General features: G+C 45.0%; 1 protein-coding gene across 7 annotated transcripts; it reads left to right on the forward strand.

The window, feature by feature from the left end:
- The first annotated feature begins 7,252 nt into the window (after nucleotides 1-7,252).
- LOC147109308 (uncharacterized) lies at nucleotides 7,253-52,682 on the forward strand. Of its 7 annotated transcripts, none has more exons than XM_086003123.1 (7): nucleotides 7,253-7,538; nucleotides 10,748-10,804; nucleotides 11,460-12,883; nucleotides 28,137-28,288; nucleotides 34,405-34,531; nucleotides 46,936-47,067; nucleotides 50,711-52,682. In XM_086003123.1, the coding sequence occupies exons 3-7, from the start codon at nucleotides 12,095-12,097 to the stop codon at nucleotides 50,846-50,848; spliced, it is 1,338 nt and encodes a 445-aa protein (XP_085859249.1). In that variant the 5' UTR covers nucleotides 7,253-7,538; nucleotides 10,748-10,804; nucleotides 11,460-12,094; the 3' UTR covers nucleotides 50,849-52,682. The 7 variants fall into 7 exon arrangements, with proteins under 7 accessions (XP_085859249.1, XP_085859250.1, XP_085859253.1 ...); XM_086003124.1 differs by having other exon boundaries at nucleotides 7,253-7,523; XM_086003127.1 differs by having other exon boundaries at nucleotides 7,253-7,415.
- The last annotated feature ends 19,407 nt before the right edge of the window (nucleotides 52,683-72,089 follow it).

Consider the following 72,089-nt stretch of genomic DNA (forward strand, 5'->3'; position numbering starts at 1 on the left):
TATACTCCATTCCCTTTGCAATAAAAGTCAACACTCCATTTGCCTTCCTAATTACTTGCTGTGCCTGCATGCCAACATTTTGTGATTCATGTACAAGGACCCCCAGATCCCTCTGTACCTCAGCATTTTGTAATCTCTCCCCATTTAAATAATAATTTGCCTTTTTATTTTTCCTAGCAAAGTGGATAACCTCGTATTTCCCACATTAAACTCCATCTGCCAGATTTTTGCCCACTCACTTAGCCTATCTATATCCCTTTGGAGATTCTTTGCGTCCTCCACACAATTTGCTTTCCCACCCATCTTTGTATCATCAGCAAATTTGGCTACATTACACTCGGTCCCTTCATCCAAGTCATTAATATAGATTGTAAATAGTTGAGGCCCCAGCACCGATCCCTGCGGCACCCCACTAGTTACAGTTTGCCAACCTGAAAATGACCCATTTATCCCGACTCTCTGTTTTCTGTTAGTTAGCCAATCCTCTATCCATGCTAATATATTACCCCTAAGCCTCCGTTCAGTCCGTAAGCTTGACCCCGAGTTTCCGGTCGCCTGTCACTTGTAGAGATTAACTTATCTCTCTGGTCTTTCAAATAATCAGGATCGAGTACAAACCAATGTAATGGGTATATTGGAGGAAAAATTTGGTTGGCTTGCACCTCCTGTTAGCGCCCTAAGAGAGCACTAATGGGGCGCAAAGCAACTAGCGCCCGGGCGCGGCGATATTTGCGCCGTTCGTGAAATTGACTAGAGTTTTTGCGGCGGCGCTGGCGCAAAAGTTTACCACCCCGATCTCCTGCGCCTGCAGATCGTGACATCAGTCGAGCGTGCAACGCCCTGGTGGCGCCCCAGACCGGATATTTAGTGGCACCCCCCTCCTTTCCGCCTGGCGCAAGCAATGACAGGTAGACTGGAACGTTTCCCAGTCGGTGAGGGGTTGGGGGGGCACTATTTAAAGGTGGCCTCTTCCTGGCTTTTTCTGTGGTAGACATTTTTGCACCACTCGTTCTGACAGAGAGAGAGATTCTGAGAGAGAGATAGAAAGACTTCTGCATAGAGTCAACGCTGTGTGAAGTAGTTTTGGCTACTGAGCATCACTTTACAGGTACGTTTGGATTTGACCTTCATTACTTCGATTGCCAAGAGACTATGGGGGCTGCACTGATTCGGGGCGTCGTCCTGTGCATGCAGAATCGGAGGCAACAGAGACGCAGAGAGAGAATGGCAATCATGGCCAGATGGAGGAGGGCCAACAGGCCTCTGCACAGGAGACCTTACCCTCCCAGGGTATTCCGGGAACAATTCTCCTCCATTCATTTGTCTGAGGAGCAGTGTTTGCGCAGGCTACACTTCAGCAAGGAGGTGGTCACTGAGCTCTGCCACCTGCTGCAGCCAGATCTGCAGCCTCTACTGAGGGCCAGGACGTCTCTGTCGGTGGCTGTGAAGGTCACAGTGGCTCTGAACTTTTATGCCACCGGCTCCTTTCAAGCAGCTACTGGGTAATCGCCAATATCTCCCAGTTCGCGGTCCATTGCATAGGTCTCCTTTTTGATCCCTAATTGGCCCCACCCCTCCTCTTACTACCCTTTTACTATTTATATGCCTATAGAAGACTTTTGGATTACCTTTTATGTTGGCTGCCATTCTATTCTCATACCCTCTCTTTGCCCCTCTTATTTTCTTTTTCACTTCTCCTTCAACCTTTCTATATATAGCCTGATTCTCAGATGTATTTGCAACCTGACATCTGTCATACGCACTCTTTTTCTGCTTCATCTTACTCTCTATCTGTTTTGTCATCCAGGGAGCCCTGACTTTAGTTGCCCTGCCTTTCCCCCTAGTGGGAATGTACCTGAACTATTTCCTCTTTAAAGGCAGCCCATTGTTCCATTACAGTAATGCCTGCCAATCTTTGATTCCAGTTTACCCAGCCAGATCCGTTCTCATCCCACTGAAATTGGCCTTCCCCCAGTTAAACATTTTTACTCTATATTGCTCCTTATCCTTTTCCATAGCTAACTAAATCTTATGATACTATGATCACTGTTCCCTAAATGTTCACCTATTGACACTTGCTCCACTTGACCCACCTCATTCCCCAGAACCAGATCCAGCAATGCCTCTTCCCTCGTCGGGCCGGAAACAAACTGATCAAGAAAGCTCTCCTGAACACACTTCAGAAATTCTTCCCCTTCTCTGCCCTTTACACTATTACGATCCCAGTCTATATTAGGATAGTTGAAGCCCCCCATTGTTACTATTCTATAATTCTTGCACCTCTCTGTAAGTTTGCTCTTGTATATCTTTCCCACTATTTGGTGGTCTATAGAATACACCAAGTAGTGTAATGGCACCTCTATTATTTCTTAACTCTAGCCATATAGATTTTGTCCTTGACCCCCTCCAGGGCATCCTCCCTCTCCAGAACTGTAACATTCTCCTTAACCAATACTGCCACACCACCTCCTATCTTTCCTGAACACCTTATAACCAGGAATATTTAATACCCAATCCTGCCCCCATATAGCCAGAGCTCAATAACCCACACAGCCCTGCCTTTTAAACCGTGGCCAGCACCTGGACTTGGACCAGTTACTTTCCAGCAACGCACCGTGAACGGGAGGAGCCGGCAGATCCTGAAACCCGGTCACCAAAACTGACCTCCCGGGAGAAAGGAGCCCGAGTGCTGATCCTGCCCGCCAGGCAGCTCTACCGTACCTGTGGCCGGCCTGTCAGCAGCTGATTGTTGTAATCGCTGCCGCTCCTGCCACCGCCGCCACACCCGGCCCCGCTCCCAAGCAAACAGCGACAGCCCGCAGTGTCACCCACAGCAATCACTCTTGGGCTGGGCCTTGGCCGCGGCGCCGCTCTCGCCATTGGTGCCGACGGCCCCGCCCCTGGCGTTCTGATTCTTTATTTGTTACAGTTTAACCAACGTCACCCAGCCCAACCTTCTGAGATGCCAGAAAGCCAGGAGATCCCATCTGGTGCCGGGCACCTGCTGGGGTTGTGACACAAGCAATGTCAAGAGATGGATCTATCTCAACAACTGCCACAACAACAACTTGTATTTATATAGTGCCTTTAACGTAGTAGAACGCCCCAAGGCGCTTCACAGGAGTATTGTAAGACAAAAAATTTGACAGGGAGCCACATAAGGAGAAATTAGGACAGGCTTGGTCAAAAAGGTAGGTTTTAAGGAGCGTCTTAAAGGAGGAAAGAGAGGTGGAAAGGTTTAGGCAGGGAACATAAGAGCAGTGAGTTTATGTTTGAGCTGTACAACACTAGTTAGGCCACAGCTCGAGTACTGTGTACAGTTCTCATCACCACATTACAGGAAAGATGTGATTGCACAGAGAGGGTGCAGAGGAGATTTACGAGGATGTTGCCAGGACTGGAGAATTTTAGCTATGCGGAAAGATTGGACAGGCTGGGATTGTTTTCTTTGGAACAGAGGAGGCTGAGGGGAGACTTGATTGAGGTGTATAAAATTTGAGGGTCCTCGATACAGTGGATGGGAAGGACCTATTTCCCCTAGCAGAGAGTTCAATAACCGGGGACATAGATTTAAAGTAATGGGTAGAAGTTAAAAGCCCATGGGATCCAGGGCAAAATGTCAAGTTGGATTCAAAACTGGCTCGGAGGCAGGAAGCAGAGGGTAATGGTTGATGGGTGTTTTTGTGACTGGCAGGCTGTTTCCAGTCGGGTTCCGCAGGGCTCAGTACAGGAAACTTTGTGCTATCCGGCACCGACGGGACCGAGCTGTTGCCGTTCCCTCAAAACTGCCGGACACTCCAGCTAATGTTGAAAGATACGGAAACTTCTGAGCTCCGTATCTGTCAACAAACCCTGTTGCTTAGCAACAGCTTCTAAACAGTCCAAGCGTCTCTGTAGCGTCTCTGTAGCTTAGCAACAGCTTCAGCAGACCTTGCAGAGCTTGACTGTTGAGGAAAAAAGCAACGAGAAGAAAAAAAAACTAATGAAAACGGCACCTGATTTTTGCTGGTGGCTAAAGCATTCCGGACAGTTAGCCTCTGGATAACACAAAGTTTCCTGTACTAGGTCCCTTGCTTTTTGTGGTATATATCAATGATCTAGATTTGAATATAAGGGGTACGATTAAGAAGTTTGCAGATGATACTAAAATCGGCTGTGTGGTTGATACAGAAGAAGGAAGCTGTAGACAGCAGGAAGATATCAATAAATTGGTCAGGTGGGCAGAACAGTGGCAAATGGAATTCAATCCGGAGAAGTGTGAGGTAATGCATTTGGGGAGGGCTAACAAGGAAAGGGAATACACATTAAATGGTAGGACACTGAGTAGTGTAGAGGAACAAAGGGACCTTGGAAAACATGTCCACAGATCCCTGAAGGTAGCAGGCCAGGTAGATAAGGTGGTTAAGAAGGCATACGGAATGCTTGCCTTCATTAGCCGTGGCATAGAATACAAGAGCAGGGGGGTTATGCTTCAACTGTATAAAACACTAGTTAGGCCTCAGCTAGATTACTGTGTGCAGTTCTGGTCACCACATTACAGGAAAGATGTGATTGCACTAGAGAGGGTACAGAGGAGATTTACAAGGATGTTGCTGGAAGTAGAGAATCTTAGCTATGAGGAAAGACTGGATAGACTGGCTTTGTTTTCCTTGGAACAGAGGAGGCTGAGGGGAGACCTTATTGAGGTGTATAAAATTATGAGGGGCCTAGATAAAGTGGATAGAAATTACCTATTTCCCTTAGCAGAGGGGTCAAAAACCAGGGGCACAGATTTAAAGTAATTGGTGGAAGGTTTCTTCACCCAGAGGGTTGTGGGGGTCTGGAACTCACTGCCTGAAAGGATGGTAGAGGCAGAAACCCTAACCACATTTGAAAAGTACTTGGATGTGCACTTGGGATGCTGTAACCTGCAGGGCTACGGACCAAGAGCTGGGAAGTGGGATTAGGTTGGATAGCTCTTTGTTAGCCAGCGCGGACACGATGGGCCGAAGTGGCCTCCTTCCGTACTGTAACTTTCTATGATTCTATGATCTATGATTAATTCAATTCAATTTTATTTGCCATATGTAACCAGTACAAGTACAATTACAATGGAATGCTTACTCCCTGTAGGGACATGTCAGCTATTCATACAGAGCCGTGTTCAGAAAGTCAATACAATGGCTTCCCGTGGCAGTGGGAGCACGATGTCCCTCAGCCGCTCCGTCCTCCTCGTCACCGCGGCCTCCTCCTCACTGTTGCCGGCTCCAAGCGGTGGCCTGCTTCTCCCACTCACGATCTGACCTCTGGCCACCAGAGGGGAGTTGAGAAGAACTTTTTTGACCCAGAGGGTGTTGGAGGTCTGGAACTCACTGCCTGAAAGGGTGGTAGAGACAGAAACGCTCATCACATTTAAAAAGTACTTGGATATGCACTTGAAGTGCCGTAACCTACAAGGTTACAGGCCAACAGCTGGAAAGTGGGATTAGGCTGGAGAGCTCTTTTACCTCCAACACAAACACAATGGGCTGGATTTTGCTACGGGGCAGGTTGGAGGTGGGAAACCCACATTCGGGCTTGTTGTCCCGCCTCCATGGAGATGTGGCCAACCCACTGGATTTTCCTCTGATTGGCCTTGTTGAGCCCGCCCTGTGGGCTCAGCAGGCCAATTAAGGGCCACCCGGCAACAGGTGACGTCAGAGATTGACATTTCATCTGTCAAAAGCTTTTGGCAGATGAAATATCAGTGTTTAACAGCTGTTTGAAGCTGTCAAGCACTGAGAAACTGCTAATTCAGCCTCAGTCCTTTCTCAGGATAACTTTTAAATCATTTTGCTGCAGAAAACAAGAAGCTGATTTTTTTTTTTAAATCGGAGCTTCTGTGGTTCTTGCAGCCGACTCCCTACACCGGAATGCAGGACTCCTGTAAAGGTAAGTAAAAGTTAAACTTATTTAAACACTTTAAACACTTGCAAAACACTTACCTTTGCACTCCTGCACCCCTCACTCACCTGAACACTGGGCATCTCGACCCCTCCAAGACCTCAGACCCACGTCCCGCCTCGAAAACTTTTCGTGGTTTGGAGCTGTCGGGAAGCCCACAAACCAGCAATAAAAATCGCGAATAGGCAAAAAACTACCTGTTAACAGGCAGTTTAATTGCCTTTAATCCCTTCCCGCCTCTGGGAGTCGGGTTCCAGCACTTGTCGGCAACCCGACTCCTATGAAATTGACATGGAGGCGGGTTGGAGGCGGGATGGGGTCGGGACCCCCGGATCTCCGATTTTTATCGCCCGCACGCCTCCAACCCGACTCCAGGGGCTTAGGAAAATCCAGCCCACTGGGTTGAATGGCCTCCTTCTGTGCCATAAATTTCAATGATTCTATTCTAATATATGTAAATGCGACACCGTGTGGTTGTGAAATGAGCTTCTGACCACATATCCACGGCATAACTAAGACCACCTATTTCCACCACCGTAACATCGCCCATCTCCGCCCTTGCCTCAGCTCATCCACTGATGAAACCCTCATCCATGCCTTTGTTACCTCTAGACTTGACTATTCCAATTCACTCCTGGCTGGCCTCCCACATTCTACCCTACGTAAGCTTGAGGTGATCCAAAACTCGGCTGCCTGTGTCCTAACTCGCACCAAGTCCCGTTCACCCATCACCCCTGTGCTCGCTGACCTAATTGGTTCCGCTTCGATTTCAAAATTCTTATCCTTGTTTTCAAATCTCTACATGGCCTCAGCCCTCCCTATCTCTGTAATCCCCTCCAGTCCCACAACTCTCCCCCTCCCCCCCCCCACCCCGAGATATCTGCGCTCCTCTAATTCTGCCCTCTTGAGCATCCCTGATTATAATCATCCAACCATTGTTGGCCGTATCTTCTGTTGCCTCGGCCCTAAGCTCTGGAATTCCCTGCCTAAACCTTTCCACCTCTCTTTCCTCCTTTAAGACACTCCTTAAAACCTACCTTTTTGACCAAGCCTGTCCTAATTTCTCCTTATGTGGCTCCTTGGCAAATGTTTTGTCTTATAATACTCCTGTGAAGCGCCTTGGGGCGTTCTACTACGTTAAAGGCACTATATAAATACAAGTTATTGTTGTGGCTGTTGTTGAGATAGATCCATCTCTTGACATTGCTTGTGTCACAACCCCAGCAGGTGCCCGGCACCAGATGGGATCTCCTGGCTTTCTGGCGTCTCAGAAGGCTGGGCTGGGTGACGTAGGTTAAACTGTAACAAATAAAGAATCGGAACGCCGGGGGCGGGGCCGTCGGCACCAATGGCGAGAGCGGCGCCGCGGCCAAGGCCCAGCCCAAGAGTGATTGCTGTGGGTGACACTGCGGGCTGTCGCTGTTTGCTCGGGAGCGGGGCCGGGGTGTGGCGGCGGCGATTGCAACCATCAGCCGCTGGCAGGCCGGCCACAGGTACGGTAGAGCTGCCTGGCGGGCAGGATCAGCACTCGAGCTCCTTTCTCCCGGGGAGGTCGGTTTTGGTGACCGGGTTTCAGGATCTGCCGGCTCCTCCAGTTCACGGTGCGTTGCTGGAAGGTAACTGGTCCAAGTCCAGGTGCTGGCCGCGGTTTAAAAGGCAGGGCTGTGCGGGTTATTGAGCTCTGGCTATATGTAGCCTTCCTCTCTGGGCGCTCACAAACATTCGTACTGGGTTTAAAAAGGAGATTGGGGAAAAGTTTCATTAGCAGAGCCGCCAACACTGGAAAAGTGTCAGGGGTGAGTTCAATGATCAGACGAGATCGACCATAAACCCATTTAAATGTATTTTACAAGAGTGAGGTAGGTCTAAATAGGAGTTTCGCTCCAAACGAGTGAGAATTGCCAGGCCTGTTTAATTGGAGAGCACTGGCTGGAAACGGAACGATTGTACGTTAATAGGGGCTCGTTTTAAATATGACTCTTGACATAGGCTGGACAAGTCGAGAGCGCACAAAGATGCCCAAGGCATTAGAAGAGAGACTTGTCTTCACTTTGGGTAATTCTTGTTCGAGAGTATATGTATCGTGAACCTTCCACCATCATTCCCACTCGTCAGTGTGAACATGTTTTCTTTCATCTTTGTAAAATGATCCACTGACAGCAGATCGTGAAATTGCATTGATAAGCTTTGTCACTTCCGGGTGTGCAGCAATTTTAATATTGTTCACCAACAGGTTTAGGCTGCTAAGTGCACTCATTTATTTTGTACTATCAATAACAATTCTAGCCTTTCAAGGTCTAAAGGTTTTTAAAGTCATCGCCTGTAATTATATCCATTGTCATTAGTGAATATCAATCCAATATTACGTGTAAATATACGATTTAAGAGTGTTATCGTTATAGTAAAATAAACTGTATTGCTAATTGAGAGATTTTTGATTCTTTTTTAAACTCGGTGCATGTGAAGGGCTGAATGTAGCATTTTGCCACTGAAAAATCAGGAGGGTAATTAAAGTTCAGCAAAAAAAGTTTGCAAATTTACATACCTACTGGTTATCTAGTTGTTATATTTAGGCTATGCAGTTATCTTTTATTTTGATTGTGTTGTGGGGAGACAAGAAAATGGTGAACAAAATGAAAGTAAAAATAAATTAGGGATAACTTTAAAGTCTGGGAATTTGTCTATGAAAATTAGCTAAACTGCAGACAAGGAACATTAGGGGCGATCTTAACCCCACTCACTCAGCAGAAACCTGGCGGGTGGGCAATTAAACTCGCCCTGGCTCTTAAGTGTCCGAAAGCCACCATGATCACAACATCTGCAATTTTAACCTGCTCTCCTGAGCAAGGACATGCACCCGGAGCCAACAGGATCCTTCTTTACATATGCATGTTGCGGCCCGATGACATAATTGACACCCGACCTGGAATTTTAACTGAGAGGGGAATCCACCTGGAGTTAAAATCGGAGCCTTGAGTATCTCATGAGAGACTTTAGTGTTTTTTATGTGCAAAGGGAACTGCAATTTTGTGATCCGTTTCCTGTTTATTCTGTTGCCAATCGCCTCTGCTGTTTTCCAAAAAATGTTAGAACTGAGGTAAAAGAGTAGAAAACTGTTGTCAAAATTTGTATGACCAGATTTACCTGCTGCAGCACCAACTTTACCCAGCTGGCAACAGGGTGTTGCAGCAGGGTGCTTTGAAAAGGCTGTTCATTTTTTAGGGAGGAAAAGGGTTGGTCAAAATACATGGTGTTGGTAACAGGAATATGAAATGACAATCGATATAGACTTTTGTTTCTACGATTTTTATAGTTACATTAGAAATGGTTCCTGCAGTCTTTTAACTAAGTAGAACAACATAATTAACTATTGATAACTATAGATGAGGTTAGTCAGAATTGATCTTTACTATTTAATTAAAACGTGCATTATTCCAAAGTCAGTGCATTAATTTTCATTGCTACTCATTTGGCCCGCTGGGAAATATTTCTTAAATATGCTTAAGTTCTAAGTTGCAAATGGGATGTATGCTTAAAGCTAGAATACTATTTGTAAATAATTATAAAAATAAAGATTTAAGGCGAGCCAGATGAACTGCAGTATTTTCTGACCCTATATTTTCCACAGATTCGTGGTTATTAAATTAACTATGTGAACTTATTTTATAGGGAGAAAAAGTCACCACTGTTTTTTACTTTTATTTTTAAAACTTCCTATTGGTGTTCACATTCACAGGGAGAATCTTAGCTTTGCCTCTTGACCTTTTTAGTAAGTCTGAGCCATGATTAAATAATTGCCTTCTTGTCTGATAACCAAACTACACACAATTAATACAAACCCTCATAAATTACAATGTACTTGCCAATTAAAAGGTCTTCTCCCTGTTCATTCTCTGGTAACCAGTGTATTCCATATTGAATTCATGAATCCTCTGGTCGTTCAGGGAGTAATAGGTGGTGGGTTGCCTTAAAATGCTTCTGTTGTGGCTGACTGTAACCTATTTTGGACCAAGGTGTGCCACACACTTTACTGTTGCAATTTTGCTTCCATTGACCAGCTGGAACGGTTCCTCTGCCAACTCTGCTTTGCTCCGTGTTCAAACACTGAAGGAGTGGTATCCTACATCACCAAGAACAATTGTTGCTGGCTACCCTAAACTCATTTAATCCACTGGTCAAAGTGGTTTCTGGGCTGTGACCTTTGTCATGTATCAAGATTCCAAGGGCCCAAAGGTTGCACATGAGCATAATGTGGAGATTATTGTTCTGGGCAACTCAAGACAGTGTCAGGGTGCAACAGCCTTAAGATCATATAAGCTGCTACTCAAATACCCCAATTAAAAATGGTGTAAATGAATTTTGAGATTTTACGAGGACTACCCTACTTAAAGTGACTTGTTTTGCCCTTGTTTGAATGCAATCCAATGTTGGATGAAATGCAACATTATGTGCAAGTAGACTTTTAGATAGTCACATTTTTTTCTTTCAAACTCAAAAATAATTCTGTTTTTTAAATATATCCAGTTCACTCAGTGATAGCACTCTGGATTGCATGAAAACAGGGGCAAAACAAGTCACTTTAAGTAGGGTAGACCTTGTAAAATCTTAAAAATTCATTTACACAATCTTTAATTGGGGTATTTGAGTAGCAGCATATATGATCTTAAGGCAGTTGCACCCTGACAGTGTCTTGAGTTGCCCAGACTTCTGTGTCAGAAGATCATGGGTATAAGCCCCATTTCTTTGCCATGCTGAGGGAGTGCTGCATTGTCAGAGGTGCTGCTTTTCAGATGAGAAGTTAAACAAAGGTTTTGTTTTCCTGCAGCAGTGGATATAAAAGATCCCAAGGCTCTCACCAACACCACCAAAAACAGATTATCTGGTAATTTATTCATCTGCTTTCTTACTGTCAGTAAATAGAAAATAAGTCCTTTAGGCTAAAATAGTAGGGAGGGGAGCATATTGACCAGGAATGCCTTGGGTTCAATCACTGGTAACTCGCTCAGGATAGTGGTGGGACTATGACAATTGATCTCAGCATCTCAGGCTCAGGAAATCAGCTCCAGTTTCTATTTCTATTTGTTACACAATGATTCCTGCTGGGAAGTGATGTGGGCAGCCATTGGGGACGATTGGGCTTGACTGTGATATGTCTTATGGTTGTACTACAGCCTGATTCATCACCTCTTGTCAAGAAGACTTAACCAGGAAAGAAGGAGGAGGAGACTTAGAGAGTGTTTACCTGTTGGCAAAATGCAAAGTCTTCATACAAATCCAGTTTTCTAATCCTTTCTTTAAAATCATTTTCGGGCTGTGGACTTTTATAAGCCGGCTTTTATTGCCCATCCCTAGTTGCCCTTGAGAAGGTGGTGGAGGGCCGCCTTCTTGAACTGCTGTAAGATGTGTCCAACAAGCCAGAATTGACGTTGGTCTGTGTATAATAGCCTTTTGTTTTCTTGCATAATGCCCAATCTAACAAATATGCAAAGAATGTTTCACTTTGTTCTTTTTTTTATAGATTTCATTTCTTTTTACAGACTGAAGGAGACTATTGGCACAAATGCTGAAGGTCATATGAAAACAGCACAATTAGCTAACTTACCATGATGGGAAAACAGACTAATCTGTAAAACCATAAACTGCAAAATAACATCAAGCATACCTCCATGTCTTGCAAATGTAGCTCTTAAATTAATACCAATATTTCCATAGCATGTAAAACTGCAACACAGTTCAGTAAGCAAAGACTGGTGAACTATTTATTTTCTTATTTTTAAGCTGTTTCATCAGTAACTTTAAACTGGGATATGAAGTGTATTGAGTTACACGAAAGCTAGAAACATAACAAAGTACTGAAAATAACACTCCATTTTTACTTCACAACCAATCAGTCCTTTGTGAACTACTTCTGAATTATCTATGTATAACAACTCCATAGTAATACCGTCATCAATCATGTGCCATCAACATGATAACTGGTGTTACACAGAGTATCAGGAAAGGTCACCAGCAGCACTTTTGCAACAGGCTGAAGAAAATCAAAATGCAAATAATTTTCCCCAGAACATGACAGAATCTTCCTTTAAATCTGAATGAAATAAATGTGGAAATCTCTGTTCCTTTGGATGATTGTGGATTAGATGCCAGAAATCCATCTGTAAACCAATGTTGTATGGAGGAGCAAGTTCTTGGAGAAATCGTCAAAATCCAAAGAGAGACAACTCTATTAGAAGCTAATACTGCTTTCAGTTCGGAAGCATTAGATCCCATTGATTCAATTATTGCCGGCCTAGTAGGCTATATGGAGGATCCCGATAACAACATGAAGCATATCTTAAATGGAGCTGATTCAGTGGGTATTGGAGAGGATATGCAGCATAATGCTTCACCAAATGAAACATCTTGTGCTTCAAAGGATGAAGGAAGCAATGATTTATGGAGTGACTTTGCAGGTTACTATAAAACATCTCCTGTACAACAGCAGTTTTTTGGTACTTTTTGTGAATTGTCTTTGAGGGAAAGAGATGATTCTGTGGAAAAAAGTTCCCTGCAACAGAGCTCCAAAGTTCCTAATGATAACTTCAAGAATCACTGTTTTTCAGTCCAACATCACAAATCATCTACAAATCACGAATGTGACAATGAATCCAAACCCTCTGTTTCAATTACCAATGTTTGTGCTCCGGAGTTCAGCACTTTAAAATTAGACATTTCTGGGAATGCTGAGGAGGAACTACTTAGTGGCAACAATCTAGGCCAATCTGCAGATTTTGTTGATAACAGTTTAGCTGATTCGGCAGTAAAATGGACAACATTTGAAGGTAATGGCCATTTAGTGAATGGCACATTTCAGACTGTTGACTGTAATGAAACTGAATTTTCAGGCTTTGGAGTACTGTGCCCTACAAGCTCTCCACTTTCACAAAACCAAGAGATTCTCTCTGCAAGTTCAGCTCTGAAGGTTAGTATTACAAGTTCTTTTGTAAACAATGATCATCAAGATAATTGCTTGGGAGAGTTGCTAAGACTTGCCTTTGGAGAGTTGCATTAATTATTGGTAGAAAGTAAACACAGAAAATGCTGGAAACACTTAGCAAGTCAGGCAGAATCCGTAAAGAAAGGAAAGTAGCCCGACTTTGAGTGTTGCCAGCATTTTCTGTGTTTTCTTTCCAGATTTCCAGCATTGGTAGAATGTTCTTTTTTTGTTTAGTGATAAGCCCAGGAATGACTCCGCATTAACTGTTAATTTAGTATCCTCACAAGGTCTGGCTCAAAAAATCTTTCAGCCAGTACTGATATCATCAGCACTTGCTAATTTTAATAAATATTCAAATAAAAATCTACTGAACTGAATAAAGCAATAAGGTATTTCAAAGAATTTTATAACTAGTATTGAAAGAGATGCTGATGGTGAAACTCCTCCTTGAGTTTTTGTAATGTGCTGAACAAAAAGTGCTGAACAAAAAGTATCAGGGAGTGAGTTACAAAGCTGTAATTGCTGGTTTATCTGGAAAAATCAAATTACATTACAAATCCGTATCTGTTAAATGGCATCTTGTACTGTTGAGAGGTTGTTTTTCTGATGAATTTGCTGCAATATTGCCAAAAATATGTACTGTAGTGGAGGAAAAATTAGGTTGTTTCTAGTCTTTTATCATCAATATGCCTTTTTTAGAATATCGAGCTTGGTAACATCACTGAGCAAAGTACCATTTAGGAGTTTTGTACCCTCTGAGCCCATACTGAGCCTGGGTAACCATGGTAAAACCTGCCTATAGAAAGGAATTGGCTGAATGAGGGGGAGTGAAACAGAATCTGAAAACGCTGTCTCAACAGGTCAGGCAGCATCTGTTGAGAGAATACAAGCTGACATTTTGAGTAGTGAACCCTTCCTCAGAACTGAGTGTGAGTAGCTAAAGGGGGAGTAAGAATGGAAAGCATGGAAAAATGACAAAAGTGGAGCAGGTTCCAGTGTCCGGGAGTCTGGTGGAAGGTGAAATCTGGTCTACACCAAGGGTGCAAACCACCCCACCAGCACAGTGTTCCAAAGTGGGAAAGGGTTCCCACCTCGAGCACCAACCTGCACCCCCCTCCCGGTCCCCAAAAACGCTGGTAAGAGGAGAACTCTGGCTGGGACTCCTATTGTGTCTAATCTACATAAACAACTAGGATAGGAAATGATCAGTTTTGGATGAGCTGTAGTTTATGGAGGGTGGAAGGCCGGCCAGGAGAGCATTGGAATAGTCGGGTCTGGAGATGACAATGGCATGGATAAGGATTTTGGCAACAGATGAGCAGAGACAGGCAATTTTCAGAGGTGCAAGTAGGCGGTTTTTGTGACGGAGAGGATATGGAGTCAGAAACACAGCTTGGTGTCAAGTTGAACACCAAAGTTGCAAACAGTCTGGTTCAGCCTGCGACATGGTCGGGGAGGGGATGGAAAATCTGTGGAGAGGGTATAGAGTTGTGGCAGGGGCCGAAGACAATGGCTTCATTCATCCCAATGTTTAACTGGAGGAAATTGCACCTTTACCCAGGCCTGGATGTCGGACAAGAAGTCTGACAACACCGATGCAATGGAGGGGTCAAGAGAGATGGTGGAAAAGTAGAGCTGAGTATCATCCTGTGGAACCTAGCCCCATGTCTTTGGATGATGTCACCAAGGGGCAGCATGTAGATGAGCAAGAGGAGAGACCAAGGGTTGATCCATGGGGAGTTCCAGAGGTAACAGTGCGGTGGCGGGAAGTGATGCCATTACTGGAAATGTTGTGGTTATGATTGGATAGGTAAGGGTGGAACCAAGCGAGGGCAGTCCTGCTGAGCTGGACAATGGAGCAGAGGTGTTGGAGGAGGATTGTGTGGTTGCATAAAGGTCAAGAAGAAGAAGGAGGAGAAGAGAGAGCGCACCTTGGTCACAGTCACAGAGGATGTCATTGATGACTTTGATTAGGGTTGTTTCAGTGCTGTGGTACTTAATTTGAGAGATTCAAACATAGAGTTGCGGGAAAGGAAAGGGAGATTGGAGACGGGGCGGTAGTTTAGAAGGATGGAGGGGTTTGAGCGGGTTTTGTTTTTTTGTGGAAGCATGATCGCAATGGTTTTGAAAGGGTTGGGGTCAATACCGGAACAGAGGTAACCATTTCCAATGTAAGCTAACGTGGGGGACCAGGAAGGGAAGTTGGTCGGTCAGCAGTTTAGTGGAAATGGTGCCAAGCGAGCAAGAGGCGGGTCTCGTGGATAAGATGAACTCGATGAGGGTGTGACAGGAGATAGGAGAGAAACTACGGAGAGATGCATGTTCGGGGCTAGGGAAGGCAGCAGCTTTGGGGGATGTGTGGCTTGTTAGGCAAGGAGAAGGGGAGAGCCAACTGAATGGATGGTTTCAATCGTGGTGACAAAGAAGTCCATAAGTAGTTGTTCGAGGTGAGTGTTGAGGGAGCAGGGTTTAAAGAGACAGTTGGTAGTGGATAAAGAAGCATGGAGTTATCTTTGCTTTTCAGAATAATCTTGGAGTAGTGAGTGATCTTGACAAGGAGAGTGAGGCCTAATGGTGCTTTATGTGTCCAGTCAGATTTGGTGATGGATGGCTAAATCAGTTGTGCACCAGATACGTTCAAGTGCGCTTCATGGTCTTGAAGGAATGAAGTTAGATGCTATAGCAGGGGCAATGGCTAGGGTGGGAGAGAGTAAAGGTTTTACTGGAGAAAGGGCATCAAAGGTGCAGGTGAGGATGTGGTTGAGCAGATTGGCAGTTGCAGAGGTATTGTGGTTTGAAAGTGATTTGGGGGAAGGTTTATTCCAGCAGTGGATGCAGAAGGAAATTGGGGGAAAGGGTTTGGGGGGATATGGGTGTTGAGGTATACAATGAAGTGATTGTAATGTCTGCACTCTCTTCTGCTCAGGAATGTGCTGACTGCATTTTGCTGAGCTTTGGCAGTATTCTCATTTTGAATCAACTGAGAATTGTGTCCCATTTTATATACTACCTTTCTCACTGAAAGATGGTTGTTCATGCTAAAAGTGGTGTGATATATGCCCACATCATGTTTAACTTGAGTTTTTTTCCCATTATGGGATGTCTCATCCTGCCTTTCCCCCCCAACCTTATCTCATGATCTACATCTCTCATACTCTAAGCACTGCTGTATGCTATTGCTAAAATTCATTGAAATTTAAAACTTTGAATAGCCTATTTTTGATCTGTGGGTGATATTCTTATCTCAAAAGATTGCTGCTACCACTGTTATTAATTCAAATTCAAATTCAAATCGCTTTATTGGCATGATAAGGTACATCTTATGTTGCCAAAGCATCAAAATACATTTATGGTTGAACACATAAACGCAGTTCTATTCATACAGTGTATAAACAGGTATATCCCTGAGTGTATAAATATACATTCGCCTTGTTTATATATACTCTTTTCTTAGTTTACTGGTTGTCCCTCTGTTCATGGCAAGCTGTAACATAGTGTGCCGCCAGTGTTACACAGCTTCTCTCCTCCCCCAGTAGGAATGGGAGTTTTTGGTTGTCATTCAGATTTCTGAATTCAGGGCATATTTGTGAGAATTTTTGGTAGAAATTCTCCCTGATGCTCTGATATTTTCCACAGGCTGTGAGGAAGTGCATCTCTGTCTCCACTACTCCCTGACTGCAGTGAGAGCATATCCTGTCTTCTCTTGGCAGCCTGGTCTACCTGTGTCTGCCTTTTTCGATCGCTAGGCTATGTTCGCTAAGTCTGTACCTTGTCAAGGTTCTTCTCAGTTTGTTATCCTTTACCAGGGTCAGGTAATCAGCTATGTTGTATTGTCTGTTTAGGGCCAAGTAGCAATTGAGTTTGCTTTGGGTTTTTGTTGTTTCTGCCCAATATGTCAGATATTTTTCCTTTTGCTTAGCGACGATTGTGTTGGGTCGAATTCTTTGTGTTACCCTGTCACTGTCCTGGGGCTGGTTATTGTTAGTATTGTTAGTAGTTACTTCACTGAGTCCCAGGACTAGTTGACTGAGGGTATTCTTCTTTATGGTCAGCTCTTGGCATTTCAGGGCGTCGTAGTGATAGCATTGGGGGTTGCTCATTTGTAGGTGATTCCAAAATTTGGTGGCTCTTTTTTGGATAGTGATTATTAATGGATATTGGCCTAGTTCCGCCCTGCATGCATTGTTTACTGTTTTCCTTTGAGTCCGGAGGATACTTTTACAGAATTCTGCATGTAGGATCTCAATTGGGTGTTTGTCCCATTTTGCAAATTCTTGTTGTGTTAGCGGTCCCCATACCTCACTGCCATAGAGTGCAATTGGTTCAATTACTGATTTGAAAATTTTGAGCCAAATGCTAATTGGGATTTCTATTTGGATTGATTTTTTGATGGCATAGAAAGCCCTTCTTGCTTTCTCTTTCAGTTCATTCACAGCCAGTTTGAAGTTTCCCGTAGAACTGATTTTTAAGCCCAAGTATGTGTAGTTAGTGGTTTGTTCAATTTTGGTTGTTCCTACTGTGAAATTTATTTTGGGTCCCTGATGTTTGGATCTTTGCTGGAACACAAGGACTTTGGTTTTTTGGGGATTTATTGTCAGGGCCCAAGTCTGGCAGTACGACTCCAGCAGGTCCAGGTTCTGCTGTAGGCCCTCCTTAGTTGGTGACAGCAGAACCAGGTCGTCTGCATAGAGGAGGAATTTAACCTTGGATTCATATAGGGTGAGGCCGGGTGCTGTAGATTGTTCAAGTAGTTTTGCCAATCCATTAATGTAAATATTAGAGTGTCGGTGAGATTGGCGAGCCCTGCGTCACCCCCCGCCCCTGTGGGAAGTATTTTGTTTGTTTGTCTCCAATTTTAACTGCACATTTGTTGTTTGTATACATTGATTTAATTACATCATATGTTTTCCCTCCTACCCCGCTTTCGATAAGTTTCAGGAATAAACCGTCATGCCAGATGGAGTCGAAAGCCTTCTGGAAATCTACAAAGCATGCGTAGATTTTGCTTTTGTTATGGTGAACGTGTTTGTCAATTAGGGTCTGTAGGGTGAAGATATGATCGGATGTTCTATAGTTTGGCAGGAATCCAATTTGGCTTTTACTCAAGACATTGTGCTCCTCAAGGAAGTTTATAAGTCTTTTTCACTTTCACTAGATATTTCTCTCTTGTTCAACATCAAGTGAGACCTCGCTCCCTACAAATCGAAGTGTGACCTTAAATAAGAATATAAGAAATAGGAGCAGGAATAGGTCATACGGCCCCTCAAGCCTGCTCCACCATTCAATAAGATCATGGCTGATCTTCTACCTCAACTCCACTTTCCTGCCCTATCCCATGATTCACCTAGAGTCCAAAAGTCTATCGATCTCGATCTTGAATATACTCAGCAACAGCCCTCTGGGAAAGAGAATTTCAAAGATTCATAACCCTCGTGAGTAAAGAAATTTCTCCTCATCTCAGTCCTTAATGGCTGACCCCTTACCCTTAGACTACATACAGCTCCTAGTTCTAGAGTGCCCAGCCAATGGAAACAGCCTCTCGGCATCTACCCTGTCAAACCCGCTAAGAATTTTATACGTTTCAATGAGATCACCTCTCATTCTTCTAAACTCCAGAGAATTTAGGCTGATTCTACTCAATCTCTCCTCATAGGATTGTCCTGGGATAATAGGATTGTCCTATCATCCCAGGAATCAATCTAGTGAACCTTTGTTGCAGCCCCCTTTAATGCAAGTATATCCTTCCTTGGGTAAGGAGCCCAAACCTGTACACAGTACTCCAGGTGTGGTCTCACCAAAGCCCTGTACAATTGTACCAAGACTTCCTTACTCTTATACTCCAACCTCCTTGCAATAAAGGCTAACATACCATTTGCTTTCCTAATTACTTGCTGCACCTGCATGTTAACTTTCTCTGATTTGTGTACAAGGACATCCAAATCCCTCTCCATACCAGCATTTACTAGTCCCTCACCTCTTAAAAAATATTCTGTTTTTCTATTCTTCCTACCAAAGTGGATAATTTCACATTTACCCACATTATACTCCATCTGCCACCTTATTGCCCACTCACTTAACCTGTTTATATCCCTTTGCAGCCTCTTTGTGTCCTCCTCACAGCTTACTTTCCCACCTAGCTTTGCATTGTCAGCAAACTTGGACACATTACACTCTGTCCCCTCATCTAAGTCATTGATATAGGTTGAATAGTAACCCCTATTAATGTTTTTACCTCACTGGATATGACACAAGTTCTCATGATCTCCTGGACTTCAGACAGTTTCTTCTTTATTTGTTCCTGGGATGTGGGCATCACTGGCAAGGCCAGCATTTATTGCCCATCCCTAATTGCCCTCGAGAAGGTGGTGGTCAGCCCTCTTCCTGAACCGCTGCAGTCCGTGTGGTGAAATTACTCCCATAGTGCTGTTAGGGAGGGAGTTCCAGGATTTTGACCCAGTGACTATGAAGGAAGGATAAACACTCTATTAGAGTGTGGTTTGGGTTATAAACTATAGGATGGGTTTATTTTAAAAAATAACACATAGCAGTAACATGGGACAATTCAGCAGCTTGCACTATTTTTCTAGAACTTTTAACTCAAACTCCCTCCTTGGTACAAAAGTAACAGAAGCTGCACTGCTTTCCTAATTCTACTTATAACCCCAAACCTGGATTAGTCTCCATACTGTAACTCTTATAAGTGAGGATTTATAATGGTCCACAAAGTTTAATGAGACTACCGCCACACAAGCTGTAATGCAAGAAGAATTGAGTTGAGGAGAGGTGCCTAAAATATACCCATACTTGGACATGTGGTTGTCAATCAACCTTCCTGCTTTAGATGCTATATGGGACCTTTTCCAGCTAGGATAACTGGGTTAATTGTGTTCAAATCTCATGTATTCCCAAAACAAAGGGAATCGAAATAATGTTTACACAAACAAATACAGATGTCACTCACAGTTGGGTTCAAAGACATAAAGCTGACCTCCCAGACCATTGTCTCAAGGCAAGCATACAAACATAAGAAATCGGAGCTGGAGTAGGCCGTTTGACCTTTCCAACCTGCTCCGCCATTCAGTAAGATCATAGCTGATCTCCTACCTCAACTCCACCTTCCCGCACTATCCCCATATCCCTTAATTTCCTTAGTTCCCAAAAATCTATCAACCTCTGTCTTGAATATACTCAACGACTGGGCATCCACAGCTCTCTGGGGTAGAGAATTCCAAAGATTCACAACCCTTTGAGTGAAGAAATTTCTCCTCATCTCAGTCCTAAATGGCCAACCCCTTATTCTGAGACTGTGACCACTGGTTCTAGATTCCCCAGCCAGGGGAAACATTTTCTCAGCATTAACCCTGTCAACCCCTTAAGAATGTTATGTTTCAATTATATCACCCCTCATTCTTCTAAACTCTAGGGATTATAGGCCTAGTCTACTCAATCTCTCCTCATAGGGCAATCCCCTCATTCCCAGGAACCAGTCTAGTGAACCTTCATTGCACTCCCTCTAAGGCAAGTATGTTTTTCCTTGGGTAAGAAGACCAGAACTGTACACAGTACTCCAGGTGTGGCCTCACCAATGCCCTGTATAATTGTAGTAAGACTTCTTTTACTCTTACACTCTAATCCCTTTGTAACAAAAGCTTTGCTTTCCTAATTGCTTGCTGTACCTGCATGTTAACATTCTGTGATTAATGTACAAGGACACCCAGGTCCCTCTGAATGCAAATATTTCCCAGTCTCTCACCATTCAAAACATATTCTGCTTTTTTGTTTTTCCTACCAAAGTAGATAACTTCACACTTCCCCACATTGTATTCCATTTGCCATGTTCTTGCCCACTCAGTCAACCTGTCTATAGCTCTTTGCAGCCTCTTTGTGTCCTCCTCACAGCTTATTTTCCCACCTAACTTTGTATCATCCGCAAACTTGGATATGTTACACTGAGTCCCTTCATCTAAACAGGGTGACAAGCTATCAACCTTCCAGAGGCATTGGACTGATAACTACACAGAAGTTTATCAGGAAGTGCTTCTGGTTAGATCAACACTTAAATTAAAATATCTTCATATATTAGAAGTCTTCTAGACTTCATAAAGTGTAGGAGCAAAACAACTACTGCCGGTAAATCTGTCAGCATTTTTATTGAGGAAGTGTACTTATTGCTAAACCTCAATTGGAGTTGGTTGCAGATGATGGTGTGAGATATTTTTGACAGTATTGCTCAGCTATTGGATTAGAGTTTGGAGGGTAATAAAGATAAGAACATCATTTTGACCTTCATAGTTTATTTAAAAATGCAGGACTTACCATTTTGCTATAAACACACAGGACTCTTATGTGGCATCTTTAATTTTGTTTGATTCTCCTAAATATCCTTTTTTATAGCAGGTCACAGAGAATATTTAACGTGCAACTGATCAGTGATTTACACAAGTTGAATGCTTTCATTTTGTTTTGAACAGTGCCTTGTTTTTCAGCTTTATGGTTGATATTTTTAAATCACTAACCACACCCATAAGCAGACCTCTCATTTCCTATGATCAGGAGCAGGTCTTAACCTGCCCAGTCTCTAGGTCAATGATACAATCCTTGGATATTTGTAATAGTGAACCCTTGCTCTATACCGGCTACATGATTCTCCTCTTTTCGACAGGCAGACTGAATATACACTGTTACCAGAACGGGACTCGAGCTGTGAACAAACAAGTGTTTTATGTACAGAAAGACGCCATTTACTTTCTCTCTAAACATAAACTCTAAGACATAAACTACCTTCTTGCACTGTAGAACAGACTACCGCTTGAAAACTAGCACTGGTTGGCACAGAACTTGAACTCCAAGCCTCCAGACATCTGGCTGCAAAACTGAAACACTGACTGCTTTCTCCTGAAAGTTTATACATAAATATGATCTAAAACCCTTTGAAGTTATACAGAAACATCACTGGGTATGACTATATTTCTCATCATTTAGATTAGATAAATAGCCATCCATCGGTATTGAAATCTTTGACTAAAGCAAATAAGTCTGTTATTGAATGTGATAGGTGCGACCAAACAATACCCCGGACCTCCTATTGTGTGACTGGTACAGGAGAGATGGGATGCACTTGCGGGGGGGGGGGGGGGGGCGGTGGAAAGAGACTCTCAAGGAAAATAAATGCAGGAATTGAGAATAATTTACACTAGATAGGTGGAGGTGAGGGTAGGGAATCCTACAGCAATGTCCTAGGACTGAGATGATTGCCCTCTAAGAACCACAGTCATCTTCCTTTGTGCCAGCTCTGACTCCAGCCACTGGAGAGTTTTCCCTCTGATCCCCACTGACTTCAGTTATACTAAGGCTTGTTGATGCTACACTCTGTCAAATGCTACCTTGATGTCAAGGGCAGTCACTTGCCTCCGCTCTGGAATTCAGGCCTTGTGTCCATGTTTAGAGCAAGGCTGTAATGAGGTCTGTCTGGAGCAGAGTGGTCCTCACAAAACTGAAACTGAGCATTGGTGAGTAAGTGCCACTTGATAGCTCTGTTGATGACTTCTCCCATCACTTTGATGACTCCTCCCGGAGGAGTATAGAATCATACAGCATAGAAGGAGGCCATTCAGCTCATCTTGCCTGTGCCAGCTCTTTGTAAGAGCTATCCAGTTAGTCCCACTCCCCTGCTCTTTCTCTATAATCCTGCAAATATTTCCTTTTCAGAGTAGGTTGATGTGTTCATAAAAGACAATATACAAAAGGAGGTATGTAGTCCTATATGTTGGGGATACTGGGTAGTTAAATTAAGTTTATCCTGTGGAAGGTGAAATCTACAAAATGGTTAGAAATCTATAATGTGGGGAAAAATCCAAGTTAACGCTAGGGGTATGATCGGGACCAATAGAGTCATAATGGCACAGGAGGAGGCCATTCGGCCCATTGAGTCCGTGCCGGCTCTCTGTAGAGCAATCCAGTCAGTCCCATTCCCCTAATCTATCCCCGTAGCCCTGCAAATTTATTTCCCTCAAGTGCCTATCCAGTCTCCCCTTGAAAACATTGAGTGCCTCCGCTTCCACCACTTCCGTCGGCAGGTCCTCATTACTCGCTGCGTAAACCTAGAAACATAGAAGATAAGAGCAGGAGTAGGCCATTCGGCCCCTCGAGCCTGCTCCGCCATTTAATGAGATCATGGCTGATCATCCAAATTCAGTACCCTGTCCCTGCCTTCTCGCCATATCCCTTGATCCCTTTAGCCTTAAGAAATATATCTAACTCTTTCTTGAATATATTTAATGAATTGGCCTCAACTGCCTTCTGTGGTAGAGAGTTCCACAGGTTCACCACTCTCTGGGTGAAGAAATTCCTCCTCATCTCTGTCCTAAATGGCTTACCCCTTATCTTTAGACTGTGACCCCTGGTTCTGGACTCCCCCGCCATCGGGAACATCCTTCCTGCATCTAGTCTGCCCAGTCCTGTTAGAATTTTATAAGTTTTAATGAGATCCCCTCTCATTCTTCTAAACTCCAGCGAATATAAGCCCAATCGACCCAATCTCTCCTCATACGTCATTCCTGCCATCCCAGGTATCAGTCTGGTGAATCTTCGCTGCACTCCCTCCATGGCAAGAACATCCTTCCTCAGATAAGGCGACCAAAACTGCACACAATATTCAAGATGTGGTCTCACCAAGGCCCTGTACAACTGCAGCAAGACATCCTTGCTCCTGTACTCGAATCCTCTCGCTACAAAGGCCAACATACCATTTGCCTTCTTAACCGCCTGCTGCACCTGCATACTTACCTTCAGCGACTGGTGCACAAGGACACCCAGGTCTCATTGCACTTCCCCTTCTCCGAATCTATTGCCGTTTAGATAATAATCCGCCTTCCTGTTTTTGCCACCAAAGTGGATAACCTCACATTTATCCACATTATACTGCATCTGTCATGCATCTGCCCAATCACCCAACCTGTCCAAATCATACTGGAGTTTCTCGGCATCCTCTTCACAGCACACACGCCCACCCAGCGTTGTCATCTGCAAACTTGGAGATATTGCATCTAGTTCCCTCATCTAGATTATTAATATATATTGTGAATAGCTGGAGTCCTAGCACCGATCCCTGCGGTACCCCACTAGTCACTGCCTGCCACTCGGAAAAAGACCCGTTTATTCCAACTCTTTGTTTCCTGTCTGCCAACCAGTTCTCTATCCAAGTCAGTACCTTACCCCCAATCCCATGTGCTTTAACTTTACATGCTCATCTCTTATGCGGGACCTTATCAAAAGCCTTCTGAAAGTTCAAATACACTACATCCACTGGTTCTCCCTTATCTATTCTACCAGTTACATCCTCAAAAAATTCCAGTAGATTAGTCAAGCACGATTTACCTTTTGTAAATCCATGTTGACTTTGTCCGACCCTGTCACTGTTTTCCAAGTGCTCTGTTATTACATCTTTTATAATAGACTCTAGCATTTTCCCCACTACTGAAAGTTTTTCCTCACATCCCCCCTGTATCTCTTGCCCAAAACCTTAAATCCTGCTCCCCTAGTCCTTGTACCATCAACTAGTGGGAACAGCCTTTCCCCGTCTAGCCTATCCAAACCCGACATAACCCGACACTTCTATCAAATCACCCCTCAACCTCCTTTGCTCTAATGAAAACAAATACAGCCTCTCCAACCTGTCCTTGTAGCTAAGACCCCCCCCCCCATCCCCGGAACCATTCTGGTAAATCTCCTCTGCACCCTCTCAAGGGCCTTCAAATCCTTCCTAAAGTGTGGTGACCAGAACTGGACACAATACTCCAGTTGTGGCCTAACCAGCGCTTTATAAAGGTTCAGCATAACTTCTCTACTTTTGTACTCAGTACCTCTATTTATGAAGCCCATGATCCCATATGCTTTGTTAACCACTCTCTCAATATGTCCTGCCACCTTCAGGGACCTATGCACATTAACTCCAGGCCCCTCTGTCCCTGCACACTCTTTAAAACTGTGCCATTAAGTGTATATTGCCTCTCCCTGTTCCTTCTGCCAAAATGCATCACCTCACACTTCTCTGTATTAAATTCCATCTGCCACTTGTCCGCCCATTCTGCTAGTCTTTCTATGTCCTGTTGCAGTCGATTGGTATCATCATCACTGTTTGCCACACCCCCAAGTTTGGTGTCATCGGCAAATTTAGAAATTCTCTGTATTCCAATATCCAGGTCATTTATTTATATATATATACACACCACTGTCTACCATCCTCCAGTCTGAAAAACAGCCATTTACCACAACTCGCTGTTTTCTATCCTTAAGCCAATTCCTTATCCAAGCTGCCACTGACCCACCTATTCCATGAGCCTCAGTTTTGATCAGCATAAGAGGAACAGTTTGCTAAATGAAGTGATAGAAAGGATATGTGAGAACATGAAGATTATTTTAATGGGTAACTTTAACCAACCAAGTATAAATTGAGAAATCCAAATGGTTTAGGGTCCTGAGTTGGTAAATGCAATGCATGGCTGCTTCATGATCCAGTGTGTAAGGGAATCCCCTGAGCAGTGCTCCATCTTGACCTGACATTTGTTAGAATTCTATTTCTTGTACGTTGTTTAGAATACTATCACCCCTGGGGAACAGCAACTGCAGATTGATTAAGTTTAACATGATCTTTGAGTCAGAAATACCAAAGACTAGCAAATAGTTTTGGAGAGGTTGTTCAATGGCACTTCTGTAGAATACTGTTACAAATATTGCTCTGCCTTAGATATACTCTGGGATTCAACAGACCCGTTACCCCCATGAGCAGATCCAGCGTCTCTTGTAGTTCAAGAGTTTACTTGCCCGGCTCTCTGAAAACAACCTGCCTGGACCTTCCTGGCCTCCCTCCCTGTAAACCTCACTAATTGACTTCCCAAATAACAACAGAAAATGCTGGAAAAACTCAGCAGGCCAGGCAACATCCGTGGAGAGAGAAATAGAGTCAACGTTTCAGGTCTTGACAAAGGGTTTTGACCTGAAACGTTGACTCTATTTCTCTCTCCACGGATGTTGCCTGGCCTGCTGAGTTTTTCCAGCATTTTCTGTTGTTGTTTTGGATTTCCGGCATCTGCAGTATTTTGACATCATTATTGACTTCCCACATTGGTTCTTTTGTTTCCTGCCCCACAGGCATTCGGGAGCTTGGATCCTGATCCCTCCTTGTCTGGGGTTGACCAGAAAAGCTGCCAATCAAGTTTACTATTGCCCTCACCCTTTGAAACTAGTTTCATACAGAACACAAAAGGAAGGGACTTTACAACCCCCAAGTGTGAATGTTTTGGTAGCATCTGAGATGAGGTAATGACTCGCCTATTGTCTGCGATTGTCATAGGTCACAGTTTCAATGCCTAGCTTAATAACATGTCAATCCCCTCTTTGTCCAAACAGCTCCAGCATGTATATGTGAGGAGAAATTCTAACCTTGGTCATCTCCCTTTAATTTAAAATTAACACCGTAACATTAATCATATCCAAGTCCTTTCAATGAAAACATGGACAGAAATCCTGAAATGTGACAAACACAACAACTTGTATTTATTTTGTCAAATTTTGTTTGATAATGCTCCTGTGAAGCGACTTGGGATGTTATACTACGTTAGAGGAGCTATATAAATCAAAGTTGTTCTTGTATATAACACCATGAATGTAGAAAAACGATTAAAGGCACTTCAGAGGCGTAACTTAAAAAAAGATGCTGAGCCAAAGAAGGAGATTTTAGGAGGGGTGACTAAAACCTTGGTTAAAGAAATGGGTTTTAAGGAGAAGAAGGACACAGAAAGGCAAAGACATTTAGGAAGGGAATTCCAAGGCGTGGGATGTAGGCACTGAAGGTATTACCACCAATGGTAGGGCGAAGAGAGGTGGGGATTCACAAGAGGCCCGCGTCAGGGGAAGGAGATTGTCGAGCTGAAGGAGGTTACAGAGATGGGAAAAGGTAATATCATGAAGTGATTTTAAAAACGGAGAATTTTAAATTAGAGGCACTGGGGGACCGGCAAACCAATGTAGCTCAGTGAAGACCAGTATGATGGCGAGGGGCACTTGGTGCAGGATAGAGTATGGGCAGCAGAGCTTTGGATGAGCTGAAGTTTATGGAGAGTGGAGGATGGAAGGTCATCCAGGAGAGAATTAAAATAGTTGAGTCTGGAGGTGACAAAGGCATGGATGATGGCTTCAGCAGCAAATCCGCTGAGGTAGGGATGAAAGCGGACAGTGTTATGGAGTGGAAGTAGACAGTCTTTATGATGGAGAGGATATGGGGTCTGAAGTTCAGCCTGAGGTCGAATAGGATGCCGAGGTTGAAAACAATCTGGTTCAGCCCGACAGTGGCAGGAGAGAAGTCTTCCTTATGCTCAGTTGGAAGATATTGTGGCTCATTCCAGACTGAATTTCAGATAAGCAGGCTGATAGCACAGAGGCAGTTGGAGGGGTTGGGAAAGATGATGGCGAGGTAGAGCAGGGCATCATCAGCATACATGTGGAAGCTGACCCCATATATCCAAGGGTCAACATATAGCTGAGGAAGAGCTGAGGATAGATCCTTGGGGGATTCCAGCATTAATGGTGCTGGAGAAGAAGCCATTGTTGTTCTGGTTACAATTGAATAGATATGAATGGAACCAAGTGAGGGTAGTCCCAGCAAATGGCGGTTTGACGGGGTGCTGACGACACCCAGTTCTACCTCTCCACCACCTCTCTTGATCCTTTCACGGTCATGATCAAACTATTTGGTGCTCTGACCAGGGCACACCTCGAGTATTGAGACCATTTCTAATTGTTGAGACACCAAATAGATATTCAAGTGATGGAAGCAGTGCAGAGAAGAACCATTAGGCTACTCCTTAATATCAAATGTCCAAGTTGTAAGGAAAGACTGTAGAAACTTGATTTTATCACCCTGCAAAGAAGGCATACAATTCAATTAATGGAATATTACTTCAAAATAAATTACAAGAGTAGGACAAGGGAACAGAGGTACAAACTAGTAAAAGGTATTGGGAATGATATCAGGAAATTCTTCACACAGAGTGATCAATATATGGAATGGACTTCCAGATAGCGTAACAGAGGTGAAATTCCTCAAAATTTAACAACTGGATCCCACAATGTAGAAACTTCAGGATCATAATGAATGGGCTTCCTCATCCATAATTATCTTGTGATCTTGTAAAGTGAAACATCAAAGCATACTGAGTATGAAATATTTTAATTCCTTTAGGCTGATACTTGGAATCTCTTGGAAAACATTTTTCAGAACTCTTTTCCATCTGAACCTGTGAGGCATTCCTTTGAAGACATCCCAACACTTGAGAAACTTCTTGAGATAAATGGAGAAAAAAGTGATTCAAATAAAGCTGAGACATCAACCAGGTAATTGATAATATTACAGTAAATGAGTTCTGTTAAAGCTGCTGTGAAACAAGATTTTTGTAGCTGCTTCACAGTGTACTAAGTAGAAAATACAGTAGTATCAGCTTGGCTTAGTGTTTGTCGTACACTCACCACTGAAATTGAAGCTTGTCAGCCGAAACCCCACTCCAGGATTTAAGCACATAATCTAGCATGGATTAGCATCTTTCTTGGTCAGCTAGACAACTCTGACTCATTTCAGGCACAGAATGGCGACTCATCGAGTGACTGCAAAAATTAATCTAGCAAAGTAGGAGACAACGATTACTATCCAATGATAGTAAATTCCTGTTCAACCAAGCCTCTCACAAACAAAAGCTTTAGTTAACTGAATGGGAGACTTGATGGGCCGAATGGCCTCCTTCTGTGCTGTACTATTCTATGATTCTATGATTTGTTGCTGCTCTTTAATTAGCTCAGTCACAAAAATTCCTGTTTAACTAGTGCAGATTTTGAAAGTTGGAGTTTCTTTCTCACAAACTGAAGGCATGTTGGTGTCTAACCCCAAATCGTTTCCTCACCGGATAGGAATAGTACAATACTAGAGTCATAATGTAGCTGAAATTAGAGCAAATTGATGAGAATGGAATCTATACAGAGCTGCTTGTGTAGATTGTTAAACTGCAGCACTTTAATTACTTGTTGATGGCTATCTACAGAGAGCCAACAAAGAATCAATCCTCTCCCTGTAGGTTGTTATCGACAGATAATTAAACCGCTGCAGTTTTATAAACTACAGAAGTACCTCAGTACTTCTTGTCAATTAACAGACTTTGAGCTATACTGTAGGTCTGGAAGTGTCCAAACGATAGCTTTCATGATTGGTCCAGAAAGCCCATTGGCCATTAATAGTTCCTTTGTGTCAGGTGGCTGCACGGATTACTCTATCTGAGACATCTTTGTGCCTAAAACTGCAACTCCAAGCCAGCCTGGGTCACGCCTCTCCACTCTGATTTTTTTTTTTTAATTGCTTTCATTTGGAATATGTCTTTGTACTCTAAACTCTGTGGTTAGTACCATTTAAAAAAAATAGTAGTGTTGATTTTAAAAATGTAATAGCTGCCATCCTCCTCAATATCCTAAGAGAAGAAAGCAGATTTTGACAGAATGGACAGTGTGTGTGTGTGTGTGTGTGGACTGCAGGTTATTTTTGATGGGTGGGTGGTGGTGGCGGGTGGAAGGTGTGATCGACAGAAAAGACACAACATACGGCGGAAGTTAAGCTAGTGATTTTTCTGTCGAGAGGTTTTTATGGAAGGGGAGGAGGAGGGAGAAGGTAAGTTTATAGTGATTTGGGGATAGGGAAAATGGGATGTATAGAATTTAAGAAGGAAAGGGAGAGTGAATTCTGAGACAGCAGCAGCTTCACTGTCAGCAGTGGAAGTTCCAGTATCTCAGGGCAACAGAGGGAAAGAGTGAGAATGTGTGCAAGACTTGGGCTTTGCTAGCTGCTGCAGGCCAGACAGTGTCTCCTGGTACCATTCCCCACTCCTTCACTGTACACAACGTAGGTAGGGTGTTGGGGAATATACTTGGTGGCCATTATTATCTCCTGGAACTTGTTCTTGATTACCTTTTTGGGGGTTGGAGAGAAATTTTCCAGAATTCCTTTTTCACTGTATTAGCCTAGGGGTTTTTATCTGGGGTTTTTTCCTTCTCCCAGGAGAATACGGGGTTGATTTTGTCGAACCTGTCGGGAAGAAGGCGGGACTTCCCCTTTCGGGTTTCTGACCCGCCTACTTCGACGTCCGGCCAATCCGCGTGATTTTCCCTTGATTGACCTTGTTAAGCCCGCCCAGCGGGCTCAGCAGGCCAATTAAGGGCCACCCGGCAACAGGTGACGTCACAGACTGCAATTTCATCTGTCAAGATTTCTGACAGATGAAATATCAGTGTCTCACAGCTGTTTGAAGCTGTGAAACACTGACAGTCTGATTTCTAAGCTGAGTCCTTCTACGCAGACTCAGTTAGAAATCTCAGCAGCACTAAAAGCTGCAGGCTGTCACTTTTGACAGATCGCAGCCGTTCAGCTTTAAGTTCCGGCTGACTGATGCACTCCCGACGCCTAGAGGAAGAAAGGCTGTGAAGGTAAGTAAAGGTAAGTAAAAGTTCTTTACACACTTTAGACACACCAAACACACTTACCTTTGCACTCATGCACCCATCACTCACCTGAGCGCCGACATCGCGACCCCTCCAACTCATTCAACCCGACGGCCCGCCTGCTCTAACCTGGCGTGGTTTGGAGCCGTTGGGAAACCCACACGAAACCCCTCAAAATGGGGATTAGGCTAAAAACTGCCTGTTAACAGGCAGTTAATTGGCACTAATCCCTTCCCGCATGGTTTCGGCGGGTCCCAGTGCGGGGCGGGTACCCGCCACCCCTGAAACTTACATGGGGCGGGGTTTTGGGTGGGATGGTGGCGGGACCCCCAATGTCGGGATTTCCCCCCCCCCCCCCCCCAACACGCCTGAAACCCCGCCTGACAGCTCCCTGAAAATCTAGCCCTACATGTCTGCTGGAGTATGTGGAGCATTGGGGGTCATGTTGCCTAATTGCAACATGGCTCAATGCGACAGACTCAAATAAACCAGCTGATCTTTTTCTGTCCATCTTTTCGTATGTTCATATCTATGTAGTTTCTGGTTTATGTTCAAGCCTTAGATTCTGGGAAATAGATGTTTCTAGAAAAGAACGCCACAGCTTCAGTACAAGATAGATACATGCAGACTAGCAATGTGATTGCATCAGAGACTGATTGTGTTTCATTTCACAATCATTGTTACAATCAATCAAAGAGGCTGCTCAGCAGCACCACCAACTTGCAGATCCTGTTTAGCCGAGGCCTGAAAGGAGGGTGGAAATGGAATGAGAGAGTCTAGGAAAAAGTACAAGGAGAAATGCCAAGCTGTGCAAGAGAAGGGGAACCAGAAAGGGGAGATAGTGAGTCAGAGAAGTGAGAGGCAAAAATGGGACAGGGACACAGCAGGAAGGGACTGTATGTGAGAAGAGAGCAAGGCGGAGATCCTTGAATGCCAGCATCCCTTAAACATAAGTACGATGGAAACATAGGGAAGCCCATAGAGGAAAGAAAACACATGCAGGAAGCCCTGAGTGTCCATCATCAGAGAGGCTGACAATAACACCAAGGAAGCTAACATGATCAGCTCCTTAGTTCCAGGTGCCAGAAGAAAGGTAAGAAGGCAAAGAAAAAGGGAAAATGAAAAATGAGAGAAATAAAAGTGAGAGAGGCAATAGTGAGTGAGTGAGAAAGAAACAGAAGTGGAGTAAGAGAGTGAGAGAAACAAACAAAAGGATGAGTGAGAAACAAGTGAAAAAAGGAGTGAGACAAAAACTGAAGAGGCAGAGAGAGAGTTTATTTGTAGACTTACTACTACCAGTATTCTTAGCCAAAGGAGCACGAGAGTCTGACCGTTTCTTTCTGTTGAGACCCAGCCCGATACCACCAAATCAATTAATGTTTTCAAAATGTATTGCCCAGTATGACAGTTGGCTTGAGTGAGTCATAAATGAGGACATTTGCGCAGTATTTGAAGTTCCTTCCATGATTTAGTGAGTGGCTATGATTGCGACTTACTGTGAAGCCTAAAAAGAATTTAAAATGGATGACCCCTGCCCAGAATTCAGTCGCCGTGCTCCTGCCAGAAAGAGTTATTCTGTGACCCAAGTCTGTACAGTGAAACTCAATTCATCTGGACTCCTGTATATTGACTCACTTTCATGCTCCCCAAACAGTTTGGTTAAACGAAAGTATTTCCCTCTGCTCTTGCCTTGTAATTTAAAACAAATTCTGCTATTAAACCCCTTGGGGGAAAAATTGGGTCACACCCCCATTGGGGCACTAACTTCAGTGCCCCAAAAAAGTTAGTGCCCCCGTGCCGGAAATTGAATGGTAGCGCCCCAAGCAGGAGGCGGGGCGCTACTGGAAGCACTCCCCCCTCCCTCTTGGAGCACTCCTATTGAATATTGTGGCGTTACATGCAGCAGCGCCACGCGCATTGGCACATAGTGCTGCGGTACTACAGGCCTCCCCTGATTAAAGGGGAGGGGCCTAGTGCAGCGTGCACTGGGGCCCTGCTGGACCACCAGGGAGCGGGGTGCCGGCAAAAGAGCCCGGCACTCAAGAAGAGTGCCAGGCTGACCGATCGCGGCCGGCACCCCGCAGGAGGAGGCAAGAGGGGGCAGGTGCTGGCAGGCAGCCCAAAAGAAATGGCCGCCCGGCACCTGCCATTTAATTTGCGCCGCCCCGGCCGCAAACACGGCATCCTGACCCTGTTGGACATAGCGTCCGGTGGTAGGTCAGGGGGCACGAGCGAAGTTTGCAGCCAGGGCGCGAGCGGGGTGCTGCATATGGTGATGACGTCATTGCCGGAGGCGCAGCGCCAGAGGGCGCTACCGACTACAGCCGCCACTAACTTCCTGCTGAATTTCGCAGGAGGCGTTGGAGGTGCCGCGCCCGGGCGTTAGGGGCTTTGCGCCCCGTGAGCGCCCCAACGGGAGGCACAACGCAACCCAATTTTTCCCCCCTTGTGTTTTTTTCCCCCTATATAATTATAAATGTGCTTTCTCTATTCTCCCATGTGTTCGGTACATGAAAGGTCCTTTTGGTAAAAGGGAGGTAGAAGTTTGATAAATCAGTCCTCTCTGGGTATAGCTGTTTCATTATTAATCTGCTATTCAAAGGCATGCTATTACTGAAGTTACTATTACTGTTCAATACTGTTACATACTATCTGTCTGGAAGGCATGCCACCTAACCACCCAGATCATCGAAAAGCTGCCCTAGGCCTGAAATGCACAATATGTTGGCAAGTCAGTGATGTGACAGCTGGGCCTGTCGTATTCTAAACTGTGCATCTTATCTGGCGTGTGAAGTACCAGATCCTCTGCTTATCAGCCCGGGTGCAACAAAAATAAATTGGACAGCGCAGCACTGTACATGACCACATTCTATCACTGACCCACGCTGCTCCTATAACTTTAAGGCCAAATTCTGGCTAATTGTGTATAAATTATTCTGTGGAAATTGTTCAGGGACAATTTTGCTCAAACATACTGTTTGGCTTTTTTTATTTTTTGTTCCTGTGATATGGGCAATGCTGGCAAGGTCCCATTTATTGCCCATCCCTGAGATGGTGGTGGTGGTGATGGGCCTTCTACTTAAATTGCTCCAGCGCTTGTGGTGATGGTGCTTACACAATGGTGTTTGGTAGCGAATTTCAGAAGTTTGACCCAGTGCTAATGAAGGAACAGTGATAGATATCCAAAAAATAGGTTTAATGTTGGTGCTTGAAAATTTGAATTACTAACATCTACCCATGTGTAAGATTATCTCCTAATTTACAGCCAAGAAAACCCATTCAAACAGCAGCGTTGCCTTCAGTTAGTAGTGAGTTTAGATTTCTGCGGAAACTCTTGTAACACAAAGTTCTCTCCGGTTCCTAGAATATCATCCCTGCTCTTTTTCTGCTCCTAGCCTTTTCTCTCCGAGTGTGTCTCTGCCTGTTTTGTACGTCTTTCTGTCTCTGTCTCTGTGTCTGCCCTCTCCCCTTCTGGTGTCTCTCTGGCTCCTGCTCTTGTTTTGCAATGTTGAGAGTAAATCTTACTTTTATCTCTAGCTCATGTTCTTATCACAGACCTGTGGAATTTTTTTTGCAGTCGCACATTGCTACATCTAGCAGCAATCCGTGTAATCCCATTCAGCCCACAAAAAGAGACTGCTCACAGTTAAACCTATTAGGGATTACTGACTGTTCAGTCCACAAACCCATTGAGGATTGTGCAGCTTCCAGCTCACACATCCATTGGGAATCAGGCAATGCCAAGCCACAAATCCACTGGGAATCAGGCACTGTCAAGCCACAAATATCTCCATGCAATGTGACATTCTATCAATATTTGTCTAGCAAATTTAATTGAGGAGATTGAACAACTCAATGCCCCCCCCCCTCACTGTACAGTTCGAATATTAAACACACACAACTACAAATGTTAAATGTGTAACTGCTATATAGTATATTTTGTGTATTTCTTAGAATTGTTTGTTCTGTTTCAGTCATGAATGTGCAAGTGCATGGGAAGTCCTTCAGGATTTAAATAAAGTGGCCTTAAGATCTTGCTGGACTGCATCACACACCCGAGAGAAGCTGTTATCTACACTGGAAATTGACCAAAATCAAAAGGCAAGGCCATTCTGTGCAACTCCTTTTATATATTGTACCAATACTTTAACTATCCAATGAGGTTCACATTTCTTTCAATTTAGTCCTAATTTAAATACTTTCAGTGCATTCAGAGAGGGTTTAACGTTTGAATCATCATCTCCGTGACTCTCGATAGCAGTAATATATGGTTTCAGAGTGGCTGTCTGAATCATCCCACCAAAGAGATTTTCAAAATGGCGACCAGTCAAATTTGGAGAAAAATTGGTGGTACCTGATTTGACTTGTTTGTATTAAGGTGCTTTCTATGCTTGCAATAATCTTCATTGAAACCAATAAATATGCATCAAACAGAATAAACACTAAGAAAGAAGATAGAACGTGCATTTATATAGCACCTTTCACATCTTCAAGACATCCCAAAGTGCTTCACGGCCAATTAAGTACTTTTGAAATGTAGCCACTGGTAATGTAGGCAAACATAGCAGTCAATTCCCACCAACAGTAATGGGATAAATGGCCAGATAATCAGTTTCAGTGGTGTTGGTTGAGGGACAAATGTTGGCTAGGAAACCAGGAGAACTCCCAGGCTCTTCAAACTGTGTTCTGGGATCGTTTATGTCCACCAGGGCCTTGATTTAATGTCTCATCCAAAAGATGGCACCTCTGACCGTGCAGATTGTATGTTGAAGCCACTGGAGTAGGGCTTGAACCCCAACCATAAGGAGGTCAACCATATGACTTTGGAGGTAAGACTGCTACCATTGAGCCGAGGTCTACACATAGGGAAACAATGGATTTCCCACTTTATTTCACTCATAAAGATGACCATTACCATGCATTTGAGACCTCATCACTTGTGAAATGGCAGTATCACAGAAATCATTTGCTAATTATTGAGGATGCACACATATTGCTGCAGTCAAGTTCTGCCATACCTAAAGCAGTAAACACAATTACATATGAGATTAAAAAGGCATGCTGCATTGCACAAACAGAAAAGTTTGCCTGAAGGTCAAAGCCTATTGACAGTGCTAAGCTTGCTTGTAAGTTTCATTGCCATAATTAGGGAGGGAGGTACAATATAAAACCAGTCTTGGAGGTGTTGACAGCCTGGCTAAATGTGGAATTGTTGAGATGTTTAAAGTTTGAATATAAGAAGATTGGAGCTAGTTTGAGATTTAACTTGGGAATTGTAATTTAAAAAAAAAAAATTTTAAAGCACCATTTTTTAAAAATGCCCTGTAATTTTTCTCCTGGGTTATTTACAGCAGTGTCCTGGAGATTAACTTTTAATTCCTGGAGATTCCAGGACAATCCGGAAGGGTTGACAACCCTCGCTGGCATGTTAATGAGGCCCGGGCCTCAAAATGGCACCAATGTGTGGACAGTGCGGATGCTCCATCAACTTTGTGCCTATTGTGGACAGGGGTCAATACAAACAAAGCCATTCTTTTGTGTGAGCAACAAGGACTGAGTATGGAACAGCTGGATAAGACAGCAACAACTATTCTGTTCCTTAATTTACCAATACAAAGTTGATTTAATTTATAGTGGTTGTTACAACTATACATGTGCTTTGAAAAAAGGATAAATTAGGAGGGGGTCAAAGAGATGGGTTTTAAGGTGGTTCTTAAAGGAGGAGAGGAAGTTGGAGAGGCTGGGGGATTTAAGGAGGGATTTCCAGAACATGGGGATAAGGCAGTTGAAGGCTCAGCTGCCAGTGGGGAGTAAAGTGGGGGGCAGATACACAAGAGGCAGAGGAATAATGAGGTTGTAGGGCTAGAGGAAGTTGGAGATTAGGAAGGATGAGGCCATGGAGAAATTTAAATACAGATTTGAGAATTTTAAATTTGAGGTGCTAGAACATTGGGAGGCAATGTAGGCGAGTGAGGACAGGGGTGATGGGCTTGTGAGCGGGATTTGTGGCAGGGTTGGACATGGAGTAGCAAAGTTTTGGAAGAGGTTTAGAGGTTTGGGAGGCCAGCCAGGAGGGCATTGGAATAGTTGAGTCTGGAGGTGATAGTTTCAGTGGCAGATGGTGGAGAAAGTGATGGAAATGGGTGGAAGTAGGAGTCTTTGTGATGGAGAAGATACAGGGTTGGAAGCTCAGCTCAGGGATAAATAGGACATTGCGGTTGCAAATAGTCTGGTTTATCCTGAGACAATAGCTGGGGAGGGAGTTGGAGTTGATGAAAGTAGAGAGTCTGTGGAAGGGGGCAAAGATGATGGCTTCACTCTTGCCAATGTTTAGCTGGAGGAAACGGCAAGTCACCCAAGATTGATTGTCGGACAAGCTGTCTGACAACACAGTCAGCTGAAAGGTCGAGAGATTGGTGGAGAGTTATGGTTGGATGCTGACCCCATACCTGCAGATGATATCGCCCCGGGTAGCATGTGGATGAGGAAGAGGAGGGGGCTAAAGATGGATCCTTGGGAATCCCCCACAGTGGTGGTGCAGGGGCAAGAAGAGAGACAATATTAAAAAGGTAGCAAAGTAGGAATTCCGTACAAAAAAAATTCTGTACTAAAAAGTTTGAATTGTCTGATAATTTGCATTGGACAGCCTCGAATTAAAAGTATACTGTACACTGTGTAGTCTGAGTGAAAAGTAGCTTTAATTTAATCTGGCTGATTGAATTTTAGTTTAACAATTGACCTGCACACCCTGTTTAATCTACAAATGTTCACTGATAAATTGTTCCATGCCCCGAGGTTTCCTTCTGTCATTATATGGACAAAGCCTTAGTCATTGTAGAAGACACATTGGCCTGGAAATTCCTGGGGTCTGCTCTGCCGGCATAAATGCAGTGGAGCAGAAGCCAAGTCATACCTTGTCCAATGTTGGAGACCCTGCCCTAAATCCCAGGGACAGCGTCATTTAAATATCTTGAACAGGCCACTGGCACCTGTAAGGGAACATTAGAGGCAGCCTCCCCAGCCTAAGCTGTCTTGCCCTTCGAAGATGGAGCAACGCCTTGCTGCTCCACCTGAAGTCACCCCGGAGGCCCATGTAGGCTGAAGAAAATTTTCTTTTAAATATAAAGTCTTTGATTCCCACTGGAGTCGCTCTGATTAGAGAGGGTTTTCAACCCTTTTGGGATCAATTACTTCGCTTTAATGGTTTGGGGTTTTCAGAAGGTCTCAAAGGAACTCGCACTACGTCTCAACTGGTATGAGTTCCACTTAAGCCCAAGAACTCCCCCTGACACCCCCCTGATGTGAGGGGTGTGGATGATCCCATGGCCCGCTTCCCCTTCCCTGGCAAGAAATTGAAGGTCCATTCTAAACGGGGAGGTATCCCAGCGGAGACAGGTTCCAGCTCGAATTTCTGTATTACTGTTTGCTACTAGTGCTTTCCTGAATTACACATGCTAGCTCCTTCACGAGATTGATGAAGCTATTTTAGAATGAATAGTGTGGTATATGGGAACTATATTGAACTGGGATATCGCATTGATTTTTAAAAATCACTCGAGATGTAATCTATAATTTTTCTCAATTGAAACTATTCTATTTAAGCATGTCTGGTTTGTTTCTTTAGTTAAATATACTTGCTTTATTTTGTAACTGCCATATAATTTTAATATATGCATGTTTCCAAAACCCAATTCTTGCTGTGAAATACAAAATAGCTGTAATACAATTATTTCCACTAGGTGGTGCTCTTCAGCACCAAAGCAATAGAGATTTATCACCTGAATCTAGCCAAGATGTTACCGTGAGCATCTCTATAAATGGTCCCAATGAATTGTTGACTATTAAGAGTTAAAGGAAACAATTGAGATCTCCAAATGAAGTAGGGATTAAAATATAGCAAGTTCATATTGCTAAAACAATGATAAGGTGATTTGATGGACCACTGTAGCCCAGCTACAAATGACTGTAAAGTAATGTGTGTGATGCTGCATAGGGGATGGTGAGTTGAATGTCTTGTGCTTCAAGCAGTCCTGTGATGCATTTTTTTCTGGGGTAGGGTCAAAGGATTAATTGTAAGCATAATATAAACCGAGTTCCTTTTCATATCTTTATCATGTTTCACTGTTTTATCAAACTTTAATTTTTCATGAGACCGCCAGAGAAATGGCCTTGATGTCACCCAGAGAGGAACTAAATGACCTGTTATCAGGGGCACCGAAAAGCTTCTCTGGTATAACTGAGCCAAATACTAACAATAGGGTAACAAACCGGGACAATTTTTCATAAGCACTCAGCAAATACAATACAGAACTATTGCTTAAAACAGGCAAACTGATGGTAACTTCACTTCTGAGCACACTGAGAACAGCAGAGTGCAAACTATTATGCCTCACTCTAAATATAAGTCCCAGGCCATGCAACAAGAAACTGTACAATACCTACATAACCTGGCTCGAAGAAACCCAGGGAAGCACATAGTCGCTCGAAGCCCCAAACTCAGCTCTCTCGATCCAACAGACCATGAGAAGCCCCCATTCTGGGAAAGTCCCAGGACCTGATAGCTACTTTGACAAATTGTACAAGGCTTTAATCTCCATACTGATCCCTCTCCTGCTTAAATTCCTCCACCATGTGCTCGTGACAAATGCATCCCCAGAAACCATCAAGGCAATCACACTAATATGTAACAAAGGTAATACCCCACCTAATGGTTGTCACACATACCAATATCACTCCTCAATGCTGTCTACTAACTTTTTTTAATTCATTCACGGGATGTCGGCTTCGCTGACGAGGCCAGCATTTATTGCCCATCCCTAATTGCCCTTGAGAAGGTGGTAGTGAGCCGCCGCCTTGAACCGCTGCAGTCTGTGTGGTGAAGGTACTCCCACAGTGCTGTTAGGGAGGGAGTTCCAAGATTTTGACCCAGTGACGATGAAGGATCAGCGAAATACTTCCATGTCCGGATGGTGTGTAACTTGGAGGGGAACTTGGAGGTAGTGGTTTTCCCATGCGCTTGCTGCCCTTGCCTTCTAGGTGGTTGAGGTCGCGGGTTTGGGAGGTGCTACCGAAGAAACCTTGGCGAGATGCTGTAGATGGCACACACTGCAGCCACGGTACGCCGGTGGTGGAGGCAGTGAATGTTTAAGGTGGTGGATGGGGTGCCAGTCAAGCGGGCTGCTTTGTCCTGGATGGTGTCGCGCTTCTTGAGTGTTGTTGGAGCTGCACTCATCCAGACAAGTGGAGAGTATTCCATCACTCTCCTGACTTGTGCCTTGTAGATGGTGGAAAGGCTTTGTGGAGCCAGGAGGTGAGTCACTTGCTGCAGAATACTCAGCCTCTGACCTGCTCATGTAGCCACAGTATTTGTGGCTGGTCCAGTTAAGTTTCTGGTCAATGGTGACCCCCAGGATGTTGATGATAGAGGATTCGGCGATGGTAATGCCGTTGAATGTCATGGGGAGGTGGTTTGAATTTATTATTGACCAAAATCTTGACTTCCAGATTGAGTGCACTTGGTCCATGGGTTTATACAAGATTGCTTTGAAGAATTACACCAGGTAGTTATTCAGTGTAATTCACACTGCAGTAGTACCAATATTCCTGCCCTGGTAGTCTCCCTGGACACCAAAAAGGAATTCAGCTAAGAGCAGTGGAAATTCCTCCTCGAGACACTGACGAGAATGTCCTTTAACAATATATTCAGGAGGTAAATTAAAACCCTGTATTCACACTTTACTAATGGCCTAATGCCCCTCCATCGAAAGACTATCCTATCTGCTCATTGCTCTAACCACAGAGCCCCTGCTCTAACCACAGAGCCCCTGGCAAAACTTATCAGAGCAAATCTGGGCATCCGAGTGCAAACTAGAGGGACTGTGCAGAAAATCTCTCCATATACTGATGACATATTATTGTATGTAATGAACTACCCAACATCTTTCAAAATATCAGCGAATTTGGTGCATTCAAGTACTCCAAAACAGAGGGCTGCCCCCTCATGCAGGATTTCCTCCTACACATGAGAGTCCTGCCTCTTTGCAAAATCAGGAAATGGCTTTAGATTTCTGTGCATATTACATCAAAACTTACCATCCTGTAAAGTAGCGATCCTATTACTTGCTCTTCCCCCTCCCCCCAAGGACTCACAAACAGCAATGAGGTAACGACAAGATAACCTTTTTTTAGTGATGTGACTGTTATGCTAGTTGTATGTAGTATGTTTTGCTGCTAAGGATTTCTAGGCAGTTGATTTTAAATGTAATGGACTGAACATTGCTGTGAGAGTAACGGTGAAACTAATAACGCTCACTGTTAATTATGTGCAAACCAGACAGCAACTTCCAGTGAGCGCGCATGCGCTGTTAGATGTGAAAATCCTGAAGTTGCTGTCCGCAATGCGCTGACCCTCCATAAGCTGCACGAAAACAGCGTCTCGTCATCTGGCTCCCCATGCAAATGTATTGAACAGCGTGAAGTTCCTGCACTGATGTCGTAGATACGGACTAAACTCCCCACAAGAAGTTAGGGCTTGACCTTTTCAGTCTAAGCACCCTTTTAACGCTGTGACAAGTCTTAATTACTGCCAAACAACCTCTCTGGCACTGAAAATGAACTTTTACACATGTGGAACCTCATCTTTCAGCTTGTTTATTGTTGGAGATTCAAAATATATAAATATACTTTTTAACTTTCTCCTCTTTTCTCTCTCTTAATCCAATATTTCTTTCCATCTTTTTTATTTTGCTTTCTGTTCCCGATTCGACATTTGACTTCACTATTCTAACAGACACTTTCTGGTTCAGACTCTGTGCTGCTCATGAACGATTCTTCAATCTGATTGGTTAAGGAGTGTTGAATCCGTGATTCTTAAAGTATGATGTTTTCCAATAACTAGACGGAGGCTGTAAATTAACAATCAACAGGTGTTTACTGGAGGAGGGTAGTCTAAAGACTAACAGTACAGAGGCATGCTCAAGGCTTATATACAGGTGTGGTCACTGCCGGTACTACAGTATACAGGAGCTGTAAAAGTAGTTCTCTCTTAAAGGTACATACACTACAAGGAGCTCACAGCAAAATCTGATGCAATAAAATTTACTTTCCTTTATCTGACCTTTGAACTTCCAGTTGAATTTAGTATCTTGTGACCAAAGGGTAGTGCTAGGAATCTCATCTTCATTCAGTAAAGTCTAGAAGTTCAGGTTAATGGTCACAATTAAATGTTGTTTATTGTTCAATCACTTTAACTATTTATAACCAGTAATTCACTTTTGTAGAGACCTTGTATTAACAACTGGCACTCACAGGCCTTCCTTTATAAATATCCATTAGATTATAACTACTTTTCCACCAGTGCCAAATTTGGCTGCGACTTCACAGGGTTAACCGGGTAAACATCAGATTTGTGTCATAGGAGACCTGGTCTGATTGTGGAAATTGGCTTTTTGTTGCAAACACAATTTTGTCTTGAAACTTTGTTAATGGAAAGGTAGAATTTAAAATGGTTGATTAATGCAAAAATCTTGGATGCATTTTGGAAGGAAAAATGAGGAGAGCCAATATAAACAAAATGGTACAATTTTAAAGGGGGTGCAGGAACAGAGAGACCTGGGGGTTTACGCACACAATACTTTGAAGGTGGCCGGACAAGTTAACAAGGTTGTTTAAAAAAATCACATGGGATCCTTGGCTTTACAAATAAAGGGACAGAGTACAAAAGCCGTACGGAAGGTTTGAGCGTCTGCTCCCCACGTGGATCTGGGAAGTTTCAGGATCAAGTTGACCCTACTCTTTAGTTTCTTCCGAAAGCTCTGGAGATGCTGTCTATACAACAGGGTGCAAACGAGCGTGACTCCTAAATAGGAGGGTTTTTGGCATGGTTTACCTCTGCGCCGCAAAAGGAGACTTTCAAAGCTTGGTTTGCTTGATGGGTGTTGAGGTGGAATGTCGAGGTGATGGTCTTTTGCAGGTTTGGCCGAAGCAGCCATCAGCGGAAGTAGGCCTCCATCCTCTAAATCACTGGTCAGGGTCTCCTCGGTGATGGACAGATTCATGTTTTGCGTGGCCAAGGCAATGTCATCAGCGAATACGAACTTGTGGGATACTGTTTCGGGCGAGTCACTGGTGTAAATGTTGAATAACATGGGTGCCAGAACAGAACCTTAACATACAGGGGTATTCAGTATTTAGGAAGGATCGACAAAAAAGAAAGGGAGGAGGGGTAGCATTGCTAGTAAAAGAGGGGATAAATGCAATTGAAAGGAAGGATATTAACTCAGTTAATACAGAATCTATATGGGTGGAGCTAAGAAATAGCGAGGGGCGAAAAACATTAATAGGAGTGGTATATAGGCCTCCAAATAGTAAAATAGAGGTTAGGGAGGGCATCACGAGGGAAATTAGAGAAGCGTGCAATAAGAGCACAGCTGTCATCATAGGTGACTTTAACTTACATATAGATTGGACTAGCCTAATCAGTAAAAATAATGAGGAGGAGGAATTCCTTGAGTGTTTAAGGGATGGTTATCTGGATCAATATGTCGAGGAACCAACTCGGGAACAGGCTATATTGGACTGGGTACTGTGCAATGAGAAGGGACTAATCAGTAATCTTGTTGTACGGGGACCCTTGGGTCAGAGCGATCATAACATGATCGATTTCTCACTCGAAATGGAGAGCGAAGAAATTGACTCAGAGACTAAGGTCCTGAATTTAAACAAGGGGAATTATGATGCCATGAGACGGGAACTGAGTAGGTCTGATTGGACAACGTTCCTGAGAGGACTGGAGGTAGATAAACAATGGCAAACATTTAAAGATAGAATGACAAAATTGCAAAAATTGTTTATACCAATCTGGCATAAAAGGAAATCTAAAAAGGTGACTCAACCGTGGATAACAGGGGAAATTAGAGACAGCATAAAATCCAAAGATAGGGCGTATAAAATAGCCAAAAAAAGCGCCAGAGCGGAAGATTGGGAACAGTTTAAGATAGAGCAAAGGAGGGCAAAGGGCATGATCAAGAGGGGCAAAATAGCTTACGAAAATAAGCTGGCGGAAAATATAAAAACTAACTCCAAAAGCTTTTATAAATATATCAAAAGGAAAAGACTGGTGAAAACCAAAGTTGGTCCATTGCAGTCAGATACGGGGGAATATATAATGGGAAATAAGGAAATGGCAGATCAACTAAATGCATACTTTGGGTCAGTCTTTACGAAGGAAGACACAAAAAACCTCCCTGGGATATCGGGAAAAATAGGGACATTGGCAAAGGAGGAACTGACGCAAATCAATATCTCTAAGGATATGGTGTTAAGGAAGCTAAAGGGATTGAAGGTGGACAAATCCCCAGGGCCTGATAACATGCATCCTAGGGTACTGAAGGAGGTGGCCCTAGAGATAGCGGATGCACTAAGGATGATTTTTCAGAATTCATTAGACTCGGGAACAGTGCCGATGGATTGGAGGGTAGCTAACGTTACCCCACTATTCAAAAAGGGGGGTAGGGAAAAAGCAGGTAATTACAGACCTGTAAGCCTTACATCAGTTGTGGGCAAAATGCTGGAGTCCATCATTAAGGATGAAATAGCGGAGCACTTAGCAAATGGGGACAGGATAGGACAGAGTCAACATGGATTTACAAAGGGTAAATCGTGCTTGACTAATCTATTGGAATTTTTTGAGGGAGTAACTGGTAGAATAGATGGGGGAGAGCCAGTAGATGTGGTGTACCTGGACTTCCAAAAGGCCTTCGATAAGGTCCCACATAAAAGATTAGCATGGAAAATTGAGGCTCATGGGATAAAGGGGAAAGTTTTGGCGTGGATAGGGAACTGGCTGTCAGATAGAAAACAGAGAGTTGGAATAAACGGCTCATTTTCTGAATGGCAGGCAGTAACAAGTGGGGTACCACAGGGATCTGTCCTGGGCCCCCAGCTGTTCACAATTTACATTAATGACCTGGATCAGGGAGTCGGATGCAGCATTTCCAAATTTGCAGACGACACTAAACTAGGAGGTGGGGTGGGCTCAGAGGAAGAGACCAGGAAGCTCCAGAGCGATTTGGACAGACTGGGCGATTGGGCGGATAAATGGCAGATGCACTATAATGTGGACAAGTGCGAAGTTATCCACCTTGGGTGCAGGAACGGGAGGGCAAATTATTATTTAAATGGCAATAGATTGGGAGAGGGGGAAGTACAGAGAGACCTGGGTGTTCTTGTACACCAGTCACTGAAGGCGAGCATGCAGGTGCAACAGGCGGTCAAGAAGGCAAACGGTATGCTGGCCTTCATAGCAAAAGGGTTAGAATACAGGAACAGGGATACCTTGCTGCAGCTGTACAGGGCACTGGTGAGACCACACCTCGAGTACTGTGTACAGTTTTGGTCGCCTCATCTGAGGAAGGATGTTCTTGCCATGGAGGGGGTGCAGCGGCGATTCACCAGGCTGATACCAGGAATGGCGGGAATGACCTATGAGGAGAGACTATGTAGTTTAGGGATGTACACACTGGAGTTTAGAAGATTGAGAGGGGACCTCATAGAAGTGTATAAAATTCTGACAGGTCTAGACAGACTGGATGCAGAAGGAATGTTTCCCTTGGCGGGTGAGAACAGAACTAGAGGACATAATTTAAGGATAAGGGCTAAACCATTTAGGACAGAGATGAGGGGGAATTTCTTCACTCAGAGAGTGGTGAACCTGTGGAACTCATTGCCACAGAGGGCAGTGTACGCCAACTCATTAAATATATTTAAGAGGGAATTAGATATATTTCTACGGGCAAAAGGGGTTAAGGGTTACGGAGAGAAGGCGGGGACGGGATACTGAATTAAAGGATCAGCCATGATCTCATTAAATGGCGGAGCAGGCACGAAGGGCCGAATGGCCTACTCCTGCTCCTATCTTCTATGTATCTATGTATCTATGTAACCCTGTGGGAATCCGTTGTTCAATGTCCTATATCTGCTCTTCTGGGTGCCAGTGTACATACAGAAGTGTTGGTTGCTAAGCATGGAGTTGAGAAGATGGATCGTTGTTCTGCAGGGTAAAATGATGGAGAGCTTGAAAAGCAGTCCATGCTTCCATACTGTGTCATACGCCACTGACAGGTCCACGAGTGCTACAGCAGTCTTGAGCTGGTGCTGGAAGCCTGCTTCGATGTGCGTTGTTAAAGCTACCACTTGGTCGCAGCAGTTACGGCCGCTCCGGAAGCCCGCTTGCTCCTTAGGGATGGTTGGCTCGATGATGGGAGCTATTCTGTGGAGTAGTAGCCTCTCCAGCACTTCATAACAAGTGCAAAGTTAGGAGATCGGGCGGTAGTTGGAGGCTTCACAAACATTCTTCCCCTGCTTCAGGAGGGCAATTATTTTAGTCTCCCTCCAAATAGATGTAATTTTACCGGTTGCCAGTACCTCGGAGAAGGAGGTCAACCATCTCTTCGCTTTGGGTTCCAGTGCTTTTAAGAATTCTGGGTAAACACCATCTGGACCAGCAGCTTTTCCAGATTTGGTTGTCGACAGGGCTGCGTTTAGTTCGTCCAAGGTGAATGGATCAGACATAGTTGACGATCTTGGTGCCACCATCAAGTTTGTCGAAAGTTGTCGCTTCACCTGGCGTCATTCTGGGGACCACACTTTAGGAAGGATGTCAAGGTCTTGGAGAGGGTGCAGAGGAGATTTCCTAGAATGGTACCAGGGATGAGGGACTTCAGTTATGTGGCGAAACTAGAGAAGGTTAAGGGGAGATTTAATAGAGATAATTTTGAGGGGTTTTGATAGGGTAAATAGGGAGAGACTGGCAGGTGGGTCGGTAACCAGAGGACACAGATTTAAGGTAATTGGCAAAAGAACCAGAGGGGAGATGATGATTTTTTTTATGCAGCAAGTTGTTGTGATCTGGAAGGGTGGTGGAAGCAGATTCAATAGTAACTTCCAAAAAGGGAATTGGATAAATACTTGAAGAAAAAAATTTTGCAGGGCTATAGGGAAAGAGCAGGGAGTGGGTCTAATTGGATAGTTCTTTCAAAGAGCCAGTACAGGCACAATGGGCCAATTGGCCTCCTCCTGTGCGGTATGATTCTATGTACTCAACATATTTTGACTATTTTTGGATTACTTTATCAGTCTATTTAGTACTGTTTTAAGTTTTTTCAAAAGTTATTCATATTCCCAGTTTCATTTTAACTTTGAAATACTGTCTTCAAAGGTTGATCTTAAACTGAGGTTTCCCAATCAGTCACTAAAATGAAAAAGTACTTTTTGTGCAAGGTTTTTAAAATGTATTTTACTTTACACCATATTTATCTCAACATTATATTTTGCTGTGGAAAATCTTAATTAATTTCTATAAAATGATACAAGTCTATAGGCAAGTTACTATCATAGAATCCTCACCCTAAATCTGCTACTCTACAACTAGTACTGATTCTAAATATTTCATTTATTTTTGTACAGATTGACTTACACTTTTTTTTCTCCTCGTGCCTGCTACATAGGATGTTGGAAAAGCTGACCTCCAGTTTCTGGAGGACCCGATGGCCTGCTGTTCAGACATGGAGAAGATTGGAGTGCTGCAGGAGGTTACTGCCTTGCCTGAAAATGGCACCAAGACATTAATCCAAACCAGGGTACAAGAAAAATATATAATAGCTACTAGATTTTGAAATCCTGTCTTTTTTTAAGATATATGTATACTTTAAATTTAAAACTCTTGTGCTAAGCAATAGTATTTTAAGTTGTGTTTTCTTTGCGAGGTATTTGATGTTTGCCCACAGACCATTGTTGCACAAGATTTTGAAATGTTTTATTTTAAACGTGATTCATTATAGTTAACAACTAGGATGTCAGAATCTTGCCATCTATGCTGAGAGAGATAATGTGGTGGCTGTCTGAGTGCTTCTGTACATACAATCCCTGGTAATCATTCATGTCTGCTATAGATTCTTTTACCTATTCCCCTAGGATTTTTCTTTGTGCCCAGTGGGGGTGAATCCCATTAGTGGGGAGGGACTAGCTGATGCTTACTTATGCTTAGCCCCTGTCCCTTTGCCCTAGTCTGCTCAGCTGGCTGCAGGGTATGCGAGAGTTCTGGTTCATCAGGACATCTGCTGGGATTAGTAGACCTCAGTCGTCAACTCCCACCTGTGTCATAGGGTCTGGGACCCTTGCATATAATTTAAGTGTATAGCCTAGGTCATTCTCCACAGAGTAACATTGTGTATAGGCTTGTCTGCAATAGGTCAAATCAAGCACGCGTAGATATATCAAGGGAGAGTCCATGGTAGTGAGTTGCTTGTAGTGTGGGCTCCTGTATTCAGTATCTCTATTAATAAAATGTGACCACTCCTCCCTCAATCTGAGTGAGATGTTATTTGTTCCTGTGGGTGGTGGGAATTCCTGTGTCAGATGGAGCTTGTTGGAACTTTGGATTGCCAAGTAGTTTAGAGAAGTATACGCCACTTGGGGTGGGTGGGGTGAGGTCGGGGGAAGGATGCCCTTTTCCTCATCAACTGGTAATTGGCTGCTATTGTTCCCCCCCCCCCCCCCCCCAAATCACTCATGACTATCTTTTACCCCTTCTGATTGAGCTGCTGGTTGCTCTCCCCCTACCTTTCCCACTGTTCCCAACCCCTCCCCCTCCTACCTGTAAGCGACCAGTGTCGTTTTGTTCAATCTAGGGCAAGCCATTATCTATAACTTGTCCTGGTGCATCAGTGATGGTGCCATTTTTTGGATTATATAATATTGCTTCACTTGTATTGGAGGGGGAAAAAACTTAAATACAAGAAACCCTGAAGGAGATGCAAATGCTGAAGGCACAAAATTTGATTGTGGGGGCTGGGGGCACACCAGAGGAAAGAACCCCAACCTGTTCAGTCCTTCCTGATAGCTGTGCCCTCTCAGTTCTGGTATCATCCTTGTAAATCCTTTTTTGCACTTTCTCCTGTGATTCGATATCCTTCTTGTAATATGGAGACCAGAACCAGCATAGGATACCGAGGTTGCGAACAGTAGCCGGGAAGGGGGATGGAATCGGTGGCAATAGTAGAGTTTGTGGCGGGGCTGAAGACAATGGCCTCGGTCTTCCCAATATTTAACTGGAAAAAATTGCGATTCATCCAAGACTGGATGTTGGACAGGCAGTCTGACAACACAGAGACAGTGGAGGGGTCAAGAAAGGTAAAGAAAGAAAGAACGTGGATTTATATGGTGCCTTTCACAACCTTGGACATCTTAAGGTGCTTCACAGCCAATGAAGTACTTTTAAAGTGTAGTCACTCTTGTAATGTTAAGAAACGCAACAGTTAATTTGTGTACAGCAAAGTTCCATAAAGATATTTGAAATAAATGACCAGATAATCGGTTTTAGTGATGGTTGAGGGATAAATGGTGGCCAGAATACCAGGAGATTGCCCTTGCTCTTCTGCGAACAGTTTTCTTGCATCCACCTAAAAGGGCAGATGGGGCCTCCATCTAATGTCTCCTATAAAAGTCAGCATCTCCAACAGTGCAGCACTGTCAAGAGATATGGAGCAAAGGTGGGTAAATGGAGTTGTGGTACAGATCAGCCATGATCTAAAGAATGGCAGAACAAGCTCAAGGGACTGAATGGCCTTTCTCTTCCTATGTCAGATGGAGCATCAACCTAGATTTTGTGCTAGAGTCTCTGGAGTGGGGTTTGGACCCACAACCCCCTGCCTGAGATGAGTGCTACAACGGAGCCAAGGCTGACACCTAGTGGGAGGTAGAACTGTGTGTCTTCAGCATACTTGTGGCAGCTGACCCTTTGTCTATGGGTGATGTCACCAAGGGAGAAAATGTAGATGCAGAATAGGAGGGAAAAATAGGGACTTGAATGGTATGGGGCAGGAGAGAAGCCATTATTGGAGATGCTGCAACTACGATCAAACAGATGTTTTTAAAAATTCATTCTCGTGATGTGGGCAACATTGACTATGCTGACCCATCCCTAGTTGCCCTGAGAAAGTGGGGGTGGGCCTTCTTGAACCAGTGGAGTCCACATGGACAACTGAGTTGCTTGTTAGGCCACTTCAAAGAGTTGGGACTGGAGTCACATATAGACTAGACCTGTGAACCAGGTGCCTTTTTACAGGTTCATGGTCACTTTTACTGGGACCAGCTTTTGTTTTTATTTCCAGATTTTTTTAAAAACTGAATCAAAATTCTCAAATTGCCATGGTGGTATTTGAGCTCATGTTCTCTGGATTACTAGTCCAGTAATATAACTCCTATACTACTGTACCCTATGGTATGAGAGGAACCAAGTGGCAACAGTCCCATTGAGCTCGTCAATGGAGGACAGGCTTTGGAGGAAGATGGTGTGGTTGACCACATCAAAGGCTGCAGTGAGGTCAAGGAGGATGAGGCACAATGGTGACGGTCATAGAGGATGTAATTTGTGACTTCGGTTAGGACCATTTCAATGCTGTGGCAGGGGTGGAGACGAAACGTTCAAGGTCTCTGGGGAGGAAAGGAAGGCTGGAGATGGGGTGGTAGTTTGCAAGGATAGAGGGGTCAAGGATGGATTTTTTTTGGAGAAGTGTGATGGTGACAGTTGTAAAAGGGAGCAGGCCAATCCCAGAGGAGAGGGAACCATTTACAATGTCAGATATCATGGAGGCCAGGAAGGGAAGCTGAGTGGTCAGTAGTTTAATGAGATTGGGATTAAGGGAGCAGGAGATGGATATAGAAAAGATGAGCTCAGAGAGGGCATGACAGGGGAGAATGCTTAGAAAAAGATGCAGGGTTCAGGGCTAGGGCAGGGAAAGCCTGGGAGAGAGGTTGGGTTGGTGGGCAAGTGGGAGGGAAGAGGAAAAGCCGAAGAGGCATCTGAACAAATGGTCTCAATCTTGATGACAAAGCAGTCCATGTACTTATTGGAGATAAGGGTGGACGGACAGCAGACAGGGTTTTAAGGAGACGGTTGGTAGTGGAGAAAATAATCCAGGGATAACCTTTGCTTTGCTGGATAATGCTGGAGTAGCGGACAGTTTTGCAGAGGAGAGTGAGGCCCTTTAATGCTTGATGTGGTCCAGCCAGATCTGGTGATGGATGGCTAAACCAGCTGTGCGCCAGATATGCTCAAGTCTGCACCCCTTGGACTTGGGAATGAAAATGTGGGCCACACCATGGGAACAACTGGGTTGGGAGAGAGATTAAAGGTTTTGATGGGGATAAGTACATTTCAGTACTGTACATTGTAAAGCATCTGCTAAAATATATCCATCAGCTTTTATTCTTTGTTTACAGATCTCCGTAACCCCATCCCAAAGAACAGGCCGTGGTTTTACTCATCGACTGGAGACCGTATTTGTACAATGGCGACAGATGAATGGAAATAGAGTCCGAGAAGCCCCAAGGATCAAGAGGAATTCATTGTTTTTGTGATACAAAATTTAAAATATTCATATTTTGTCTTTTTTCCTGTAGTTCTTCACTAACACACCTTTGTTTCAAAATTTTTATCTAAATTTTTAACTTTTTATATGGTAAGCTCATTCTGCTTCATATTTAAAGTTGTTACACTTAGCATTTCAAAATTTATTTTGGAATTTAGTTACAGCACAGATATTTTAAAGGAAGTATAATTTAACAGATTGCCTATAAATTATATTTAATTTCATTCTCGGGATGTGGTTGTCACTGGCATGGCTGTCCTTTATTGCCCATCACCAGCTGCCCTGAGAAGATGGCCGGCCCTCTTGAACTGCAAAAGTGGTTTTATACTACTGACCGACTTACTAGGCCACTTCTGAGGGCAGCTAATTGAAACAAAGTGGGACTGGAGTCACACATAGGCCAGCTTTCATTCCCTAAAGGACATTAGTGAACTGGTTGGGTTTTTCCTGACAATCTGATGGCTGAATAGTGATTTTTATTGATATTTATTTCCAGATTTTTTTTAAACTGAATTCAAATTCTCAACTGCCATGGTGGGATTTGAACTCATGTTTACTGAGTTATTAGTTTAGCCTCTGCATTCCTAGTCAAGTAACATAACCACTACACTACTGTACCTCATTATGTTTTGGGACTTCATTAAATATGTGACTACTCCTTTGCAATTTTAATGTGGAGATTGTAGATGACGTACAGGAAACTTTTTTTTATCCGGCACCGACGGGACTGACGTGGTGCCGGTTCATCAAAAATTCCGGATAACTGAAAGCTATAGTAAAAGATACGGAGCTGAGAGCTCCGTATAAAGCAACAAACCCTGTTGCTTAGCAACAGGTTCAGAACAATGGCCACAAGTTCCAAGCGTCTCTGTAGCTTAGCAACAGCTGCAGCCACACCCTTGCACAACAACAGATGGAGGAAGGCAAGAAATAAAACTTACCTGAACCTACCCCTGAATTTTGCCGGTTAACCGAGATTTCCGGTTATTTTAGATGCCGGTAAATTGAAAGTTTCCTGTACTACTTTTTTATTGATACAAAGTGGTTTTAGATGCACATAATGCAAAATCATCAGTATAACTCAGGAGAATATCAAACACAATAAAGCTGCGAGGTATGAGGCTTCCTCCGGGGAAGGAGGTGTTTCAAGGGTTTGAGTTTGTACAGAGTGTGGTATAACTGCAGCCTTAATGGACCAAAGTGCAGTTTAATTCATTCATTGGTGTCAACTTTTTATAGCTGCTTCAAAATATAGCAAATTCAAGCAGCGAGTGCTTGCAGGTATTTCCTACATTTTGGGTTTTGTTACTGCTATACTAATAAAAGTTTTTAATCAGAATGATGAAAAGAAAAGAAAGACTTGCATTTATATAGCGCCTTTCACGACCACCGGACATCTCCAAGCGCTTTACAGCCAATGAAGTACTTTTGGAGTGTAGTCACTGTTGTAATGTAGGAAACCATGTAAAGTCACTGTACAATAGAAATAAAATCAGGGGTGCTGATCTAATAGGCTTCTATGCGTAATGGATAAGTTCCTGAACCATAGCTATTGTTGGATTACACAATTTCTTGCCTATATGATAAACGTCTCCATTTTGATTTAATAATTACATGATGCATGTAGTTATTTTTCTGTGATTATATTGTTTATGTAGGTCACTATGGATTAGCTTTGAGTCTACCTCTATTGATTTAAATTCTGCTTCTACTTAACCACATCAGCTGTACTTGGACACCTTGCTGTCTCCAGATTTGTAAATATTGACTGATTAAATTTCTATCTTAGAATTTCAAATAAAAACTTGAATTTTTTTGTATAATGGCCTTGAATCATTTCTACATGTACTATTTCCATCTGTGCAATCTATCCATTTTGCTGTAAATTTTGTACATTTCAAATTTCCAGTATTCTGCTCGACACGGGCACATACTTTACAAGGTGTGAGCAGGCAGCAACAAGTGTTACTACAGCTTTCTAAGTAGGTAAAACATCTCTGTACATATGTACTTAAACACATAACATAAAACTGTTCAACTGCTGGTGAAATGCCTAACATAGACATAGAAATAGAAAAATAGGAACAGGAGTAGGCCATTCAGCCCTTTGAGCCTGCTCCGCAATGCAATATGATCATGGCTGATCCTCTATCTCAATACCATATTCCCGCTCTCTCCCCATACCCCTTGATGCCTTTTGTGTCTAGAAATCTATCTATCTCCTTCTTAAATATATTCAGTGACTTGGCCTCCACAGCCTTCTGTGGTAGAGAGTTCCACAGGTTCACCACCCTCTGAGTGAAGAAATTTCTCCTCATCTCTGTCCTAAATGTCCTACCCAGTATCCTCAGACTGTGACTCCTCGTTCTAGACCCCCCAGCCAGGGGAAACATCCTGCATTCAGTCTGTCTAGCCGTGTCAGAATTTTATATGTTTCAATGAGATCCCCTCTCATTCTTCTAAACTCTGGGTCAATTAGGCCTGTATTCACTAATCACTCCTCATACGACAGTCCTGCCATCCCAGGAATCCGTCTGGTGAACCTTCGCTGCACTCCCTCTATGGCAAGTATATCCTTTCTTAGGTAAGGAGACCAAAACTGCACACAGTACTCCAGGTGTGGTCTCACCAAGGCCCTGTATAACTGTAGTAAGACATCCTTGCTCCTGTACTCAAATCCTCTTGAATGAAGGCCAACATACCATTTGCCTTCCTAACTGCTTGCTGCACCTGCATGCTTACCTTCAGCGACTGGTGCACAAGGACACCCAGGTCTCGTTGCACTTCTCCTTTTCCCAATCTATTGCCATTCAGATAATAATCTGTCTTACTGTTATTGCCACCGAAGTGGATAACTTCGCATTTATCCACATTATACTGCATTTGCCATGCCTGTCACCCAACCTGTCCAAATCGTACTGGAGTTTCTCTGCATCCTCCTCACAGCACACACGCCTACCCAGCTTTGTGTCAAAACAGGAAGACAGGCTATTATCTGAACGGCAATAGATTGGGAAAAGGGGAAGTGCAACGAGACCTGGGTGTCCTTGTGCACCAGTCGCTGAAGGTAACCATGCAGGTGCAGCAGGCGGTTAAGAAGGCAAATGATATGTTGGCCTTCGTAGCAAGAGGATTCAAGTACAGGAGCAAGGATGTCTTGCTGCAGTTGTACAGGGCCTTGGTGAGACCACACCTTGAGTATTGTGTGCAGTTTTGGTCACCTTATCTGAGGAAGGATGTTCTTGCCATGGAGAGAGTGCAGTGAAGATTCACCAGACTGATACCTGGGATGGCAGGAATGACGTATGAGGAGAGATTGGGTCGATTAGGCTTATATTCGCTAGAGTTTAGAAGAATGAGAGGGGATCTCATTGAAACTTATAAAATTCTAACAGGACTAGACAGACTAGATGCAGGAAGGATGTTCCTGATGGTGGGAGAGTCCAGAGCCAGGGATCACAGTCTAAGGATAAGGGGTAAGCCATTTAGGACTGAGATGAGGAGGAATTTCTTCACCCAGAGAGTGGTGAACCTGTGGAATTCTCTGCCACACAGGGCAGTTGAGGCCAATTCATTAAATATATTCAAGAAGGAGTTAGATATATTTCTTGAGGCTAAAGGGATCAAGGGATATGAGGAGAAAGCAGGGACAGGGTACTGAATTTGGATGATCAGTCATGATCTCATTAAATGGAGGAACAGGCTCGAGGGGCCGAATGGCCTACTCCTGCTCCTATCTTCTATGTTTCTATGTACAGTAACCTCCTCATCCCAAATTTTCTGGCCTCTTCTGGCGTTTAGGAGTCTAATGGAAGTGTCCTGTATCCAAAACTATTTAGTATTCTCTTACAGATAAGACTTTTGAAATGAGTATCTTCAATGTTCTTTGGGCTGATGCACTTACCAAGGAGAGAACACCAATTTTTGGAAGCATTTACAGACCGGCATCCACTCTCAATTTTTTTCTTTTACTGCCCATTAGGCACACTACTAAATTAAGGCACACCAACTGAATTTGAATGGAAGTTGAGACAGTTTACTTCCATAGCACTCTTCACCTCCATCATTCTGGAATGCAAAGATAACCTCTGGCTTCTTTTCTCTACTGCTAACCATCTTCTCCCCTGTCTCCTCCACCCACACCTCCAACAAGTGTGAGGAGCTCATGGACTTCTTTGTCTCTAAGATTGAGACCATCCGATCAGCTGCCTGTCACGTCCCTTTCTTCCCCTAGCCCACCAGGCCAAAACTTCCTCTAAGGTTCCCCTGTGCCCTAGCCCTGGACTCACAACTTTCTCCAGTTTCTCTCCGATCTCCCCTCATGACCTCTCCATGCCCATCTTGTCCATGAGACCCACTTCCCGCTCCCTCGACGCTATTCCCACTAAACTGCTGACCACCCAACTTCCTTTTCTGGCTCCCATAACAGCTGATATTGTTAATAGCTCTCTCCTCAGGTACTGTCCCCTCTCCTTCAAATCTGCCGTCATCACCCCTCTCAAAAAACACTTGACCTATGTTCCCTGTAATTTGTTTTGGCATTGCGTGGCCCCTTTAAGGGGCTGCGCGGGCCATTCAAAATATCACGCATGCGTGGTTTTTACATTGAAATGCCAGCAAGTCAGCTGCGCGGGGTCACGAGAGCAGTGCACGGCTTACAGGGAACACTGCCCTTGACCCCTCCGTTCTTGTAAACTACTGCCCCATCTCCAATCTCCCTTTCCTCTCAATTCCTTGAACGTGTTGTCGCCTCCCAAATCCGTGCCCACCTTGCCCACAATTCCATGTTTGAATCCTTCCAATCATGTTTCCGGCCCCTCCACAGTATCGAAATGGCTCTCATCAAAGTCACAATTGACATCCTTTGTGACACTGACAAAGGTAAACTATCGCTCCTCGTCCTTCTCGACCCATCTGCAGCCTTTGACATTGCTGACCACTCCATCCTCTTCCAACGCCTCTCCACTGTCGTCAAGCTGGGTGGGTCTGCCTGTCACGTCCCTTTCTTCCCCTAGCCCACCAGGCCAAAACTTCCTCTAAGGTTCCCCTGTGCCCTAGCCCTGGACTCACAACTTTCTCCAGTTTCTCAACGATCTCCCCTCATGACCTGGTTCCATTCTTATCTGTCTAATCATAGCCAGACAATCACCTGCAATGGCTTCTCTTCCCGCTCCCGCATCGTTACCTCTGGTGTCCCCAAGGATCTATCCTTGGCCCCCTCCTATTTCTCATCTACAGGCTGCCTCTTGGAGACATCATCCGAAAACTCAGCGTCAGTTTCCACATGTACGCTGACTATTGCATCTTGACCGAACTGTAATGATAGAGGAGACGAAATGTACCTTTTACTATTTACTGAGTAAATGGGTGGACATTACAGCACATTGGCCTAGAAATTCGGTAGGCTTAGCGCCGCTTTTGAGGCGCTAGAGGGCCTAGCGCCGGAGTTATGGCCAGCTTGGAAATTGAGTGGGTCCCTAAATCGGCGTTAGGCCGTTAGCGCTGCGCCGGCACCGATGACGTCATCGGTGTGCGCAGCGTCCCGGTTGCCATGGTAACCCGCCCGAACTCCGAAATTGACTTGCGGCCGCCTCGCCCGTGGCAGCCGCAAGCAACGTTCTGGCAGAGGTGCCTTACTGGACTTTGCGCCGGCGCATTAAAGGCCCCGCGGCGGCCGGCCGCTTTCCCGCTGGCCGCCTGGCCGCAGCTCCCTCCCCGGACTTCTCCCCCCCCCCCCCCCCGGGACAGATGCAAGCCCGGCACTTGTCCGAGGTGCCGGGCTCATTTTTACAATGATTTTCGCGGGCCGCGGCCGGGTGCAGGCAGCTCCTCCTTAAGGGAAGGAGGAGGCCTGCACTTCCCGAACCTGCCGCACCGCAGCGGGTGCCGCAGCGCCGGAATAGCGCCGCAATTCAGCGCGTAGCGCCAGTTTTCAGGCGCAAACAGCTTTCAGCAGCGCCGGCAGCTGTTTGGGCGCAGAACTAGTGAATTTTTGGCCCGCCCAGCGCGACTTAGCTCCGGCACTAACTTCCGGCGCTAAAGCCGTCGCTGCGCCAAAACCCAATTTCTAGGCCATTGTCTTTCACTTTCAGTTTCGGGTTCTGCCATGCAGACAAAGTAAAACCGAGCCTTCCAGCACCCCCTTCAGGTAACACCCGGGAACTGGGACAAACTTAATTGAAGCAAAACTCACAACACTCCTTTCCCCCAGATAAAACCCCTTAGTCCTCCAGGCGTCTGCGACGGAATCTAACCCGACTTGAGCACCGCTGGACAGGCACAGTCGGGGTGCCACTGCTAGCCGCAGGAAAACCTTCCTCCATGGCTGATGACTCCGTGACACCTTCTGTCGATGTGGCTTCCGTCGTTGTTGCAGGAAGCAGGCCATCACTGCCTGGCAGAGGTGGCAGAGACAATGGCCTAGCCTGTGACGTCTCTGTTACTCTCACCGGAGTACGACCACATAGCTGGTCTACGTGGCGTCTGTGTAGCTGAGTGTACGGATGCTGTATGACAGGGGGCCCGTGGCCTGCTCCACCACGGCAGGCATCCATTTGTCTCCTCCTGCATAGCAACGGGCAAACACAGTCTCTGACGGCTCGAACTGCCTGGCGGTGCCCTGGTGCTTCTTAGCCAGCTCTTCTTGCTTTGTGTGCATCTCATCCCTGTAGTCCGGGTGTAGCCGGTCCAGTGCAGCCGCCAGCCGGCGACCCATCAGCATCTCGGCAGGACTCTTCCCCGTTGCGGAATTTGGTGTGGTATGCTGTGATAACAGGAACCTGGCCAATCTGGTTTGCCAGTCCCCCACCGATATCCTCACCAGTGCCTCTTTTGTGGTTTGCACCATCCTCTCTGCCTGCCCATTAGAGGAGGGGTGATAGGGCGCTGTGGTCACGTGGCAGATCCAATTTCTGCCTGCAAAAGCCTTGAACTCCGCTGACGTGAAGGCTGCTCCATTGTCCGAAACCAGCACGTCGGGGACCCCATGTGTGGCAAACAGCAAACGCAACGCGTTGATCACTGCACTGGATGTCATGAAGCTCATGATAGCCACCTCCAGCCATTTCGAATGAGAATCCACCACTATCAAAAAGACCTTCCCCTGAAATGGCCCTGCAAAGTCAATGTGGAGTCTTGACCATTTACGAGTGGTCCACTCCCAGGGGTGAAGGGGAGCCTTGGATGGGCTATGGCGAGTCAGCTGACATGTCTCACAGCTCTTTACCACCTCCTCCACGTCTCGGTCCAACCCCGGCCACCAGACGTAGCTTCTCGCCAACGCCTTCATGTGCACAATCCCAGGGTGAGTCATGCAGCATTATCAGCACCTCCTCTCTTGCGGCGGCAGGAACCACCACACGGCTTCCCCAGAGCACGCAGTTCTTGTGTGCAGACATTTCATGGCGCCTCTGAACGAAGGGCTCGAAATGCTCCTCCTGGACCTCGGAGGGCCAGCCATGCAGCAGCCAGCGTAGCACCCGTGATAAGACTGGATCTTTCTGTGTGAGGCTGCCAATCCGCTGGGCATGGAGTGGGGCCTCCGGAACCTCCTCCAGTAGCAGCACCTCCAGGGGTGGTGGCATCTCAGCCATCGGCCGGTTCAAAGGCAAGCGACTCAGAGCATCAGCATTAGCCAGCATCTTCCCAGGCCTGTAGCAAAGTTCATAACTGTAGGCCCCCAACATCAGACTCCACCGAAGCATACGCGGTGATATGATCTGGGGCATAGGCTTGGAGTGATGCAGGAGCCCCAAGAGTGGCTTGTGGTCTGTGTAGATGACGAACTGTCTCCCTAACAGGTACTGGCTGAACTTCTTTACCCCAAATATGATGGCTAGGGCCTCCTTGTCAATCTGGGCATAATTACGTTCTGTTGTTGAGAGTGTTCTTGAGGCAAAACTGATAGGCGCTTCCCGGCCATCTGGCTCTATGTGACCCAACAGAGCTCCCAGCCCGTATGGTGAGGCATCACACACCAACACCAATGGCTTGTTTTCATCATAGTGTGCCAGAACCTTATCTGCTTGTAGCAGTTCCTTTGCCTGTCTGTAGGCTGTTTCATGAGCTGAGGTCCAGTTCCACACTGTTGCTTGGTCTAACAGCCTATTGTAAGTCTCTTCACTTATCAACGAACACGCTGAGCCTGAATCCACCTCCATGCAGAGTGGTGCCCCATTCATGATCACATTTGCCGTGTATCCCCACCGTCTGTGGGGTAGCTGCTCAGCTTCCGTGGTATACACTGTGTACTCATCGTTGTCCTCCAGTGTCAGGGTGTGTGTCTGCGATGCTTGTGTTGGCTCTGCTGCAGCAGCCTGAGCTTTCTTCATGCAGACACGAGCTATGTGTCCTCTTTTCTTACAGAAATGACATACCGCTGACACAAATTTGCATGTAGTGGAACCATGGAGAACCCCACAGCGGAAACATTTTCTTCCTGTCTCTTTAGTTGCCTCCATGTCTCTCGCAGCAGCAGCTGCGTGTGTGGTCTTGTGCACCTCCTCGGCGGCCTGAGATGGTGCTGCCTCTGTACGGAGCATACGTGTGTTCATCGATGCAGCCTCTGCTGCTAAAGCCTTCTCCTCGGCCAGCCGGAACGTCAGGGCCTTCTCCGCTAACAGCTGTCTCTGCAATGCCGAGTCCAGCACTCCACACACAATCCGATCACGGAGCATATTGTCTAACTGGTCACCAAAATTACAATGTAATGAGCGTTTCCTCAACTCAGCAATGTAACTTGAAATAGATTGTCCAGGCTGTTGTTTACAATTGTGAAAATGGAAACGCTGCACAATCTCGGAGGGTTTTGGGTTAAAATGTTTCTGCAGCTTCTCAATCAAATCAGCATAATCCACCTCACTAGGTTTACGAGGAGCCACCAATGAACGCATGACGGAGTAAGTAGCAGCTCCGCATACACTTAGCAACACTGAGCGCTTCTTCTCTTCTTTGTCAATATTATTGGCCTCAAAGAAACATATAAATTGGGATAGTCAGAGTGTGAAAGGCTTAGAGGGTGCAGAATTCTTAAAGTGCATCCAGGAGAGCTTTTTGAGCCAACATGTAGAAAGTCCTACAAGAGAGGGGGCGGTACTGGACCTAATTCTGGGGAATGTAGCCGGGCAAGTGGTGGAAGTGTCAGTAGGAGAGCATTTTGGCGACAGTGACCACAATTCGGTGAGATTTAAGGTGGTCATGGAAAAAGACAAAGACGGCCCGGAAATAAGGGTTCTAAATTGGGGGAAGGCCGATTTTAATATGATAAGGCAGGATCTGGCCAAATTGGACTGGGAGCAGCTACTTATAGGAAAATCCGCATCAAAACAGTGGGAGACTTTCAGAAGGGAAATAGAGAGAGTACAACGCCAACATGTTCCTGTAAAGGTCAAGGGTGGGACCAACAAGCAAAGGGAACCTTGGATGACAAGGGATATACAAAAATGCATTAGAAATAAAAGGGGGGCTTTTGGCAGTTACAAAAGACTAAAGACGGAAGAAGCCCTAGAGGAGTATAAAAAATGCAGGGGCATACTTAAAAAAGAAATTAGGAGGGCGAGGAGGGGCCATGAAATAACACTGGCGAGCAAAATAAAGGAAAATCCTAAGATGTTTTATAAGTATATTAAGGGCAAGAGGATAACCAGGGAAAGGGTAGGGCCCATTAGGGACCAAAGTGGCAATCTGTGTGTAGAGCCAGATGATGTAGGCGGGGTTTTAAATGAATTTTTTGCATCTGTGTTCACTATGGAGAAAGACGATGCAGACATAGAAATCGGGCAAGGGGGCTGTGACATACTTGAACATATTAGCATCGAGAGGGAGGAGGTGCTAGCGGTTTTAGCAGGCCAAAAAGTGGATAAATCCCCAGGCCCAGACGAGATGTATCCCAGGCTGCTGTGGGAGGCAAAGGAGGAGATTGCAGGGGCTCTGACACAAATTTTCAGAACCTCTCTGGCCACAGGGGATGTACCAGAGGACTGGAGAACAGCTAACGTAGTACCATTATTCAAGAAGGGTAGCAGGGATAAACCAGGGAATTACAGGCCAGTGAGCCTAACATCTGTGGTAGGGAAATTATTGGAAAAAATTCTGAGGGACAAAATTAGTCTCCACTTGGAGAGGCAAGGATTAATCGGGGATAGTCAGCATGGCTTTGTCAAGGGTAAATCATGTCTGACAAATCTGATTGAATTTTTCGAGGGGGTGACTAGGGGGGTGGATGAGGGAAATGCTGTGGATGTGGTTTACATGGACTTCAGTAAAGCTTTTGACAAAGTCCCACATAGGAGACTGGTCAAGAAGGTAAGAGCCCATGGGATCCAGGGTGCCTTGGCGCGTTGGATCCTAAACTGGCTGAGTGGCAGGAGGCAGAGGGTGATGGTCGAAGGTTGCTTTTGTGACTGGAAGCCTGTGTCCAGTGGGGTACCTCAGGGATCGGTGCTGGGTCCCTTGTTGTTTGTGATCTACATAAATGATTTGGATGAGAATGTAAAAGGTATGATCAGTAAGTTCGCAGATGACACGAAAATTGGTGGGGTGGTAAATTGTGAGGAGGAAAGCCTCAGGCTACAGGACGATATAAACGGGTTGGTCAGATGGGCGGAAAAGTGGCAAATGGAATTTAACCCTGAAAAGTGCGAGGTGATGCATTTTGGACGGACAAATAAGGCAAGGGAATACACAATGAGTGGTAGGACCCTAGGAAGTACAGAGGGTCAGAGGGACCTTGGTGTACATGTACATAGATCCCTGAAGGCAGCGGAACAGGTAGATAAGGTGGTTAAAAAGGCATATGGGATACTTGCCTTCATTAGCCGAGGCATAGAATATAAGAGCAGGGAGGTTATGATGGAACTGTACAAAACGCTGGTGAGGCCACAGCTGGAGTACTGTGTGCAGTTCTGGTCGCCTCACTATAGGAAGGATGTGATTGCTTTGGAGAGGGTGCAGAGAAGATTCACCAGGATGTTACCTGGGATGGAGCGCCTCAGCTATGAAGAGAGGCTGGACAGGCTGGGGTTGTTTTCCTTGGAGCAAAGAAGGCTGAGGGGGGACCTGATTGAGGTGTACAAAATGATGAGGGGCATAGATAGGGTAGACAAAGAGGAACTTTTCCCCTTAGTAGGGGGGTCAATAACAAGGGGGCATAGATTCAGGGTAAGGGGCAGGAGATTTAGAGGGGATTTGAGGAGGAACTTTTTCACCCAGAGGGTGGTTGGAATGTGGAACTCAATGCCTGAAAGGGTGGTAGAGGCAGGAACCCTTACAACATTCAAGAAGCATTTGGATGAGCACTTGAAATGCCATTGCATACAAGGCTATGGACCAAATGCTGGAAAATGGGATTAGACTGGACAGGGATGGATGGGCGGCGCAGACACGATGGGCCGAAGGGCCTCTTTCTGTGCTGTAAAACTCTATGACTCTATGACTCTATGACCCCAGTCTTTCTGCGTATTCCTCCCATGAACTGTCCTTATCCCCAGAGAACTCTTCAATACGTCCCAAGGTCGTCATAGTTTTAATGTGCACTGTCCCTTTAAGATCCACGGACTTTTTTCTTTTTTTAAAAATATTCTTTTTCTCCTCTGGCCAGAGTTACGGTAGCTACACTCACGGTAGTTGCCTGGCCCGCACAATACTCTGTCCGCCGTCTACATCGCAGCTAGCCAACTATCAAAATGCCGTTGATGTTGCTAGCTGAGTGGCCCACTCGTCGCAATTTCCAATATCACGGCTGTAGGTTCGCATGTCTATCTCTGTCCTTCTAGAGAGTTCAACAGCCGCCTCATCGCCAGTATTGCATCTTGACCGAACAGTAATGAATAGAGGAGACGGAATGTACCTTTTACTATTTACTGAGTAAATGGGTGGACATTACAGCACATTGTCTGCATGGCAGAACCCGAAACTGAAAGTGAAAGACAAAGTAAAACCGAGCCTCCCAGCACCCCCTTCAGGTAACACCCGGGAACTGGGACAAACTTAATTGAAGCAAAACTCAAAACACAACACTGACGACACCCAGCTCTACCTCACTACCACTTCTCTCGACCCCTCTACTGCCTCTAAATTGTCAGACTGCTTGTCCGACATCCAGTACTGGTGCAGCAGAAATTTTCTCCAATTAAATATTGGGATGAGCGAAGCCATTGTCTTTGGTCCTCGCCACAAACTGCGTTCCCTACCATCTGTCTAAGGCTGAACCACACTGTTGGCAACTTTGGTGTCATATTTGGCCCTGAAATGAGCTTCCGACCACATATCCATGCCATAACTAAGACCGCCTATTTCCACATTCGTAATATCGCCCGACTCCACCCCTGCCTCAGCTCATCCACTGCTGAAACCCTCATCATGCTTTTGTTACCTCTAGACTTAACTATTCCAGCGTACTCCTGGCTGGCCTCCCACGTTCTACCCTACATAAACTTGAGGTCATCCAAAACTCAGCTGCCCGTGTCCTAACTCGCACCAAGTCCTGTTCACCCATCACCCCTGTGCTCGCTGACCTACATTGGCTCCCGGTTAAGCAACAGCCCGATTTTAAAATTCTCATCCTTGTTTTCAAATCCCTCCATGGCCTCTGCCCTCCCTATCTCTGTAATCTCCTTCAGCCCCCCCCCCCCCGCCCCCCCCCCCCCGGCCCCCCCCCCCCGAGATATCTGTGCTCCGCTAATTCTGGCCTCTTGAGCATCCCTGATTTTAATTGCTCAACTATTGGTGGCCATGCCTTCAGTTGCCTAGGCCCTAAGCTCTGGCATTCCCTCCCTAAACCTCTCCGCCTCGCTACCTCCCTTTCCTTGTTTAAGATGCTCCTTAAAATCTACCTCTTTGACCAAGCTCTGCCCCAATTTCTCCTAATGTGGCTCTGTGTCAAATTTTGTTTTATAATACTCCTGTGTAGCACCTTGGGACCTTTTGGCAACGTGAAAGGCGCTATATAAATACAAGTTGTTGTTGTTTACCCACACTGCTGCAGAATTCCCTATTTTCACCTTCATCACCTCTAGATGACTTCTCCAACCTCCCAACCTCCACCTTCCATAAATCAAAATTATCCAAAAACGCCACCTCCTGTATTTTGTCCTGCACTATTCCCCACCCACCCCCCTTGCCCATCACTTTCATCCTTGCTGACCTACATTAGCTGCCTATCCCCCAGTAGATCACATTTAAAATCCTGCCTACAAATCCTTTCATTGCCTTGCCCCAACCTAGCTCTGCAACCTTCACCAGCTTTACATCCCCTCCACTCCTCTGGCTCTGGCCTTCCGTGCATCTCTCCCTCCTTCCACTCCACCTTCAGCTACCTCAGCCCTACTCTTTAGAACTCCCTCCCGAAGCTACACCACCGCTGTACTTTCCTCTCTGCCTTTGAAAACCTCTCAAAATATATTTCTTTGGCCAAGCTTTTGGCCAGTTCTCCAAATTCTCCTACAAACCTAGGTGCCGTCTCTTTTTCTCCTCTAACTGCCTTGGGACATTTTTCCACATTAAAGGAGCAATATAAATAGAAGTTGTTGTCGAATTTGATCATCTATTCCAGATGTGACTTTATTTGGGACCATGTGATTTGGCTAGCTTGTAAAAATTAAAACTATCATGATTTTACTGTGCCATTCATAGTTGGCCTGATAAGGAAGAATGAAAATACTGCAGGTTGATGTTTACATTTTGATACACACGTTTAGTTAAAATTAGAAATGACTGCAGCTGTAAACTGGAGAGGGAATACTCTTCTTGCTTCAGTAAACTTTCAATGAAAAACAGAAGTTAAATACATTTACAAGGGGTGTTGACTGAACATTTACAGCTTTTGTTTTTCTTTATCGAAGATATTGTTTCAGCAACACTTTTGCTGTTTAAACCCATATTTGCATATACAGGAAACCAAATCACATCTGAGATTCAGAGGGGAGCAGGACTTGAAAGTTGGTACACGTAAAAAATAACGATTAGATTTTTTTTTTACACGGCTTTGTTCAAATCTTCACATTGTGAAATGTTGCCACTTGTCGCTGCACTACTTATTAGGAATTATTTGACAAAGTGCCACAACAGAAGTCGAGGCTGCTCATGTTAGGTTGGTTTCGAAACCTGAAATCCACAGTGAGGAAGGAAAAGGAAGCCATGTACGGCCCCAGAATTAAAAGGAAACATGGTAAAAAAAATGCCAAATTAGCTATCGGGTCATGCGCAGGGACAAGTTAGTCATCGTGTGCAAGTATTGCACCATGACAGTATTGGACCAGCAGGTCTGTCATTTTATATGTTCATGAGTGTGTCACTATTACTTCAAAACATTGGACCTGAAGTTGCGGTCGGAGGCTTCCCGTGGGCGAATGCCTCCGACCCGCAAGAAAAGTACACCCCTACTTGTTGCCTCCGTATCTTCGGACTCTTGCAGTCCTGGGCCTGCAGACCTACACCTGCGCAAAGGCCCATGTATCCCGGGGCGCATGTGATTCGCAGGCCTCCCTGGGATCACGTGGGCTGGCCTAACCAATCAAAAAGGGGAATTCCCATTCTGCTTATGGGGATTCCAGTTACGTACGGAATCCACTTAAGCATAATAGGAATGACATAAAAAACACTTTCACACAGCCTAAATAAAAATAAATCACAATGGCCCAGAAATTAGTGTCCCAACGCGCGAGTAAGCACCGTGTACTCACGCGTGGGACCGATGGAATTGCCGGTTTTCTGCATGCACAGCGCATGCTCGGGAAACCGGCATTTCCAATCCTCTGAACCAAGGGATTCAGAGGTCGAACACGTGCGTGCAGGAGTCTGCGCGTGCACGTTGAACTTCCTTTTTTTTTCCAGGTTTGCCCGTGCGTGAAGGCCTCCACTTTTTACACTTTAAAAAAGCAGACGTAAGGACTTAATTTTAAAAGGTAAGTGGTCTATTAATTAAAATTAGAATTTTTTTTCCACAGGTTTATTATTTTTAAAGACGTTACAGTAAGGTAAGTGTATTTTTAGCCCTGATTTTTTATAAAATTATTTTTTTCAAAAATTTAAATTATTGTTTAAAATAGTTATTTACAGTTATTTATAGTTCATTTAAACAGTCTGATTTAAAAAAAAATTATTTCAAGTTTAAGTACTGTTTTGGGCACCCGGAGTTTTCATGAGTTTGACAGTTCTTACTGTCAAACTCATGAATGAACTTTTGCATCCTCCGATTGGCTGCCCAGTGCTCACGTGATCCCAGCCGACGCATCGCACTAAGTACGCCGCTGGGTCACGCAAGCACAGCGCGCCGGGAGCTGAACCGGGCCACAGACAGGAAATTCACGCAGGCCCAGGCTTCAACTGTCGGCGCGCTAGGTAAGTGTAGGTCGGGGGCTTGCACCCGCGGGAAGCCCCCGACACGAATTTCTGGGCCCATATGTTTAAAATTAATTAAAATTCCATTTAATTAAACATTTAAAACAAAAATTTAATCTTTTGAAAAATAAATTTAAACATTTTTAAAGGGGCCAAAAATAATCTAAACTAATTTTAAAGGTTTTTGAATGTTTAAATGATTTTTTTTAATGTATTTTAATATTTATTTAAACCCTTATGCTGATAAAAGGAAGCCCTATGCCTGCTTTTACCAGGCGTAAGAGTTTCATGAGCATTCACTGCCAGAGAATGTCCATATCCTGCGCATGCGGACTTGACAGATCACAAGTCCCGGGTTTTCGAGCATGCGCAGCACATGTGGTAACCTGGAACTTGTGGGGCACTTACGACCGCGTACACTGTGCGTACATGGTCCTAGGCCCTGTAAAATCCAGGCTAATGTTTGGCTAACCCTTTCAGTGTTCATTCTTAAGTGTAAGGAGTCAGGATGGCCAAGCAGTCTAAGGTGCTGTGTTGAGGTTGTAGTCTCCCCTGGAGGTGTGGGTTTAATTCCCACTTCTGACATTTAATTTTTTAAGGAGGCTTGATGAGGGTAGTGCGTTTGATGTAGTCTACATGGATTTTAGCAAGGCTTTTGATAAGGTCCCACATGGCAGATTGATCAGAGAAGTAAAAGCCCATGGGATCCAAGGGAAAGTGGCAAGTTGAATCCAAAATTGGCTCAGTGGCAGGAAGCAAAGGGTTTACGGATGTTTTTGTGACTGGAAAGCTGTTTCCAGTGAGGTTCTGCAGGGCTCAGTACTAGGTCCCTTGCTTTTTGTGGTATATATCAATGATTTAGACTTCAATGTAGGGGGCATGATTAAGAAGTTTACAGATGATACAAAAATTGGCCATGTGGTTGATAGTGAGGAAGAAAGCTGTAGACTGCAGGAAGATATCAATGGACTGGTCAGGTGGGCAGAAAAGTAGAAAATTGAGTTCAATCCAGAGAAGTGTGAGGTAATGCATTTGGGGAGGGCTAACAAAGCAAGGGAATACGCAATAAATGGTAGGATGCTGAGAAGTGTAGAGGAACCTTGGAGTGCATGTCCACAGATCCCTGAAGGTAACAGGACTGATAGATAAGGTGGTTAAGAAGGCATACGGGATACTTTCTGTAATGTATGTACCTTTAAGGGGAGAACTACTTTTTACAGCTCCTGTATACTGTAGTACCGGCAGTGACCACACCTGTATATAAACCCTGAGTATTGATCTGTACAATTAGTTCTAGAGTAACCCTCATTCAGTAAACATCTGTTGAATCGTTCTCTGCAGTCTTTTGTCTGATTATTGAAGGACACAACATTAAGATACACGGATCTAACAGAGGCGACGAGCAAGTTCGAACCTACCTGCAACTCCGCAACACCTCCCAGGGATTCGCTCCTGGAGAACAGTGGAAGAAGGTCGAGTCCAGAAGCACGGGCGTCGACCACAGGCAACCGCCCAGTCATCCAGCGGAGATTTGAGCATCGCAGGGGAGGCTGTCGAGAGCCAGGCTTGGCTTTCCAGTCACGGTGGTCCAGCGAAATGGGCTGGCAACAGGTACTGCGCAGACCCTTCCCGGACAGCGACCGGCTAGAGCCCAACCGAGCGGCACAGAAAAAGGCCGAGCAGCGTCGACGGGGGAGAGAGAGAGGGCAGAGCGCACAGGGCGCAGCCGGTGTTCAGGACCAAGCGGCGTCAACGGGGGAGAGAGGCGAGAGAGAGCAGAGCGCAGCCGGTGTTCAAGGGCCGAGCAGCGTCAACGGGGGAGAGAGGCGCGCAGGAAAATGCGCAGAGCACAGCCGGTGTTCAAGGGCCGAGCAGCGTCAATGGGGGAGAGAGGCGTGCAGGAAAACGCGAGGCGCTGCCATTGCCACGAAGACCGCAGAGAGCGGCATTGGCAGCAGCGCAGGAGCAGCGCATGAAACCCACAAGGCATCGCCATTTGTCACGAGGACCGCCGAGAGCGGCATTGGCAGCAGCGCGGGAGACGCCATTTTAAGCCGCAGCGGGGAAGAAGGGAAAGCACGGGAGACGCCATTTTAAGCCAGTTTACCCACACCCAAAAATGCCGAAGAGTGGCAGTATCACAGCGTTCGACAATGAAGTCGAAGATTGGACGACATAAGTCGAACACAGAAATATACTGCAAGGCGAATGAAGTGCCAGATGACAAAAAAGCGCTGGTATTGTTGAATTCAATGGGTGCAAAAACGTACAGCTTACTACGAAACCTAGTAACCCCAGAGAAGCCAGCAGAAAAGGATTTTGAAAACATAGTGTCAAACCTACAGGACCACTTAAACCCCACACCGCTGCTGATAGCAGAAAGATTTAAGTTTCACAAAAGGAACCAGCATAAAGATGAAAGTAATGCTGAGTATTTAACGGAACTGCGCAAGCTATCGAAACACTGCCAGTTTGGAACGGGACTAGCAGATACTTTAAGGGACAAGTTTGTGTGTGGGCTTCAAAGTGAAGGAACCCAGAAACGGCTTCTATCAGAAAAGGATCTTACGCTGGACAAGGCTTTCAGCATTGCAGTATCACACGAAGTAGCAGCACGGGGCGCTGCAGAGATACAATGGAGACCGCAAGAATATGGCACAAATGAAATGTCATACGGAACAGTGAAGTGCTATCGCTGCGGCAGAACAACACACGACAATAATGATTGCTGGTTTAAGGACAAAGTGTGCAGACAGTGTGGAAAAGTAGGACACATAGCAAGAGTCTGCAGGTCGAGAAAGAAAACCAGCAGCAAGAAATCTCCACAGGAGAAGTACAAGAAGGTACATAAGGTGACGGAGAGTAGTTCAGACAAACAGAAGAATGATACAGACTCCGGAAGCAAGGAGCTGGGCTGTCTGAAACTACATAATGTGATCAAAACGGAGGATCACCAAACTATCTGGGTCACGCTCAAGATAGCAGGAGTCCAAGTGAAAATCGAATTGGACACAGGATCAGCCCTAACAGTCATAAACCAAAGGGACTACAAGTGGCTATTCTCACATATACCCTTGAGAGATACAAAGATTGTCTTGAAGACGTACACGGGGCAAAAAGTCTACCCCAAAGGAAAAATAAGGGTGAACGTTATATATAACGGCAAGGAAACACCAAAAATGGACCTATATGTATTGCCAGATGGAGGACCACCACTACTAGGACATGAATGGATCCGGAAGATACAGCTAGATTGGCATTCCATACAGGCACTGACTGTGGCTGACAAAAAGGATGACGACGTCACACCTGGGCGACTGTCAAAGATCCTAACTAACGTGAAAGAAGTGTTCCAGCAAGGACTTGGAACACTAAAAGGCATGACAGCGATGATTAAAATTGAAGAAAACGCAAGCCCAAAATTTTTTACGGCCAGACCGGTACATTATGCGATCCGCCCAGCCGTCGAAGCAGAGCTGGAGAGGCTGGAACGTTCAGGTGTACTGTCCAAGGTAGACTGGAGCGAGTGGGCTACATCCATCGTCCCTGTGATGACAAAGTCGTTGAGCAGCACGCCTGGGGAACCAAGGAAGGTTCGCATCTGTGGGGACTTTAAGGTAACAGTGAACCCGGTCCTTCACACCGTACAATATCCACTTCCGCGGATTGAAGATATTTTCACCTCGCTATCTGGAGGGAAACGCTTCACTAAGATTGATCTGGCCCAGGCGTATCTGCAAATGGAGGTAGAAGAAGCATCAAAAAAATACCTCACAATCAACACCCATAAAGGTCTCTACCAATACAACCGGCTGGTATTCGGGGTAGCATCAGCCCCGGCTATTTGTCAGAGGGCAATGGAACAAGTCCTGCAAGGGATCCCAGGGACCCAGTGTTATTTGGACAACATCCTGGTCACGGGCGAAAATGACAGTGAACACCTTGCCAACCTGGAGCAGGTGCTCACTAGATTGCAGGAATATGGGCTCTGAGCTAACCGCCCCAAATGCGAGTTTTTTAGAAAACAGATCTCGTATTGTGGCCACGTTATCGATATAGAGGGGTTACATAAGTCCCCAGAGAAGATTGAGGCAGTAGTCAAGGCTCCAGCACCGGAAAATGTGTCACAACTGAGGTCGTTCCTCGGGCTGGTAAACTACTACCATAAGTTCTTGCCAAATTTGTCTACAATACTACACCCACTGAACACCCTACTGCAAACTGGGGTGCCATGGAAGTGGAGTGACGAATGTAGACGAGCTTTCCAGAAGAGCAAAACACTAATCACATCGAAAGAGGTATTGGCCCATTACAACCCAGCATTACCAATTCGGTTGGCATGTGATGCGTCACCCTACGGCATTGGAGCGGTGCAGTCGCACAAATTCTCGGACGGCTCAGAGAGGCCACTAGCCTTTGCGTCACGATCACTAACCTCAGCCGAGCGTAACTACGCCCAGATTGACAGGGAGGCCCTCAGCCTAGTGTGGGGAGTGAAAAAGTTCAATCACTATCAGCACGGGCAGAAGTTCACCTGGCTGACTGACCACCAACCACTTGTCTCCATCTTTAATCCAAAGAAGGGCGTTCCGGTGATGACTGCGCAACGGCTACAAAGATGGTCCCTTTTTCTAGGGGCGCACCAATATGAAATCGAGTATAAGGACACAAAACAGCATGGAAACGCTGATGGGCTATCACGCCTGCCACTGCCTACTGCGGAGGAAGCACCAGCAGTGGATCCTGTCGAAATATTTCATTCGACTATAATTGAATGCTTGCCAGTAACTAACGCTGGTATAGAGAAGAAGACCCGAAATGACCCGACACTGTCTCGGGTATATGATTTGATGGTGAAGGGATGGCCAGCACATGGTGACTCACTGTTGCCAGCGTTATCATCCAGAAGAGAACAGCTGTCAGTATGCCAGGGGACCTTGATGTGTGGATCCCGAGTGGTAATTCCACCCAAGTTAAGGGAGAGAGTGCTCAATGAGCTTCACGAAGGTCATCTGGGAGGGGTAAAAATGAAAAGCCTAGCTAGGGCTTATGTGTGGTGGCCGGGAATCGATAAACAAATCGAGGACCTGACCAAGAGCTGCTCAGGATGCCAGAAAGTCCAAAATGCACCACCACAGGCCCCTCTACACCCATGGGAGTGGCCCTCATCTCCATGGCAACGGTTGCATATTGATTTTGCTGGTCCATTCATGGACTCAATGTTTTTAATAGCCGTGGATGCGCACTCGAAATGGCCTGTGGTCATCAAAATGTCCTCCACCACCACAGAGAAAACTATTGCAGTCCTACGGACCATTTTTGCCAGGAATGGCTTGCCAGAACAGATTTGCTCCGACAACGGACCACAGTTTGTGTCCGAAGAGTTCCGGAGGTTCTTGAAAAAGAATGGGGTAAGGCATTACACATCCGCCCCGTATCATCCAGCCACAAATGGATTGGCTGAGAGGTTCGTACAAACCTTTAAGAAGGCAATAAATGCTATGTACAATGACAACATTCCGCTGCAGCACAAGGTGGACAATTTCCAATGCGACACATGCAGTCACCAACCAGGCCCCAGCCATGATGTTCTTTAACCGAAGGTTAAGATCTCGCCTGGATTTGCTCAGACCAAACGTACGAAGAGATGTTGAGAGTAAGCAATTCCAGCACATCCATGAGAAGCCAACAAAGAGCTTCAATGTAGGGCAACCAGTCTTGGCCCGCGACTACCGAACAGAAAAATGGCAGCCAGGAACGATATGCACACGGCAGGGGCCACTAATGTACACAGTGGACGTTGGGGAGAGCGTCGTGAGACGCCATGCTGACCAGATCCTAGAGTCACAGGAACAAGTCAACCCCATGCCTCGCCCATACGTACCTGGTGATGA

This window comes from Somniosus microcephalus, chromosome 12 (genome assembly GCF_052327205.1).
Source record: "Somniosus microcephalus isolate GS21.2 chromosome 12, FLI_Smic_1.0, whole genome shotgun sequence".
Classification (NCBI taxonomy): Eukaryota; Metazoa; Chordata; class Chondrichthyes; order Squaliformes; family Somniosidae; genus Somniosus; species Somniosus microcephalus.

What these genes read in the sequence shown, in the direction of transcription:
- LOC147109308 (XM_086003123.1), top strand. Translation starts at nt 12,095, where the DNA reads ATGGAGGAGCAAGTTCTTGGAGAAATCGTCAAAATCCAAAGAGAGACA. An exon ending in AAAGCTGAGACATCAACCAG is followed by an intron (nt 28,289 to 34,404) that starts GTAATTGATAAT and finishes GTTCTGTTTCAG; the next exon opens with TCATGAATGTGCAAGTGCAT. An exon ending in AGACATTAATCCAAACCAGG is followed by an intron (nt 47,068 to 50,710) that starts GTACAAGAAAAA and finishes CTTTGTTTACAG; the next exon opens with ATCTCCGTAACCCCATCCCA.